At 44.3% G+C, this 70,938-nt stretch overlaps 2 protein-coding genes across 2 annotated transcripts; one reads left to right on the forward strand and one right to left on the reverse strand.

Moving 5' to 3' along the window:
- Nucleotides 1–21,429: 21,429 nt before the first annotated feature.
- Nucleotides 21,430–60,573, reverse strand: ZW10 (zw10 kinetochore protein). The gene is made up of 16 exons (XM_062197031.1): nt 60,389–60,573; nt 59,316–59,450; nt 51,100–51,201; nt 50,871–50,948; nt 50,560–50,719; nt 48,583–48,735; nt 47,502–47,693; nt 42,764–42,927; nt 39,612–39,794; nt 36,254–36,492; nt 32,775–32,846; nt 28,103–28,272; nt 26,461–26,591; nt 25,807–25,938; nt 24,861–25,063; nt 21,430–22,037 (listed from the first exon to the last, which is right to left on the reverse strand). Exons 1-16 carry the CDS (start codon nt 60,491–60,493, stop codon nt 21,917–21,919), a joined length of 2,340 nt encoding a protein of 779 aa, XP_062053015.1. The 5' UTR covers nt 60,494–60,573; the 3' UTR covers nt 21,430–21,916.
- A 5,617-nt stretch (nt 60,574–66,190) lies between these two features.
- On the forward strand, nt 66,191–66,880 carry CLDN25 (claudin 25). The gene has a single exon (XM_062198367.1). It carries the CDS (start codon nt 66,191–66,193, stop codon nt 66,878–66,880), a length of 690 nt encoding a protein of 229 aa, XP_062054351.1.
- The last annotated feature ends 4,058 nt before the right edge of the window (nt 66,881–70,938 follow it).

The following is a 70,938-nucleotide window of genomic DNA, read 5'->3' on the forward strand; positions in this document are numbered from 1 at the left end:
TGAAGACTCTAAAATAATGATTAAAATGGGGCTGGCATTGTGGCGTAGTGGGTAAAGCTGCCACCTCTGACACCAGAAACCCATATAGGCACCAGTTCCAGGCCCAGCTGCTCCACTTCCAATCAAGGTACCTGCTAATGGCTTGAGAAAACAGCAGAAGATGACCCGGGTGCTTGGGCCCCTGCCACTCACATAGGACATCCAGATGAAACTTTTGGCTCCTGGCTTCAGCCTGGCCCAGCCCTGGCCTTTGTGGCCATCCAGAGAATGAACCAGTGGATGGAAGCTCGCTCTCTCTCTCTCTTTGTGGCCATCCAGAGAATGAGCCAGTGGGTGGAAGCTCGCTCTCTCTCTCTCTCTCTCCCCTATATCTAACTCTGAATTTCAAATACATAAATAATTAAAATAATGATTAAAACAAAGTACACCAACTCTCAATTATCCAGAGACGGAGAAAGACACGGCAGAAATGAATACATCATAGTCTCTGCTGGCCTCCACTGGAAACAGACACTAGTGTGGGTGACCTGAGAGAGGCGGTGGGAAAAGCCGACAGCAGCCCTGAGTCCCACAGTGTCCTGCCAAGGACATGGGCTGCAGCAGCAGCTCTGAAACCTCAGCAATTCACGCCAGAGGTTTCTATGCTTGAATCCAGAGGCGGGCACCACCTGACAAAGCCCTGAAGGAACGGCCCAGAAGTCAGGTTCTGCTGGGAGGACAGGTTCTGGAAGAGGCAGCCAGACTAACAGAGATGCTATTTCACGGGGTCAGCGGGACCCCCACGGCCAGAGGGATGGCAAGTAAGGAAAGTAGGGTCAGGACAAGCCTATTGGCAAGCTCTCCAGGGCGAGCCCTAACCTGGAACCCTGGGGTTGCTCTGGCCTTGGTTTTTCCTGTTGAAGATAAACAAGAAAAGATCAGGCTACTTGACTTTGATCTTTTTTTCTCACCGTCTGCTCCCCAGGCCAGAGGCTTTTAACCAGGCTGGGCATTGGAACTCCTTGCAGAGCTTGTTATTAAACTATTCCCTGGGCATATCTGAAACTTTCTGATGCATCAGCCTTTTTTTTTTTTTTTTTTTTTTTTTTTTTTTTTTTTGACAGGCAGAGTGGACAGTGAGAGAGAGAGACAGGGAGAAAGGTCTTCCTTTGCCGTTGGTTCACCCTCCAATGGCCGGCGAGGCCGGCGCACCGCACTGATCCGAAGGCAGGAGCCAGGTGCTTCTCCTGGTCTCCCATGGGGTGCAGGGCCCAAGCACTTGGGCCATCCTCTACTGCACTCCTGGGCCACAGCAGAGAGCTGGCCTGGAAGAGGGGCAACTGGGACAGAATCCGGTGCCCCGACCGGGAATAGAACCCGGTGTGCCGGCGCCGCTAGGCAGAGGATTAGCCTGTTGAGCCACGGCGCCGGCCTGCATCAGCCTTCTAAATGGGGACCCAGGACTCTGCACTTTCACCCTCCTGACTCTGGGAAGATCTCAGCTAAGCTTGGTTATCTTTAGTTCCATATAGCAGAGTTGGAATTGGGGGAGGGAAAGTTGTGTCACAAAACAGTTACTTTGAAAAATCATAGTTCCCATGAATACCCTACCTTGGATAAACATACCTCATCTTCTTATAAAGAGCCATGTTTCTCCATCAGCTGCCACATGGCCAGATTCTACCCCCAAGAGACCCATTGGATCAAAGTAAGGCATTGAATGACTAGTGTCTAGTATGGAGCCTGACACATGGCAAGATCCCAGCTTGGATATCGAGATTATAACCCAGTAGGAAACAATTCGAAGGTTTCAATAGCTTAAAACAACAAAAGCTTCTTTCTTTATTTTTTTAAAGATTTTTATTTATTTATTTGACAGGTAGAATTACAGATCCTGAGAGAGAGACAGAGACAGAGAGAAAGATCTTCTTTCTGTTGGTTCACTGCCCAAATGGCCACAATGGTCATGTTGTGGGCACAATGGCAGAGAGAGCGTTCTGGAGAGCTTCACGTGGGCTATTAAACACTCTGGCTACTCACAATTCACTGTCACCCAGTCATGAGGATGCCACACAAATGCAGTCGTACAATGGGCTGAGAACCACAGAGCCAGGAACACTTGGTGAGCAGGCTAATAACTATCACAGTAGGTAGTCAATAAGTAGTTGTAAAACAAAATAACAGATGGGCCAAAATCCCCTTGCAAGACACAGTCACGAAGATCACCCTTCCTCCTCAATACCTTGCTTCTCCTGGGTAAAGAAGGAGGTGAGTAAAAGCGGAAGGAGATTCCCAAGCAGGTCATTCTCCAGTTCCTGTACGCTGGTTGGCACAGGCATGGATTGCTCTCTCCAAGAGCCCCATCTCCGGTAAAAGGCAGCTGGGTCGCCCGGAGTTGGCTGCAAGTCGTACTTGAGAGATGTGAGAGTGCTGTGCGAGATGGCCCTGGTGCAGTGCATTGCCGCTAATAACAGGGGGATCAGGAGTTGTGGAAACTGAAACCAGGCCTGCTCTCCTCAAGGGAGGATTCTAGATTAACTGGGGCTGGCCTCTTTGTGGCCAACCTTCTCTGCCTGACAACCCACGAAGTCTCTTTTCTTTCTCACTACTACTCCCTTCCATTCCAGAGGAGCTATTCTGGTTTGCCCTGTCCATTTCACTGATTTGAACAGAAGCCTCACCTCCAGAGGAGGAGAGCAGGAGACTGGAGTGCAGAATTGGAGGAGGCACTTGCTTGTAAGTGGAGTATCAGCACCTGCTTACCTTGAGTCTTCTCAGACCTGCTAGAGGAGAAGGCCTCTGAATGGGGCCCTGGGGGCTGTATTTTTATCCTGGTGGTCCTGCCGCTGCAGACTCACCCCTGCCCTGCTTCCCTTCTCCCCTGCTCCCCTGCTTCCTCCCACTGACAACTCCCTGACGCACTGGGCCCACATCTGTGGAGAAGCCTTGGCTCATGAGCTTTAGAATTCTTGCTGCTGCTTCTCTTTCAGCTACTGCTCTCAAAACCTTCAAGGGCCTTTCTCAGCTGTCAGATGCAGGATGAGCCCTGGCATCTTCAGACAGATCACAGTGATGTCTTTTCTCTTCCATCCAAGTGGAAATGCCAAGTTCCGCTTCATACAAAATTCTCAGATTTGCACATTCTGTTGAAAGAGACCACGGGATCCATCACTCTCCTATCAGACAGAAAGCTGAGGCTGTAAAAGGTGAAGAAGCCACAGGAAGTTGAAGGCAATCCAAGTCCAGGCCTTCTGACTTCTGGTCCAGGCTCTTGCCCCACTCCCACCCCCACACTGCAGAAGTCCCTGTAGCTCAGAGAGGGGAAATTCTACACATGGACTCAGCTCTGGCTGGTGCCGTCGGGGTTCCACGCCGCTTGAGATCTTCCCTTGCTTTCTGCCAGTGGACAGCTGCAGCCTTGGGCCATGGATTCAGGCCAGCCCCAAGGCCTGCCCTTCCTGATTGACTGTCTTATGAATTTTAGACTTGCTTAGAGAGCCCCCAAGATCAGGCACACCAACTCTAGTATCACTCTCTCTCCAGACTCCACCTCACAGGGAGGGCAAAGAGGGAGAGCCGGATGAAAAGAGAGGATGGGTCTGGGGAGATGCTCGATTGACAGTGGCCCATCCCATTCCCCGTCTGTCTTCGTCTCTGTCAATAATGCATTTTCCGGCCGGTGCCGCGGCTCACTAGGCTAATCCTCTGCCTGTGGCACCGGCACACCGGGTTCTAGTCCCGGTCAGGGCACCGGATTCTGTCCTGGTTGCTCCTCTTCCAATCCAGCTCTCTGCTGTGGCCCGGGAAGGCAGTGGAGGATGGCCCAAGTGCTTGGGCCCTGCACCCACATGGGAGACCGGGAGGAAGCACCTGGCTCCTGGCTTCGGATCAGCGCAGGGCGCCATCCGTAGCAGCCATTTGGGGGGTGAACCAACGGAAGGAAGACTTTTATCTCTGACACTCTCTCTCACACTCTCTATAACTCTCTCTCTGTCTCTCTCTCTGTCTAACTCTGCCTGGCAAAAAAAAAAAAAAAATGCATTTTCCATCATCCTCATCTCATCTCTATCTGTAGCAAGGTCCACCTGAAGCCACAGTAGCCCCAGGTCACCCCCAATGAGCCCCTACCCACTCCAGGCTTGGTTTGGGTTATCCCATCCTGGGCTCAGTTCAAGCCACCAGGCCCTGTACTGCCACCCCACACCCTACTGAAGCCCATCCACATGCCTCTTTCTACCCAGCCCCCTGGAGAGTGATCTCACAGAGAAATGAGTGATTCCTAAGTCTAATAAAAAAAAGAGTCTAATAAAAAAAAAAAGAGAAGCTTTAATGAATGAAAATTGGGAAAATGTTAGATCCAGTTAACTTATTCCAGACCGTTATTGTGTATTAATAGGCGGTGAGGCCGGCGCCGCAGCTCACTAGGCTAATCCTCTGCCTGCGGTGCCAGCACACCGGGTTCTAGTCCCGGTCGGGGCACTGGATTCTGTCCCAGTTGCCCCTCTTCCAGGCCAGCTCTCTGCTGTGGCCCGGGGGTGCAGTGGAGGATGGCCCAAGTGCTTGGGCCCTGCACCCACTTGGGAGACCAGGAGAAGCACCTGGCTCCTGGCTTCGGATCAGCGCAGTACGCTGGCTGCAGCAGCCATTGGAGGGTGAACCAACGGCAAAGGAAGACCTTTCTCCTCTCTCTCTCTCTCTCTCTCTCTCTCACTGTCCACTCTGCCTCTCAAAAAAAAAAAAAAAAAAAAAAAAAAAAAAAAAAAGGAAAGGATAAGCAGTATGGCTGCTTTCATGAGCATACTACATTCTGAACACTCTCCTCTGACTTGTGATTCAGGTCAAAGTCTGAAACAGGGGCAAAGGGCAGCCTCCTCAGAAGTGCTGTGCAGGGCTGGGCGGTGGCCCCCACTCACCCTTCTCCCCTCCGCTCCCCCACTCCCCAGCAACACTCACTGTTGAATCTTCCTTGGCAAACAGAATTCGCGAGTAGAAATCACAAACAGCTTGAGGTCACCTTTGCGTGTTCCCAATTCCTCACCTTCCACTAACTCAACACAGCTCTATCAAATCTATCCCCTCTTCACCCCACAGCCACCGCCCCAGACATCTGCCATCTTTCCTGGAACTTCCTCAACAACCAGTGACCTCTTGCCTCCAGTCTACTCCATTCTAATCCATCCATACCTTCCCTCCACTCCCTTTAAGTGAATCCAGATATTCAACTATCAGTACAGGAAATGTACCCTTCTCTTTTTGTTCCGCTGCCAAAGTACCATTTCCAAGAGTCAAAAAATATGGGTCAGCGTTGTGGCACAGAAGGTTAAGCCTCGGCCTGCAGTGCCAGCATCCCATATGGGCGCCAGTTCAAGTCCCATCTGCTCCTTTTCTGCTCCAGCTCCCTGCTAATGCACCTGAAAAAGCAGCGGAGGATGGCTAGAGTCCTTGGGTCCCTGAATCCACGTGGGAGACCCAGAAGAAGCTCTTGGCTCCTGGCTTCAGCTTGGCCCAGCCCCGGCCATTGCTGCCATTTGGGGAGTGAATCAGCAGATAGAAGATTTCTCTCTCTTTCTCCTTGTCTCTCTATATCTCTGCCTTTCAAATAAGTAAATCTTAAAAAAAAAAAAAAAAGTGTAAGCAAATACAGTATAAACATTTCATGCCTCCCAATAGCTTCCACAATGAAAGGATTCATTTATCTCATTCACTCAGCAAGTGTTTATTGGTTCCCACCTAGTGCCAGACATGGCTCTAGATTCATTAATTTAAATGAACAAGACAGGCAGAGCCCTGGCCTTCCAGGAGGTCATAGTTTAGCTGGCAAGCCAACAACTTGCCTGTGCTCGCTGATGAGGAACAAGGTATTTTGGGCTCAGAAGTTCTTCCTAGGTTTACCCAGTACTCATCTTTCTTTTTAGAGATTTATTTATTTCCTTGAAAGGCAGAGCATCTGGCAGTTAGGGGAGGGGAGGGAAGGAGAGAGAACAGGAAAGAAAGGGAGAGAGAGAAAGATCAGTTTTCCAGTCACTGATCCCTCCCCCAGATGACCACAACAGCCTGAGCTGAGGCTGGCTGGAGCCAGGAGCCAGGAACTCCATCAGGATCTCCCACATAGGCGGTGGAGGCCCAAGCACTTGGGCCATCCTCTGCTGCCTTCCCAGGTACATCTCAGGAATGCTGGATTGGAAGCAGAGCAGCTGTGACTCGAACTGGTACTCCAATATGGGATGCTGGCCTAGCAAATGGCTGCTTAACCTGCTGAGCCACAATGCCAGACCCTGGCCTCATCTTTTGTCTTCACCTTTAACCCTCCCTCCCATAGCTGGCCATTTTTTCCTACACTACATAGAATATAAAATACAATAAACCACAGCACCTTGGCACATATGTTCCCTATTCCCGAAAAGCCCTTTCCTCTCTAAGTAATTATTTGAACCCGTTGGTCAGTTAATACACATTTACTGGATGTCCTATGTGCCAGGCACTGAGCAAACACTGAAGACATAATAGTAAGCACAACCAGACACAACTCCTGCCCTAAAGAAATTACCATCTAGTGGGAGGAGACATGCATGAGTTAAAAAACCACACTAGGCCAGTGCCGTGGCTCAACAGGCTAATCCTCCACCTTGCGGCGCCGGCACACCGGGTTCTAGTCCCGGTCGGGGCACCGATCCTGTCCCGGTTGCCCCTCTTCCAGGCCAGCTCTCTGCTATGGCCCAGGAAGGCAGTGGAGGATGGCCCAAGTGCTTGGGCCCTGCACCCCATGGGAGACCAGGAGAAGCACCTGGCTCCTGCCTTTGGATCAGTGCGGTGCGCTGGCTGCAGCACGCCAGCCGCGGCGGCCATTGGAGGGTGAACCAATGGCAAAGGAAGACCTTTCTCTCTGTCTCTCTCTCTCTGTCCACTCTGCCTGTCAAAAATAAAAAATAAAAAAGACCACACTAGATGCAAATGTATAACTGTGATAAAAATGCTATGAAAGACAGGTCCAGGACGCTACTGAGAGCATGTAACAAAGATCTGACAGAGTCTGAAGACACCAAAGACTTCCTCAAGGAAGGCAGATTCAGCCGGGGTCTGGGAGGAGAAAGCATGCTCCAGACAAAGACTACAGACAAACTCCCAGCAGCAGCAGAGAGCGGTGGTGCCAAGGAACAAAACAGCAGCAGAGCAAAGAGGAGACAAGGGGAGCAAAGGCTGGAGCAGTGTGGGGGCAGATCAGGCGGAGCCGCTGCAGCCACAGAAAAGCTCAGTTCTAGACCCCAGAGAAATGGCCACCATTTTTAACAAGTGGCCCAGGACACGATCAGCTTGTCGCCATCCTTTCAGACCCAGCTTAAATGTCGCTCTTCCTTCCCCCAAGGACCCTGGCAGCCCCTGCACTGTTCAGGCCCCTCTGGTAGAGCATGTACTACATCACAGCACCTGGGGAGGGCTAATCTCACTCAGTGGCACATCATCAATAGCAGGGAGATCCTATACTCTCCATCCTTGTAAGCTCAACTGCACAGAGTATCTGGCACGTGGCATGTGTTCAGTAAAGATCTGAATCAATCAATTGATCAACACGGGCACACGCAAATCTGTTTTATTTCTTCCCCTCTGCCTTCCTGCCCAGTCAGGAAAGTCCTGCCCCATGCTTTACCAGACTCTTATCATCCATGGCCTTTTAAACCATCTCCCTGCCTCCCTTCTTTCCCCGACATGACTACTAGGGTTTCTTTCTCACCAAAGGTCAGGCCAGGCTACTCTGCAACTTATAAAAACTTCATTGACTCTGCATTGCCAGCAGGATCAAATTCAAGTTCTTTAGTTGGATGTTCCAACATATTTCATGATCCCATCCCAAACCAATCTTTCTGGCCTCATGTATCATTGCATCCTTTCTTCTCTTCACCCTACATTCCAACCATAAAGCCCTAGAATATTCCTCAAGTAGACCAGGTACTCTCACTCCCATGCTTTTGCTTAGGCTGTTCTCAGCCTGGAATGTCTTCCCCTGATGTTTTTCTAACTAGAAAACTATCTTCCAATCTATCCCAAAACTTCTTCCCTAACACCCCAAATCTGACATGAGTAGTTTCTGTTGGTATATTTATTCTTTGCACCTTGCTCAATAATTAGCACATCATAGTCCTCAAGTAAAAAAATTTTAAACGCCCCATTCTGTTCCTGAGCTGCAACGTTCCGGCCCCGTGGCCACAGCCACAACAAAGCATGGAAGGACTGGGAAAGCAGCTCGCTCCCTCCCTGTTCGGGAGCACACATTCCCAGGAAAGGGAGTACAAGACTTCCTTTGGTCGAAAAGACAAACCAAAAAACGGACTCAAGTTGTCTTCGAGGAAATTATTTCTAAGCCTGTAAAATAACCATACATAGCTTTTGGACTGTTTCTCAAGCTCAGAGATAAAATATCAAGCTTACAATTTGTAAGCTATAAAGTATAATGTCCTACCAACACACGCAATGTCTGGTTTTTTGAAAGCAGTTTTTCGCTTTGTCCAAAAGCCCGCTTAGTTGGGGAACCATTTGAATTTGCTTCCAAAGATTTAAAATTCTGAACTCCTCAGCTAACTGTAGACCCAGAGAACAGCTCCGCACCTGACAAGCCAGTGGTGTCCACAGTGGACGCACAGAGCATTTGTCATCTGCTTTAATTAAGACACAAAGGAACAGCGAAAAACATTAATCATGTGGCTGATGAAAAATAACTTCCTAAACATCTGCTCTAGATCAGTAAAAGCTGTCTTAACACTTTAAATCAATGTTTGATGACTGATGTGAATGCAAATCCTTATGACTCTGCAAAATGAAGCCTGTCTCTCATAGGCAACCTTCTTTGATACCCACTTTTCATCCACTACCTTTTCTTTATTCTCCAAGACTGGCTTCCATCAGTTAACTCAAATCCTACTGATGCCGGATTCAGACAGTACAGGGCCAGGCTGTACAAAGTGCTCTGCTTTCTTGGAATTCCCAGCCTAACCAGACATACACATGTAGGACATACAGACAACAAAGCACAACACAAACAAAAATCATAGTTGTCTGCATTTTTACATCAGCCTGTGCAGACAGCTCCTTTAGGTTCACTCCACCCTCACGACCATCCTGAAGGTAAACAAGCCGGGATTTCAGGCTCCATTTGATCAGGGACCACTCTGAGGGCAGAAGGGCTACCCAGATTGCCCAAATTCATACTGGCGATAGGGCCAAAGTAACTGTAAACCTAGAGCTCTCCACCCTCCCCAAGGCTGACTCTCACAGATCTGAGAATAACAGTGGGAAACCGGTGAGTTTTCCCAGGAGTGAGAGATGAGTCTGGCCTTGGGCTGGGGTGCTTTGGAGAACCACTGTCAGCTGGGATGGGTGAGGTGGTAGCGGCAGAAACCCAGTGAACAGGCCATGGAGCTTTTGCAGGGAAGGGGGTTTGGGGGAAACTTTTCAAGTTATGGGAGATTTGAATTGATACATGGCAAGAGGAGGAAAAAGAATGAAGCTGTAGGGCTTTTACCTTGGTTCCCACTTAATTTCAAAACACACACCCAGGAGAGGAACTCCCAAACACCCCTTTGGCTTCCCTCTTCTCCTGCCACAACAGGAACAAAGTTCCGAGGGCCTGGAGCTGCTTCGGGGATGCCTGGACCGAGGCCTGAGCTCTGCCAGTCTGTGAGTCCATGTTACCAAGCAGCTGGCCGAGTAATCTGCTAATTAAATTAGAGCCCCCTGAATGCTTTGTTGATCTGAAGCAGGCCCACTGGAAAGTGACTAGATTTGTAGCTGTTAGCTAATACATAAAATAAAATGAACCAAGACAAGGGGAAGTGGGAAGGGAGCCCATGGTATAAACCAAGTTCCCAAAGCACAGCTTCTGGGGTGTGTGACCTGTAGTGTTTCTTGTGGCATGAGCTGGATCGTGTCCCCCCACCTCGACTCCAATTCCCATACTGAAGTCCTAACTCCAAGGCCTCAGAATGTGACCTTATTTGGAGACAAGTGCTTTACAGAAGTTCAAGTTCAAAGAAGGTCATTATGTCACTGGAGGAAAGAGGCATCGAAGCCGTTGGGTTCTTGTCTTCACACAAGAAAGAATTCAGGCGTGAGACAGAGCTCGAAGTAATAAGGTTTTATTAGGGATAGGGCATCTGTCAGAACGGAAGGGACAGATAGAGTGCCCAGTCACTGGGACTGGGGGAGAGCGAGGTTACATGGTTGAATGGAGAGATTACACCTGCGCAGGCCAGGCGGGCAGCTCAGAAGTGAGCAGTCTTTGTTTGGACTCCCGGTTTTTAAGGGAATCTCTTTACTCCCTCCCTCTTCTCCTCCAGGACACAGGATGGGGAGCCCTGGTGAAAGGGTTTGTTGGGTGAAAATTAGCAAATTCCTCCCCAGATCTGGTGGCCTTGGGCAGCAGTAGAGGGGTTTCCCTGAGAGCATCTGTGAAGGTTTTACTGCCCCACGTTATCAGGTTAGGTAATCCCCCTGGTCCTGAGGAGAGAGAATTCTGGGAGCTTTCCTTGGAGAAAGGGCTGGGACCACCTGGAAGGTTATCAGGGTCCAAGCAGGACTTTGAAGTGCAAAATGCGGGGCTTCTGGGGGTTCCTAGGCAGATGCTGGTTTCCTCAGGCCCCTCTCACACACACACAAAGGCTAATTTTTAACTTCCTACCTAACAATTAGGGAGGGTGCTAATTCAATGTGACTTAACAAGAAAGAAGGAAGGAAGGAAGGAAGGAAGGAAGGAAGGAAGGAAGGAAGGAAGGAAGGGAGGGAGGGAGGGAGGAAGGAAAGAAAGAAAGAAAGAAAGAAAGAAAGAAAGAAAGAAAGAAAGAAAGAAAGAAAGAAAGAAAGAAAGAAAGAAAGAGAAAGAAAGGAAGAAAAGAAAGAAAGAAAGAAAGAAAGAAAAGAAAGAAAGAAAGAAAAAAAGAAAAGAAAGAAAAGAAAGAAAGAAAGAAAAGAAAAGAAAAGAAAAGAAAAGAAAAGAAAAGAAAAGAAAAGAAAAGAAAAGAAAAGAAATTAGGACAGGGAGTCACGCACAGGGAGACCATGGAAAGAGACTCAGGAAGATGCTGAACACCTGTAAACCAAGAAGACAGGCCTGGAACAGATCTTTTCCTCAGAGCCCTCAGAAAACAACTCCGCAGACACATGGATGTGGGACTCCTAGCTCCAGAAGTGTGAGACAACACAGCTGTTTTGAAGCCACCCAGCCTGTGGTGTTTTGTTACTGCAGCCCAGGAAACTGATGGATCTGGAGACACAGGAGAGGCAGATGTACTGCTGGGTGAGGACTCTTCATGAGAACAGAGGAACTCCAGCTCTGGAAGCAAACAGATCTGGGGTGGAGACCCTGGCTTAGCTGTTTCCTGCTGGGTGTCCCCATTGAAGATGATGTAGGCAGGCATACAGGATAAAATTGATTAGGTTTGTGATCTGGAAGACCACGCCTTCACCACGCCCGTGTGACCTCACTCCCCTACCTGGCCACACCTGTGTGCCCACCGGCCAATCAGGTTTAATTACCACTCCCCTTTGGAAGTGGATTAAAGGCCGGCGACCTGGTGGTGGGTGGGCCCAGTCCTTTCATTTTCTGGCCTTTTGCCAGTGTGGGTCCCTGCATCCCTACCCCGTGAATCCTGGCCTAGATGCTCTTCCATGTGGCCGGCTCCTGGTGCTCGGTATGAATCCAGATTTCTCTCTCTTTAAATGGTGCCCTCACTCTCCTATGATTTCTCTCACTGAATAAAAGCTTAAAACATACCATGCTGCCTTGTTCGTTTATGCCAGTATTCAGAATATTAGGCAAGAACCCACACAGGCTTATTAATATTGGGAATTTATTAATAAGCACACAGTGATAGCATATGGCACCCCATATTCTAATTTCAGACACTTAACCTCTCTATGCCTTGACTTTTCACCTGTAAATGGGGACAACACACTCTCTCAAAGGGTGTTCTTAGGATTATATACTCTCTCCCTCTCCCTCTCCAATAAAATGAAAATAAATTTTTAAAAAATTTAATGCTATTACTTAAACTCTCCCGCTTCTACTCAAATTATCAAAATAAAAACAAATGGAAAACCCTTCCACTAACAATCGTTAATAAAGTCACACAATTAGCCTTATTCGTCTAGAAATGTTTGGCAATCAGATGTTTCGGTAAACTATTACATTTCCATTTAAAAATTACCTTATCAAAACTGAAGACAAACTTTCAAAGAGCTAGAATGTGAATCAAATGTGCCAAATGCCAGGTACACTGGGATGGCTGGCCCTTCACTGGTTCAACATCAGGGCCTCTGTTACTGCTGAAGGGTCCTGGCAACCAGCACCAGAGGTGATTTGTGCCCCCGGGCGGCATGAATTCTGCACACAGTTTTATACATACAAATAAATACAAATAGCTATACAGCCAGGGGAACAAAATCGTGTTTCTCATGTTAGAGGTCTCAGGTTATATACAAGGATATTGTAGCCCATGTCACAAAGGGACTACTGCCCTCTTTTTTTTTTTTTTTTTTTTGAGAGGCACAGAGGTAACTGCTATTTGCTGGCTCACAGATCAAATGCCTGCAATGCCTGGGGCTGAGTCAGAAGCCAGGAACTCAATTCAGGTCTGCATCACAGGAAGCTGGAAGCCGGAGCCGGAGCCAGGACGCGTATCCAGGCACTCTGATGTGGGATATGGGCATTATTAACCAGCATCTTAACTGCCAGGTGAATACCTGCCTTTCCCACCCCGTACTTGGACTGTCACCCACACATTGTCGGTCATGTCAAGATTCTCTGCTTAGTTCCTCAAGAGGAGCACTGCACACTACTCCTGCTTTCAAAGGAGCGCCAACAAACTTGGAGAACCGCCTGTGTTTTGTAGAAAGATTTATTTGTGTAAAAGGCAGAGCATCAGAGAAACAGATTAGAGAGAAAGAGAGAGAAAGAGAGAGAATCATCTGCCGATTCACTCCCCTAACGGCTGCAATGGCTGGTGTTGGGCCAGGCCAAAGCCATGAGTCCACAACTCTTTCCAGGTTGGTGGTAGGGACCCAAGCACTTGGGCCATCTTCCACTGCCTTCCCAGGTACGTTACAGAGTTGGATTAGAAGCAGGAGCTGCTAGAACTCAAATCAGCCCTCCACCCCATGATGCCAACGTATAAGCAGTACCTTTACCTGCTGTGCCACAACACTGGCCCTGCTTGTATTAAACCCTAAATTGTGTTCATTGAATTTGAAGGGCTGAACACGGAGCTGATATTCTGTGATCACTTCCCTGCACTGCATATTTCATATATAATCTTCTCTACATTATTTCTTTCCTGTATAGCTGCCATTTGCTGTCCTAATTTTCATAATAGCATATCTATATAGTTAATAGGAATGCTATGAGATAAGTTCTCAATTTTAGGAAAGAAATATGAAGGTATTTTTGAGGTCGCACAAACTATAATAATATAAAAACAACGAATAAGCAAAAACCATTTTGCTTGTCAACACATTTCATTCACTCTGAAAATACTTATTGAGTAACTATTAAATGTGACATACTGTTGTAGATATTAAAAGGATTGAGTCTTCTTATACTCTTAGTCACGTTATCTGTCCCCATTATACAAACGGATTCTATGAGTGTTAAAAGAGTGTGACTGGCCCAAGGTTCCAGAGCTAAGGAAATGCAGACTTGAGTGTGAACCCCTGGTCAGTGTGAACCCCTGGTCAGTGTGAACCCTGGCCCGTGCTCATACTCACCAGTGCTGCCTCTTCCCTGGGTCTCTGTGAGTCAGCTGACCACAGCGACAATCCTGAAAAGGATCAAAATGAGCTCCTTCCTTCTCCTCCCCCTGCCCCTTCCCTTTTCAACCTCACAAACTGCCTCCCCATCTCCTAAGAATCTGTCTCAAGAGGAGATTCTTAAAACAGAGTGAGAGCATTTCAATAGCCCTTTTCCTCTACTCGGAAGCAAACTTCACTGCAAATCCAAAAAAGGAGGTGTTTGCTGTCTTTGCTTCATTGGAAGAATATTACTCTCTCAATAAGACTGGGGTTTTGCCTTGATTGTTTTTTAGATTTATTTATTTATTTGAAAGTTAGAGAGAGGGGGGGAGACAAAGAGACCTTCCATCTGCTGGTTCATTCCCCAGATGGCCACAACAGCCAGGGCTGGGCCAGACCAACCAGCAGCTTCTTCCGGATCTCCCACATGGGTGGAAGGGGCCCCAACACTTGGGCCATCTTCCCCTGTTTTTCCCAGGCATTAGCAGGGAGCTAGATCAGAAGTGAAGCAGCCGGGACATGAACCAGTATCCACTCGGGATGCTGGTGTTGCAGGCAGTGGTGGCTTTGCCTACTCTGCCATAGCGTTGGACCCTTGTCCCGATTTAAAAAAACAAAACAAAACTTGGGGCCGCAGTGTGCCGCAGCAGGTTAAAGCCCTGGCCTGAAGCACCAGCATCCCATATGGGCGCTGGTTCTAGTCCCGGATGCTCCTCTTCCGATCCAGCTCTCTGCTATGGCCTGGGAAAGCGGTAGAAGATGGCCCAAGACCTTGGGCCCCTGCACCCGCATGGGAGACCCGGAAGAAGCTCCTGGCTCCTGGCTTCAGATCGGCACAGCTCCAGCCGTTGCAGCCATCTGGGGAGTGAACCAGTGGGTGGAAGACCTCTTTCTCTGTCTCTACCTCTCTCTTTCAAATAAATAAAATAAATTAAAAAAAAAAAACAAAAACAAAAACATACAAATCTACTTCTCCATTGACTGAACTCTTTAAAAGACAAAACAAACCAGAAAGTCTGTCAAATCCTTAATTTTAACCCCAAATTAAAATTCTCATAGGTTGATGAAATGATTGTTAAACAATCAGGCACTTGTAGTGAAGAGAAATAGAAAAAGAATTAGGAATAACACTGCCACGCACACACACTACAGCACCATGCAGCCAAATGGAAGAAAGAGGTGGCTGTTATTTTTCTAAAATGAACAAGAAGTTGACACAGGGATGTACAGAATTTCAGGTCCGACGCTGCCAAATATCAGAATGCCCAGTGATTTTTTTTTTTTTTAGTATTTCTTTTTTATGTACTTTCATCTACTTGAAAAGAGAGGGACAGGCGGTGGGAGAAGACAGAGATCTTACTCCCCTCCCCCAAATGCTCCCTAGTTGCCAGGACTAGGCCAGGCCAAAGTCAGGAGCCAGGAATTCCATCTGGGTCTCCCAAGTGGGTGGCAGAGACTCAAAAACTTGAGCCATCATCCACTGGCTCCCATGATGCATCAGCAAGAAAGTGGACCAGAAGCAGGGTAGAGGGGACTTGAACTGGCACTGCCACGGGATGCAGGCATTGCAAGCAGCAGGTTAACCTACTGTGCCACATGCCCACCCTCAGCAATGTGCTTTCTCTCTCTTTTTTTTTTTTTTTAAGAATCATTTATTTATTTGAAAGTCAGAGTTACAAAGAGAGAGGGGAGGCAAAGAGAGAGAGGTCATCCATCTGATGGTTCACTCCTCAGATGGCCGCAATGGCTGGAGCTGCGCCAATCCGAAGCCAGGAGCTTCTTCCAGGTCTCCCACGTGGGTGCAGGGGCCCAAGGATTTGGGCCATCTTCCACTGCTTTCCCAGGCCATAGCAGAAAGATGGATATGAAGTGGAGCAGCCAGGTCTTGAACCGGCGCCCGTATGGGATGCCAGCACTTCAGGCCAGGGGTTAACCCACTGCACCACAGCACCAACCCCAAGCAATGTGCTTTTTCATTGCCTTGCTAATAACTGCTTACCAATCAATGAAGAAGAGGGGATCTTTAAATTCAAACTATCAGAGATTACCTGTAAATTTCACAAGAGCAAGGAGGAAATGGCATGTCCTACATACAGGCCTTGGCTGTAGGAAAGCATATGTCAAAGAGCACAGAAAAATGCCAGAAACTACTTCATAACCAAAGACTCTAAAAGAAAGATGGCAAACAAGATGAAAGAGGAGCAAGCTTTCAAAATGGAAACTCTGACCACATAATAAAGCATGATGACATAATAAAAACCCAGAGCACAGCTGCAGGTGGAAACCAGCAATGGATTCTATGAAACAAAACAGGCCCTTCATACGCAAAACTGTAAGAATGGCCTCAGCGTGGAAAAACAGTGTCAGGAAGATCAAAGCCTAGATTATGCTGAAGTTTATTTTTAAAAATTCTTGAAGAGATGTTGGGGGAGGGGGAAAGCATAGCAGTGAAAGAAAAGGAAGAAGAAATGCTATGGTCAGAGTTGATTTTGTGAGATTTAAAAAGTGACAGAAAACTGAAGAGCTGCAACACTATTTTACATCCGTATTCTCTATCGGGGAGAATTATCTTCAACCTGGAAAGGAGAGAATGAATGCAGCTAACAGGTAAATGACACCTAAGATAAGCAGGAAGACAGGGGGAAAAAAAACAACCGGGCTTCAGTCAGGGTCACAATGCTAGACCCAGGTGCGTGATACCCCATGGGACTCAGAAATAAAAGAAACTACAGATGCAATCACAAAATCACATTACACAGTCCTGAGACGACCAAGCACCCTGATTTGCAAAAAGCAAAAACATTTACTTCTACTTCAGACCCATGTGATGGAAGTCAATTTTACAAAAGATCCTAAAATAGATTACTAAATAGTTGGGGAGCAAGAAGTTGTGCTTTTTAAACAATAACAGATACGACAAAGTTTTTAGATAAGATTTAGAAACAGAGCTTAATATTGAAATTAACTGAAATTTATAACAAAGCTAATGACATCTTTGATGTTAAGCATTTACTTCCATCATACTGCATGGTAATAAAGCATAAATGGAGCCCTTCATGCAAATGAGCACAATTAATATTCTTTTACAGCAGCACTCCTAAAGCTGGTCAGGAGGCAGAGGCTGCTCCACTCCATGGTTTTGCCTAGACATATCTTAGGGAGGAGGCTGCTCTGCCTTAAATCAAGCCAATTCCAAACTCCAGCTGCCATCCTGTCCTAGCACTTGGTAGCCGAGGTGCGTGGCCACGTCTTCTGAGATCCCCATAAAAGTAATCCAGGAGACTTTGGTTCTAAGGGAACAAGGGACTTGCTCTCTGATGAAAGTCAGCAAGAGGAAAGTCTTTTCCATGCAGCTCTGGAACACCCCCAACTATGGGAGTAGGCTGGCTGGAGGGAGCAGCTGGAGCAGAGAAGACACCATGCATGTGGAGGCATGAGCCAGCTGTCAGCTGCTTTTGAGAGGTTTGTTATTTAATCCCCAGTGTTCAGGAAACAGGAATGGAGTAGATATAAGGGGAGAACTGAGAATGGTGGAAAGAGGAGGGAAAGCAACCAGAGGACAGCTCCTGGGGACAGAGGTGAGGGGGACAGGAACTGAACACAGGATGTAATACAGGAAAGCGTCAAAGGAAATGAAATTCCGACTATGCAATGAATTTGAAATATGCTACCACTTACTTTCACAATCCAGTGTGTTCGTAGAACAGAGGGAGGAGGCACAGATGAAGCTACAGATGAAGCACACTGGCCACGTGGTAACTGAAGGTAGGCGATGTGTACACAGGGCTTGACAGCAATTATTCTCTGTTTCTATTTTTTTTTTTTTTAATTACTCAAGGATTGCCAGCATAAAAAAGCTAAAATCCTTACACTGGCCTTCAAGACTACACAATCTTGCCTTTCTCCTGTGACTTCCAGAGCTTCCTCACCTCTGCTCCACTCCCTCTCTAAAAAAAAAAAAAAAAAGAAAAGAAAAAGAAAACATTTATTGGCAGAGTGACAAAGAGATCTTCCCTCTGCTGCTTCACAGCAGCCAGGAGCCTGGAACTGCATCCGGGTCTCCCATGTGGGTGCAGGGACCCAAGTCCTCGGGCCATCCCCTGCTGCCTTTCCAGCTGTATTAGCAGGGAGCTGAATCAGAAGCAGAGCAGCCGGGACTCAGACCGGCGCTCTAGAAAGGGCTGCCAGGGTCACAAGCAGGCGGCTTAACCTGCTGTGCCACAGTGCTGGCCCCTCTCTGGCATTCCCTGAACTTACCAGACACACCCCTCCCACCTCAGGCCTTGCAGAGGCTGGTCTCTAAAAGACCACCCCTTGCTCTCTTTCTCAAGGAGGCACACCCTGAGCATGCTAGTCAGAAGTGCAGCTCACCCTCTGCTCCCTTCTCTGGAACTCTTAATCCTTATCACATGCTATTTATTTCTCCCCTAACATTTATGATCTTCAGACATATAATTATGCTTATTATCTCACTTGGAGCTAAAATTTAAACTGCCAGAGGGCAGGGAATTATTGTTTTGGAGAGTTTTGTTCAGTGATGAGAACAAACGAAACAAATGTAGTTTTACAACCACTTATAAACCTGCAGCAGGGAAGTGTGTAGCTGTCTTTGGCCTCGGTACTACTCTTCTTCAGTATCTGGAAAGCTAACACTCATTTACTCCTACCTTCCTGTCCTGTGTCAAAGAAACCAGGGCACCTGGTTTCTACAAAGGAGTGAAGAACAAATACACAGCTCATCAAAATGACTGACTTCCTCCCTGGCCTGCAGGCAGAGATTTCACAACTGGGTTTTCAGACATGCAATGCTATTTTCAATTATAGCTTCTGATATCACAAAATTCTTAACCAAACTCTTCCCGACAAAGCAAAAACATTTCTGTCTAAATCATATGGTAATCGGAAAACTTTGAAAATCTAGAGCTTTGCAGATTTTAGGATTTTGCAAAATGCATATTTTTAGGAGAAACATCACAAAACCAAAGTTCAAAGTCTATATTGTGATGAGGAAGAATGGAGGCATCAAAATTCAAGGTAGAGAGGTGGCTTTGTGAGAAGACTCTCTGTGAGGGAATTTGATAGGCTTATCCCTTCCTGCCTCTCCCCTTACTAAGAAGCTATTCCTGCACATGCCTTCATTTATCTATGGAGCTTGAAAAAACTCCTTCTTTGGGTCAGGTTCCTTGTGATCACAAAAAATAGCTTAGGGTGTGTGTGTGTGTGTGTGTCACTCAGTACCTCCAGAAGAGACAAAAGCCTGGGAAATCAGATACACAATAGAGTGAAAACCCATAAGAACCTGAGAATCATTGCCTGAAGTGACAGCACAAGTATATGCAAGCACGGAAAGAAGGTTACCCCTATCTCCTTTAACAATGTTACTCATCGGAGAAAAGACCATTTGATTTACTCACAAGCGACTGACATCAGTATGCTGTGCCTTGTAGTATGGATGCTGTTCACAGCCTGGATGACTTCCAGAGCTGACCAAGACCAAAATATAAGCTCAGGGTCAAGTACAGGTTCTCCAGCTTCCGTCTGCACAGACCAGGCTTAGACGGCTCACAATGCTCCCACGCCTGAGGAAAGAGTGCCATCTGGAGGATCTCCATTTCCGAGAAATCCTCTTGTAACTCCGACCATGTGCCAGACCACCAATGATATGCAGGACCCACATAAAAACTAGAGCCACTATAAAACCACCTCCTGGACGTAGGTTGTTTGCAGACTTGCATTTTTAACGAAAACTTCTCCTTGGGCACTTCTCCTTACCACCTTGGGCAACCTTTCCTGAATTTCACCTTTCAAAATCAGTGATAGAACTCTGGTTGCTCTTTGGGAAGAGGTTTGTCTTACCTGGCCCACATATCTGCTCTTCCCTTGCTCCCATAATCTATACACGCTACAGAATAAGATTCTACTTCCATTCCAATCAGAATGAGCCCTGCCTAGAAGAGCTGCCAAACCCAATTCCCCCATGCTCAATAAGATGCTTCATCCCTAACCAGAATGAACACCACTTAATCATCAGCTATTGATTGCCTTGGCTAGGGAAGAGGATGGGGTCTGCCCACTCTGTATGCCATGATATAAACACTACTTATTAGGGGGGAAAGTCCCAAGGGCCTGAGTCTACAGAGCCCAAGAAGAACCGTAACACAGTGTTCCATCTTACTGTGGAGAGAGCCGGAGGGAGCAGCATGCTTTCAGTTACGAGACAGCCCATCCCCAAACTGCCACACTTGTCAACAACAGGAATAGCTTCTATGAACAAAAGCAATCTGCTGCTCTGGGCAACAATTCTGTGAGGCATTCATCTCAGCTCTGCCCTCACCTCCCCATGCTTTCAACTGCTGAGGAAAGAATCCTACCCGGAATTGTGTGAATTCTTAAAAATAGATATTTTATTCACCTGTGAAGATGCCTCCTCTTCCTTGCTTAGGAAAATCAACTCTTTGTTCTCAAAAAAACCATCCTGGTTCAGACCATTCTTTTTTCTCTCTGAGTTCTTTAGGAAAACACACAGCTTGTTGATAGCTACAGCTGAGTTCTGTGATAAAAAGAAAGGCAGTCTTCCTCCTCATGATCCTTAAATGGAAAAAAAAACCAAGCAACCAGAATGATTGGCTAAAGGGGCCAAACCAATATTAAGAACAAGAGGGTGAAGACAGAGAACACTGGAAAGCGGGAGGAAAAATAGGTTCTACGAGTAAGGCATCAGGAGGCTGACGATTGAGGAAGTATGCCCATGTGCTGTAAACTTCCTTTAGACAGCAGCTGCCTGAAAAGCCCGGAAAGACCACACTCTACCCTCTCAGCACAGGAAAATATATTTTAATGGGACAAGACACAATCCGGAGTCCTAGAGAGGCCCAGCGTAACTTTAACACTACACACACCTCCAACGGCTGCAGTTACAAGTACAGAAAGTGTCCACCAAAGAAAGGATTGGGCTATAGAGCCCAGAATTAGCACCACATGGCAATTTAACACCTTTGCCATCCGGCAAGAGATGAAAACAATACAGTATGAAAAGGGGGAAAAAATCCTAAACAAATAAATAATAAAAAAAAGGGGGGGGGAGTCAACACTGTGGCGCAGTAAGCTAAGTAAGCCTTCACCTGTGGTGCCAGCATTCTATATGGGCACTGGTTCATGCCCTGGCTGCTCCTCTTCCGATCCAGCTCTCTGCTTATGGCCTGGGAAAGCAGTGGAAGATGGACCAAGTGCTTGGGCCCCTGCACCCACATGGGAGACCCGGAAGAATCTTCTGACTCCTGGCTTTGGAATTGCCCAGCTCCAGTCGTTCCAACCATTTGGGGAGTAAACCAGAAGATTGGAAGACCTTTCTGTCTCTCCCTCTCTGTAAGTCTGCTTCTCCAATAAATAAAATCTAAAAATAAAATAAATTTTAAAAAGGGGGAAAAACTCAGCCAAGAAAATAAAATTCAGTTGGAATTCCAAAAAGTACCAAAAACTTACATTTAAAATAAAGTGCTAGGAGGCCTAGGAATTCTGAGAAATTATCAGGTAGTAGTAAGAAGAAAGGAGGTGACAAGCCAGTGAGTCTTCGGGTAGGCCCACACACGCCAATAAAAAGAATGGTGTTCAAGGTAAGAAAACGTATTGGTCTCTTTTGTCAAAGCTCCCATATTATTAAAGACTCTCACCCTTAACTCTGAAAAGTACTTTTTACTGGAAAGAAATATTACAGGAAGTCTCCTCAATTTCTGCAAGGCCAAATAAGGTACCTTTACTCCCGCTAAAAAATCTCTCTCATTTGCTCATGAATTGTTTACCTTAACTCTTAGAATCTCTTGGATTCCTTAATCCAAAGCCATGGCCTACATTTACAATGTATACAGTTCCCACAGGGCCCTAGAAACAGTATTAAAATAAAACTGCCCTATAGAGTTTATTGTCTATCAAAGAAAAGTGGCCAATAAGTCACTGGATTGAGGTGCTTCACTTGACATCTTAGTATCTAGTTCTTCAGCAAAGCCTCACATAGGCCAGGAGGTAAGATGTGCTTGTGTGAAGTCAAACTTGCATGACAGACTGGTTCACCAACACCAACAAGTGACTCCAAGAAGTCTTTAAAGAAGTAATTACACCAGGGGAGGAATCAGCACAGACAAGACATGGCTTTCTCAGGAGGACGGTGCTATTTAATCTTAGAAAGGGCAGCCGCTCTTCTTTCTGTGTTCTGGAACAAGGCACGAATTAAAGCTTTTACTTCGCTTGAGGAAAATGCAGCTGCCAGGGGCCCTTTCCCATCTGCCCACCTGCAAAACAAAAGATAGAATTCTAGTTTCCACCAGGTCTCTGAAGTATAAACAAGGTTTAAAAATCACTGTTTGAACCAAATATTCATTTCAAGTGGAAATAAAACAAGCCCTGGGCATCACTCCTCCTGCTTACAGATCTCCTCCTCAACAGAGCTCTAACTAGCACAGCCAGATGAAGAGACCAAGTGAGCAAGGTGCAATTGTTCCCCCTTATTCATTTTTTTTTAAGATTTTATTTATTTATTTATTTGAGAGGTAGAGTTATAGATAGTGAGAGAAAGAAACAGAGAGAAAGGTCTTCCTTCCGTTGGTTCACCCCCCAAATGGCCGCTACAGCCGGAACTATGCCGATCCGAAGCCAGGAGCCAGGTGCTTCCTCCTGGTCTCCCACGCGGGTGCAGGTGCCCAAGCACTTGGGCCATCCTCCACTGCCCTCCCAGGCCACAGCAGAGAGCTGGACTGGAAGAGGAACAGCCAGGACTAGAACCCTGTGCCCATGTGGGATGCCGGCACCTCAGGCGGAGGATTAGCCAAGTGAGCCACACGCCGGCCCCTGTTCCCCCTTATTCTACGCTCATTCAGCCCTCTCGGAACTTGACAATTATACTGCACTGTGCCGGCGCTGTGGCACAGTGGGTTAACGCCCTGAAGCATTAATGCCTGAAGCGCTGGCATCCCATATGGGAGCCGGTTCAAACTCGCTGTTCCACTTCCGATCCAGCTCTCTGCTATGGCCTGGGAAAGCCGTGGAAGATGGCCCAAGTCCTTGGGCCCCTGTACCCACGTGGGAGACCCAGAAGAAGTTCCTGGCTTTGAATGGTTGCAGCTCCGGCCGTTGCAGCCAATTGGGGAGTGAACCATCGGATGGAAGACCTCTCTCTCTCTCTGCCTCTCCTTTCTCTATGTAACTCTGACTTTCAAATAAATAATAAATCTTAAAAAAAAAAAAAAAGAAATACCAAAGGCCAACCAAATACATGAAAAATACATTTCCCTAGCTATCAGGGAAATTATGCAGATAAAAACCATAATGAGGTAGCATCTCATGCCAATTAGAATAACTATCATCAAAAAAACAAACTGCAAATGCTGGGGAGGACATACAGAAAAGGGAACCCTTATATGCTGTTAGTATAGCCATTGTGGAGAACAGTATAGAGGTTCTTCAAAAAAAAAAAAAAAAAAAAAAAAAGTGAACCACAGGCAAAGCATTTTAACTGACAAAAAAAACTGGTATTAAAAAAACAAGGAACTCCCAGAGTCAATAATGAAAAACAAACCAATCCCCAAAATGAAGAGCAAAATAATAGAACAGGCATTTTTACAATAGAAGAAACATTAATGAGCAATGAAATGATGCTCAAACTCATTAGAATCTGGGGAAAAAAACAAATTAAAATAACAATGAGTTCTCATCTCACATTAACTAGATGAGCAAAAATTTTCAAATCTGGTAATTCCAAATACTGGTAAAAATGTGAAACAACAGGATAAAGGAATTATGAAGCAGGTATGCAATGGATATGACACAGCAGTGAAACTGACTGCAGCTATACGTCAAGGATGAATTTCACAAACATAATACTGAACAAAACAAGCAAGCTACTGAAGAGCCCATGGATAAAAAGATCAAAAACAGACAAGTCTGAACTTCATATTGTTCAGGAATACATGTAAATGTGGTATATAAAGAAAAGGCAAGGAGATAGCAGAGTTCAAGATGTGTTCATGCCTGAGGAGCATCGGAGAAGGATAGACAGGGGCCTTCAAAAGGTGTTTCTACCAAAGTTGGGTAACAGGTAGATAAATTGTATTGCTTCACATGTTACAACTTTAAAACACTTAAATTACACATTACACATCACCAGCTTCTTCAGTAAGGAATGTTCTCAATTAGAGATTAGCCTTATGTTTACTGAAATCTCTATAAGAATAAAAGATCTTGCTAAGCAGAAAAAAAGAGTTGAGACCTACTAATGTGGCCATTTCTCTCATAACAAGGCATCAATGATCCTTCTTAGGCTATTAGGAGGCCCAAAAGGTCTCATCTGCAGACCTCTAGAACCTATTACCTAAAAACAATGTTCTTATTCACTAAGGCTTGTCCATATGTAATTAGAAGTATTTTGACATAACTTTTTTCAAATAGAGATCCCATTTACATTGTTTTATAATGGATAATATTTGCTGCAAACAGCTGAGACACATCTAGAATGAGTATTCTAATGTGACAGGACATCTGTAGAAAACCAAGCTAAAGCAGACAGACAGTAGCTACGGGGATGGAGAGGGGCCTTAGAGCCTCTACATGGAGTTGCCTGTGCCAGGAACACTACTCATTAGTAATCAATCAACACAGTATATAAGCACAACTGGATGTGTGAGTAACACACATCTATTCTGCTTTGCGAAATATCAGTGACCTCCACAAACTACACGATAGAGCTTACACTCTCCATGCACGGCAACATTAACTGACAGGTGTTGAGAGAAAACCACAACCACTATATTTTTTTAAAAGAAGAACCTTTTCTAAGAGTATGGTTCTTAACCTCTAAAACTATTGTACTCCCTGCACAAAAACTGTTGCCCAATCAATGGTTTGAAATCAAACAGATAAATGCACCCACTATTAAAGTGAGCAACAATTTTCATCCAGGTATCACAAGGTTGTACTTCTTACAAATGCTAGATCATGTGTACAGCATGCCAAAACCAATGGTCAAGCTCAAAATACTATAACAAGTAGTGCTACGAATGGTAATATTACTCTTGTAGCTGTGGAGAGATTTTATACATCTGTAGAAGGGTTACACGCACCGATCCCCAATTTCCTGCAAGCTGGCTTGTAGCATCATCATCAATTCTTTGAAGGGCATCCATTTTGGCACATAGACTGGAACCTCTTCTTGATATTTCTTATTCCTGCTTTCTTCTGACAGAGGTGCAAAGACTTGAGGTCCTTCATCCATCACTGTTTTGCACAAGGAATATAATCTATCACCATCTTCAGTTGAGATGTCCTAGTTTTGCGCAAAGGGAACACAACAAATAGAATTGTGCCAGCTTAATTGTAGGGAAAGGGCAGATCTTTGGTGTAGGCTGTCCAGGTGGGTCAGCTACAGTAGTGTATTTTGTGACCAATTTAGTACACCTGACTAGCTTATCAGCACTCTGACAATACTCTAAAGCTAAAATGACACAAAATATGTTTCACCAAATTATCAGTAATTCAGTTTGCCTGCATGAGAGAATCCATCTCTCCAGCAGAGTGTGGCGTGGCTTTCTGCAAGCAAGGCATGTTATCACAAGCAAGGGTTTATTCCATCCAGGCTTCAGGTGATTTTCCTGTAGGGTCACACATAATCTCAGCTGCACTGGTGTACTGGGAATGCCACAGCCGCACAAGGCTGCATTTACTTTCCTCAGCAATTCAGTTCATGTGCAAATTAAATTACTTTATACTATATACACTGGGACCACTGCCCAGTTTCTATCTTCCTCATTGATAATTTAAAAATGCTAGAATGAGAAGCAGTACAATCCTTCCTTACATAGGTATAAGAGAAATTAACAGGTCTCCAGCAAAACAGAATTAAGATAAAACTAAAAACAGATAACATGAGTTAGATAAAAGAAACATGAACAATTTCTTCTACCATCTGTGTTGATTAAAAATGAGACATAAATATCACTTTCTTAAAGTCACTTCTGAGACAAGAATTGCACCTCCAGGCTAGCAAGGCATTTTTTTAATGGTCCTTACCTCTAGGGCAGTGATCCGGCCAATGATCTCAGAAATCGCTGTATTGAGTAAAGTCCCCATAGCCTTGCAATATATATTCACTGGCAAGACATCCTGCCACACAGTTCCAAGTCTCTTTAGCTGGTGTAGCACCTGTCAGAAGAAGACAGCTATTAACATGCCAGAGATTGTGGCAACTCACATTTTCCAAATTTACATATATGTTTTTTTTGGGGGGAGGGGGGTGGATTATGCAAAGATGATGTAAGGTAATCAAGAATATTTGCTTCCTGAATGTGTACTGAACCTGGGTAATATCCCTGGTACATGAAAAACAGACTCATCTGGAAGATACAAAAACAGCAGTAAAAAGATAAATCACTTGAGAGAGGGGCAGAGATGGAAGCTAACATTTTACATTTCCCAAATTCAAGTTCATGAGTCATCTACGTGCTACAATAGACTTACTAGGTAATGGAGAGAAAGCTTCCTATTATCTTGGTGTGGCATGTGGAGGGAAAGTTCTTAAACATGACTGTAAAAGGTATCTAGATTTTCGAATGGGGGAGTGAAAAAATCACCTGAGCTACTTATTACATATTCTCTGTTGCTTAAAAAAAAGGGAGGTTATCTAAGGATAGAGTATAAATTCTAGCACTAGTAACAGCCTCCCACCTGCCGGATTGCTTTACTTGCTGAAGAATAATTCTCTTCATCGTCCATGTTTGAAAAGTTCCTGGCACTTGATAATCTTTCCAAAAGTTCACCTTTCTGTGCCCGCATTTGTGCCAAAAAACAATCTGTCCCTATGATGGGAAAACAGAAGAAAGAATTGTAAAAGCTATTCAATGACAGACTGCAAAACCAGGGCAGAAGAGAAGAGACAACATAAAGCATGTATCTATTCTGCTTATATAAAAACAATTGCTAGAAAACATCATAACACTGTCCTATAGATCCTAGAAACAACTACTTCTAATACATTAGCCAGTCCCTCCAACCCTCCTCTCAAGATAATAAGTCTTTCAAAACTTTGCTTAGAGTCAGACTTAAAAAAAATTTATTTATATAGAAAAAGGAGCTACTTGTTATTCTTTTTTTTTTTTTTTTTTTTTTGGACTGGCAGAGTTAGACAGTGAGAGAGACAGACAGAGAGAAAGGTCTTCCTTTTCCGTTGGTTCACCCCGCAAATGGCTGTCACAGCTGGTGCGCTGCGCCGATCCAAAACCAGGAACCAGGAGCCCCCTCCTGGTCTCCCACAGGGGTGCAGGGCCCAAGCACCTGGGCCATCCTCCACTGCCTTCCGGGCCACAGCAGAGAGCTAGACTGGAAGAGGAGCAACCAGGACAGAATCTGGCACCCCAACCGGGACTAGAACCCGGGGTGCCGGCGCCACAGGCGGAGGATTAGCCTAGTGAGCCGTGGCACCGGCCTACTTATTATTCTGATATACCTATACCACCAGAGAGGAAAATCAGGAATTGAAAAACTAAATGAACCATAAAGATTCTCTGCTTTTCTTAGGCTATCATTAAATGTATTGATTTATTCCACATTTCATTTCTTTTGACTTTTAATAATCCCAATTAAAACCAAGGGGAGCTGTCTTGTTTGCAAAAGAGTAAGCCCTGACATTAGTGACCTCTTATCAACAATGCAAACAGAATTGCCACAATACAAGTCTTAAGTGCTTTCTTCTGAGCTAACTCTGATGTAGTAGTTGCAACACACACCAGCAATGCATTCTGGAACTCTAATGTACCATGAACTCATATAACAAAAAAGTAATGCTCCTACAAAGACTGCCTTCACTTTACAAAATCAAGTAACAGATCATTTGCAAATTAAATGCCCTCCCACCTTCCAATACAGTTTAGGACCATTGCCTAATTTCTAACTACTTAATTCATGAATTATGAGCATATGAGGCTGCAGCCGGCGTTGTGGTGTAGTGAGTGAGGCCACCGCCTGCAGTGCCAGAATCCAATTTGGGCGCTGGCTGCTCCACTTCCAATCCAGCTCTCTGCTATGTCCTGGGAAGGCAGTAGAAGATGGCCCAAGTGCTTGGACCGCTGCACCTGTGTCGGAGACCCAGAAGAAGCTCCTGGCTCTGGGCTTCGGATTGGCCCAGCTCCAGCCATTGCGGCCATCTGGGAAGTGAACCAGTGGATGGAAGACCTCTCTCTTTCTCTCTGCCTCTGCCTCTCTAAAACTCTGCCTTTTAAAATACATAAATAAATCTTTTAAAAAGAAAACAAATACATGAGGCTAACAAGATGCATAATCCACGTTTTCCTTCAGGTAGGGTTTCAGTTACCAAGTCTCCTGAAGCCGGGCACAAGATCCACAAATGTAGTGGTGCCATCACAAAGAATGGGAGCCAGGCGTAATCGGAACTGATGGCCAAGGGTCAGCAAGTGGTGAGCAATATACATACAGTTGTTGTGGTGAATGGCAGCCAACTGGGGCAATTTCTGCAGATTCTCCCTAGGCCAGGAGGAGAGGTAGAAAGAAACCACGTTAGTGAAGTTCTGGTTGATGAAAGCCACCACTCTTCTAATGTATTTCGAGGCTTTACTAATCATCTACTGTATAAATGATGTACCTAAGAGGCAATCTCATCATTCCCAGTCCTATTAGGAGTGAAGCCATTCTGCCTGAATGTGACCTTATCCTAGAACACCACCCCAGTGATTAGCAAAAAGATTAAGGGAATCAAAGTGTTTACCTGAGGCAAGTCTACACTGGAAACCTAGCAGAGCGAGGTATAATTCCCCTGAAATTTAACTCTGATAAGTCCTTGGAAATACAAATTTATTTTTTCTCCAAATTCCTACTTCATTTATATAATGAATTATTTCACTACTTTTTTTTTTTTTTTTTTTTTTTTTTGACAGGCAGAGTGGACAGTGAGAGAGAGAGACAGAGAGAAAGGTCTTCCTTTTTGCCGTTGGTTCACCCTCCAATGGCTGCTGCGGCTGGCGCGCTGTGCTGATCCGCAGCCAGGAGCCAGGTGCTTCTCCTGGTCTCCCATGCGGGTGCAGAGCCCAAGGACTTGGGCCATCCTCCACTGCCTTCCCGGGCCATAGCAGAGAGCTGGTCTGGAAGAGGGGCAACCAGGATAGAATTGGCGCCCCAACCGGGACTAGAACCCAGTGTGCCGGTGCCGCAAGGCGGAGGATTAGCCTGTTGAGCCACGGTGCCAGCCTCACTACTTTCTAATTCACTGGTTTTTAATGCTGACTACAAATTAGAGGCACCTGGGAAATGTTTAAATATACAGATGTTTTAACTTAACTCCAAACTAAGTAATCGCTGAAAACTTTCCACAGGTGGTTTCAATTTCATCCACAATTACTATCATTGCTTAAAAAAAAAAAAAAAAAAAAGATGTATTTATTTATTTATTTATTTATTTGAAAGGCAAAGTTACAAAGAGAAAGAGAGAGGTCTTCCATCCGCTGATTCACTCCCCAATTGGCCACAACAGCCGGAGCTGTGCCAATCCGAAGCCAGGAGGCAGGAGCCTCTTCCAGGTCTCCCACGTGGGTGCGGGGGCCCAAGGACTTGGGCCATCTTCTACTGCTTTCCTAGGCCATACCAGAGAGCTGGATTGGAAGTAGAGCAGCTAGGACTCGAACCTGCGCCCATACTGGGATGCCGGCGCTTCAGATCAGGGCGTTACCCTGCTGTGCCCATTGCACCACAGCACCGGCCCCACTATCATTGCTTTAATTCTTCTACACCTATTTGTCTAGCTTAGGAAGAAATTTGCTGTAAATCCACTAGCAGTCATTCAATTAATACTTTCTAGTTTGCTGACTCAATGTCAGGCTAGGGTATGCAAGCCAGAAACTACCAATTTAAGATAGCTGTCCTCATACTGAGCTACCCATCAGAATCACTGGTAGGACTTAAAAAAGCACAGATGCCTGGGTTTTATACCAGACCTTAACCAAAAGCTCTAATTGTAGGTACAAATACAAAGAGTCTTCAAAACATTTTTTAAAAATACGTATTCTAGGGGCCAGCGCTGTGGCGCAGCGGGTTATCACCCTTGGCCCGAAGTGCCGGCATCCCATATGGATACTGGTTCAAGTCCCAGCTGCTCCACTTCCAATGCAGCTCTCTGCTATGGCCTGAGAAAGCAGTAGAAGATGGCTCAAGTCCTTGGGCTCCTGCACCCACATGGGAGACCTGGAAGAAGCTCCTGGCTCCTGGCTTCGGATCGGCACAATTCCAGCTATTGTGGCCAACTGGGGAGTGAACCAGTGGATGGAAGACCTCTCTCTGCCTCTCTTCTCTCTGTGTAACTCTTTCAAATAAATAAATAAATCTTTAAAAATATGTATTCTAGGGGCTGGCATTGTGTCAAGTAGGTTAAGCCATTGCCTGCAATACCAGCATCCCATATGGGCACTGATTAGAGTCCAGCTGCTCTACTGATCCAGTTCCCTGCTAAAGCACCTGGGAAAGCAGCAGAAGATGGCCCCAGTGCTTGGGCCGCTGCACCCACGTGGGAGACCTGATGGAGTTCCAGGCTCCTGACTTCAGCATGGCCCAGCCCCGGCTACTGTGGCCATTTTGGGAATGAACCTGCAGAACCTGCAGATGAAGATCTCTCTGTCTTCCCTACTGCCCTCTGTTAACTCTGCCTTTCAAATAAATATATCATTTTTAAAAATGCATATTATAAAAAACTATACATGAGGGGCTGGCAGCCACCGGTTTGAGTCCCAGCTGCTCCACTTCCAATCCAGCTTTCTATTATGGCCTGGGAAGGCAGTAGAAGATAGCCCAATTCCTTGGGCCCCTGCACCCACATGGGAGACCCAGTAGAAGAAGCTCCTGGCTTTGGATCGGCACAGCTCCAGCTGTTGAACCCATTCAGGGAGTGAACCAGCAGATGGAAGACCTCTCTCTCTCTGCCTCTGCTTCTCTGTAACTCTGCCTTTCAAGCAAAATAAATAAATTTTTAAGAAAAAAAAGGCCGGCACTGTGGCGTAGCAGGTAGAGCTGCAGCCTGCAGTGCCAGCACCCCATATAGATGCCAGTTCATGTCCCGGCTGCTCCGCTTCCTATGCAGCTCTCTGCTATGGCCTGGGAAAGCAGTAGAAGATGGCCCAAATTCTTGGGCCCCTGCACCAGCGTGGGAAGACCCAGAGGAAGTTCCTGGCTCCTGGCTTTGAATAGCCGTTGTGGCTAACTGGGGAGTGAGCCAGCAAATGGAAAACCTCTCTCTCTCTCTCTCTGCCTCTCCTCTCTGTGTAACTCTTTCAAATAAAGAAATAAATCATAAAAAAAAAAACTATACATGAATTTCCAAATTTTTTTCCACCAAAATAAACTTACCTTTTAACTCCATTTTCCATGGATTTTTTTTTAAGTATGCTTGTATGTATATTCATATAGTTCTGTAAGTGAATCTAAAATTTTGCCAAAACTGAGATCCATAAACTAGAACAGTGTATCTCAAAAGTGTGGTGCCCTGACAAGCAACAATGGCCTCATCTTGAGATTCATTAAAAATCTAGATCCCACCAAGACCTTCTGAATCAGAAACCTTGGGCACAGGAACCGGGATCCAGGAACTTGTAATTTAACTAGGCTTCTGGTGATGCTGACACACACTAAAGTTCACGAAGCACTGGTCCAACACAAAGTTTCAGGATCCAAAGGAGAAAAAGGGGCAAATCTAACTCCACCACAAAGTGAAGAGTGTTCTAAGCCAAGCAAACATCTAAGCCAACGGTCAGAATCATCCAGGAAAAGGCTGTCAGCTGACTCCTGAATGTTTTCTCTCTTCCTTGACTTGACTACAGAGAAAGTGAAGTAGGAATTTTAAACCACAGCAAAGAGAATGCAAGCAAAAATAGTAAGGTTCAAAATAAATGTCTGGCTTAATAAAAACAACAGGTGGGCCTAATTAAAAGCATCTTAATTGTTCAAAAATCTGAACTAAAAAATACTTCAAATAATAAATTGATTTTGTCTTTGAAAACAATCCTTGGTACTTATGAAATGCACGAAGTTTGTATTCCTTAAATAAAAGGTTTCTTTGGGGAAAAAGAAAAAAGAAAACAGTCCTCGGCTATGAATAACTTTGTTGACATATTATAAAAACATTTATAAAAGGCACCCAAAATACTTAATTCAAACAAGAGAACACCTGGAGGCTTAGGGCTGAGTAACTTTTCAGATGAGCCAAAACGGAGGATGCTAAGTAAATACAGCCTACAATAGCTAGGCAGTGTGACTGATCTTACTTGGCAGTTAAACAGCATTCTCTTGTGGTAGGTCAGTTTGCAGAGCTTTGAATGACAAACGTGATATGATTACAGGATAACAATACAGAGTATGACTGGTTTTCTTGTTTTCTAACCAAGTACTATAATTCTGAAAATGCCTTGCATCAAAAAACAGGGTTCTTTTGAGTTTTCAAATTTGTGTCACCCAACATACTATAGCATTACAGCACCCTTATTGATTTAGTATAAATTGTCAAGTCCTCCAAATTTTTTTTTTTTAATATTTATTTTATTTATTTGGAAGGCAGAGTGAGAGAGAGAGAGAGAGAGAGAAAGATCTTCCATCCATTGGTTCAATTCCCAAATGGCCACAATGGCTGAGGCTGGGTCAAAGCTGAAGCGAGGAGCTAGGAATTCCACCAGCTCTCCCATATGGTGGCAGGGGCCCAAGCACTTGGGCCATCCTTCACTGCTTTCCATGCGCATTAGCACGGAACTATCAGAAGCAGCACTCCAATCAGCACTCAAGTTACAGGATGCCGGCATTCCAAGTGGCAACTTATCCTGCTGCACCATAAGCCCAGCCCCCAAAGACGTGTTTTAAAATGGCTTACAAATCACATTTTATCATAAATTTTAGTAACCAAAATATCTTTGATGGAGTTACAATATTACTTAATTTATCTTGACACAGACATTTCAGACAATCACCATACATAAATGAGATACAGTGGCACTTACTTGTGATATGTTGGTACAACATCATGGAACAAATGGAAGATATTCCTCACTGAGTAGAAAAGTTGAACAGCACTAAAAAGAAATGCATAAAGGACTTACTGAAAAGGAGAAAAAAATTCAAACTATACCTTCAATGAGGGCCATCACTATCTCCTTTGCTCACTGCTAGAAAACACCATTAATCTAGATAGAAATGTACGCTCAACCAAAATCTACTAACTAGATTGTAGTTTTAAATATCTGGACCCATTAATAAATTTACGAACAGCAGCATTTAAACCAAAGCCTCTTTTCCATTTATCAATTTATGTTCTGCTGGTGGGCAGACTATGCTTTTAGTAACAAATGAAGCTAAGCCTCAAGCAAATGTCACCCACTCCCTGCTGCACTCTGCAAAGGGCAAGGTATCAATAAAGGCACTCACTTGGTTCTCTCTGAACCAGCCTGACTTTCAGCTTTCACCTTTTCTCCTTTTTACCCAACGCAAGGAGATGAATCAACATTTTCTAGGACAGAATCTAGCCCTCAAGATTTTTTGCCCTTTAAATCTGGTCTTAAAACACCTAAAGATTATTATTATTAAAATATACTTCAAAAGAGCAAATAAAAGTTTGTATAGCCTATATCTACAAAAAGTATCTTAAACTATGTACCTTGAATAACTCAGAGGGATTCCACAAATATTTAGAAAAGTCACAGCTACTATATCAAAAACAGTTACCATTAATTACCATGGCATCTGACTGAATTATTTCATTTTATTTTTGCTGAATATGTAGCTGCTTAAGATTTGATAATGGGAAAGGTTTGTTCTAGCATGATTGTGCTTCTGCTTGTCCTATTAAAAACCACACCTTTTATCGGAAAGAATCTCTAGAGATATTCAGTACAAAAAATATTGCTTGGTGTTCTATGTTCTCAAAAACTTTAAGAAATACTGCCTTAGATGTCTAACTTCTGGTCTGCTATATTTCAGGAGAGTGACATGTGAAGAAATAGTCATTCTTATAATTATTTTGCCAAAGGAATATATTCTTCCTTAATTAGGAAAAATTTTGGCCAGCGCTGCAGCTCAATAGGTTAGTCCTCCACCTGCGGCGACGGCACACCGGGTTCTAGTCCCAGTCAGGGTGCCGGATTCTGTCCCGGTTGCCCCTCTTCCAGGCCAGCTCTCTGCTGTGGCCTGGGAGTGCAGTGGAGGAAGGCCCAAGTGCTTGGGCCCTGCACCCGCATGGGAGACCAGGAGAAGCACCTGGCTCCTGCCTTCGGATCAGCGCGGTGCGCCGGCCGCAGTGCACCGGCCACGGCGGCCATCGGAGGATAGACCAACAGCAAAGGAAGACCTTTTTCTCTGTTTCTCTCTCTCTCTCACTCTACTCTGCCTGTCAAAAAAATTTTAAAAAATAAAAATAAAAAAAAAATTAGGAAGAATTTTTCTTCCTTATTATTAGAAATGAATAGATTTGTAAATAATTCATTAAAGCTACGTAACTAACTTGGTAAATATGTTCTTACTAGAGCAAAATCAAAGAGAGGGCTTTGTATGTGGAGATAAAATAAACTCTGGAGGTCTGTGTGAAATTGCAATTTGATTAAGGCACATCCTAACTGAAACTGTTTTCTACTATAAGAATGAAAAGTTAAAAAGCTGCTAAACATAGACACAAAGGAAATAGGCTTTTGTAAGCCTGCTCAACAATCAGCTTGGGCTTCAGTCTGCCATTTTCTTCTCAGTTTAATCTAGGACCAGGAAAGGAGCTTATCAAACGAAAAAGAGATTCAGTATGAGATGTGGAATAGAGTTTGCGGTACCCTGAATACAAGATAGAAGTCATCTTGAAAAAGTGATACCAGATATTTGGGATGTTTCATTCTTTTCCTTCTACTTTTGGCTGCCTAACACATTATTATAATTACTTTAAAAAGTAGTATTTTATGTAAATTACCCTGATTTGATCAGTATACACTGTATACATGAATTGAAACATTACACCATGGCTGGCTAGTGCTGTGGCATAGCAGCTGCCAGGAACGCTGACATCCCATATGGGCACCAGTTTGAGTCCCGGCTGCTCCACTTCCAATCCAGCTCCCTGCTAAAGTGCCTGGGAAAGGAGCAGAGGATGGCCCAAATGCTTGAGCCCCTGCCACCCACATGGGAGACCCAGAAGAAGCTCCTGGCTCCTAGCTTCAGATAGGCCTGCTCTAGCCATTGCAGCCATCTGGGGGAGTGAACCAGCAGACAGGTGATGTCTGCCTCTGTCTCTCCCTTTCTCTCTCTCTGTAACACTGCCTTTCAAATAAATAAACAAATCTTAAAAAAAAAAAAAAAAACTTTAAAAATGTAGTAAAAATAAATATTTGAAATGTAAACTAACTAGGGCCTAGATTTCAAAAGGTTAAAAGAACACTAGGCTAGAAGCCAGAGCAAATCGGAGCAGATGGTACTACTACTGCTATTACTACCAACATCAATAATAATAAATGAACATTTGAATATTAATTATTTTTCAAGAAGTATTTTAAATTATTTTCTTTCTTTTTTTTTTTTGACAGGTAGAGTTAGTGAGAGAGACAGAGAGAGTTATAGACAGTGAGAGAGAGACAGAGAGAAGAGTTATACACAGTGAGAGAAAAACAGAGAAAGGTCTTCCTTCCGTTGATTCACTCCCCTAATGGCCGCTACAGCTTCCTCCTGGTCTCCCATGTGGGTGCAGGGACCCAAGCACTTGGCCCATCCTCCGCTGCCCTCCCAGGCCACAGCAAAGAGCTGGACTGGAAGAGGAGCAACTAGGACAGAATCCGGCGCCACAACCGGGACTAGAACCTGCGGTGCCAGTGCCACAGGCGGAGGATTAGCCAAGTAAGCTACGGCGCCAGCCTATTTTAAATTATTTTCATGTGCATCCTCATGTAGGACTACTCAAAAGTAAAACTTAAACCAAAAGTAAAAAACTTAGTTAAAAAATGATTGACAAATTTTTTTTTGGGGGGGGAGATGTATACTTTAAAAATTTTTTTTATTTTAATTTTTAATTAGTTCTCAACAAAACTAATTAAAAATTGTTAATCTTGGTCAGCATCTGTGGCTAATCCCTTTTTGTTCCTAAAAGCTCCTGGCTCCTGGCTTCAAATAGGCCCAGCCTATCCCTAGATGGCTGCAATGGGTAGGGCTGGGCCTATCTGAAGCCAGGAGCCAGGAGCTTTTAGGAACAAAATGGGATTAGCTACAGATGCTGGCCAAGATTAACAATTTTTAATGTCAAAGAAATCCATTTGTCCATCCATATATGTGGTCTAACATCTTGTTATTGTAAATAACATCTACATTAATGTAAATAAAAGTTGGAAAATAAACATGTGTACACTGTTTTTCTAGAAAAAAAATTAATAGGATGAGAAAACTCAAAGAATTACAGCTAATTTTCTTAAGAAATGCCTAGTCAGACAGGCCATCTTCAGACAACTTGGAATCGTACCATTGGTCACTACTGGTGGTTGCCTCTAGTAAAGTCTGATAGGCAAGTTCCATTAACTTCTTCACCGATTCACTGATGCGGCATGTGGGCAATGAGAAGGAATGTCGGTCCAATGTATTTTCAGGCTCTAAATTCACCAACTCATTGCACTGACTTTTGGACACTCTCTGTATTTCTAGCTTGCCATCTTCGTGAGGGCTGGGTAAGTCTGGCACACTTATCTTACAATCAGGAGTAATCTAAGATTAAAGCACAGAAACAGAAAATGCACTGTTTTCAGAATAATTCAAATGCAAGAATATAGCAAAGAACAATACGCAGGTTGCTTCCATGATAAAGCTGGGACTCTACAGAGTAATTAAACACATAATAAACACAGAAATATTTTAATAACTGTTCACTCTTGAGTGACAGCATGTCTTAAGAAATATGCAACCTAGTTTACTATGAAACTTTTCCAATCACTCTTTATCTTAGTGGAAACAGCAAAACTATGCAAGTGGCCCAAGATTTCAGACAAACAGAAAAACTTTTAAAAATCATTTTTCTCAGATTATTATTAACAGCAGGACAACTGTATTTATGTTTTACTGTCTAAATTATTAAATAAAGTATTTCACACTAGATACAGATGTTGGCTTAGTCAATGAAATAACCAGCTCAGACTAGCATATCCCTCCCTTAACAAACTTCAAATTAAAACCAAAGTAGCCTCCCTAACCTTTATATACAATGAAAATCCTCAGACTTGGGATGGGACTAGATGCAAACACTAGGCTGTGAATCTGAAAACAGTAATATTTTCTTAACCTAACTTTTAACATTCATCTCACCTCTCTGGATCTTGTAAAATGAACATACTGTACTGATAATGGCTTTCAAACCTTGCTTCTCAAAGATGCCTCAGGGGCAAAAAAAAAAAAAGGAGAGATTAAGCACGTGGAGGCAGTGGGCTCCCTACACCCACATACTGCACATACTGAACCTCTATGGAAAATTTCTAATAGAAAAGTTCCAAATCTAATAAAAAATGTTTAAGTCACAGATTCGGCTTATTAATCGATAAATTGGTATAATATATACTTCAGAAAGATGTTATAGTTTAAATGAGAGTACAGATGTCAAAGATTAGGTTGTCAAAAATTATGGCTACCATTAGAATGCTGATGAAAGCATGTAACTACAGAGATGACAAAGAATGCTAATGTTGGTCACAAAAATAGTGGGCCCAGAATATAGATGATCAAAAGAGTTTGATTTCATGAGGATGGCAATGGAATCTAAGACGAAAAAATAGATCTAATATGTTATCTCTCAAGTAAAAAGGTAAAAACAAAACAGCAAAAGAGAACAACTTTACAGATCTTTTGGGAAAATAGTATACATAGAGGAACTTAGAGAAAGAATTTAGATAAAGATAATAAAAAAACAATTAAGTTGAAAAAGGCTTTTAGAGAGGGAAGAGGAGCTTTTCAACATTAAATAGTTTAAAAGATCTCATTGCAGAGCCTAAACTCCAAGAGAAAGACTCAGGTTAGTATTTAGAGCCGTGGTTCTCAACCAGAAGCAATTTTGGCAACATCTGGGATACTCCAGGTTGTCACAACTGGGAGAGGTACTACTGGCATCTTGGGATAGAGTTCCCACAGGACAGCCCTACACAAAGAATGATCTGGCCTCAAATGTCAACAGTGCCAATACTGAAGTTGTGACCTAGAGCAAGCTACATTAGGATTTAAGAACTCAAGAAAAAATGCAGTTTTATAGAATATCAGAATAACTTGAGTAGGGATCTCAGAGATTATTTAATTCAATTATCTCATATTATACAAAAGGAAAATGAGGTCCAAAAATGTTAGATTAATCCAGTCAGACAGTAATCCAAAACTGCTATTTATAAAAAGGAGTCATGACAGAAATAAAGGGGGTTACACTAACTCATTTACCAAATATTCACTGTGCACCCTAGCAGTGTTACATGCTAGAGTGTACCAGGTATTTCAATGATGCTGGAGACAGAACAGTAACCAAAAGGGTCAAACACTAAAACCCTGCCCTCGGGGAGCTTAGTTCCTGAGGAGTGAGAAACAATAAACGATTCACATAAAATACTGTTCGATGATAACATAAAGAAAAAAAAAGCAATTAAGATGGACAGAAAAAAGGAGGAGGTCACAATTTTTAAGAAGTGGTCAGAAGTGCTTTTTTAAAAACAGCAAGTCAGGTATTTGTGATAAGAGGGAACAAAAGACTGAGGTTCTGCAACCTAGTGGGCCTGGCCCTTCAAGGAACAGCAAGGACTCCAGAGTGCCTGGGCAGAGCAATGGAAGAAGAACGCAACAGGTGAGGGTTACAGAGTCCATGGGAGAAATCACACAAGGCCTTGCAGGCCATTGTTAAGGGTATTGGGTCTCCCATGAGACGGAAAGCCACTGGATTTGGGGCAGAAGAGGGACATAATCAAATGATACTCAGGTAAAAGAAATCACAGTACCGTTCCTGGAACAACAGATATTGACTCCCTTAACAATCCAAAATTACCACAAAATGTGTTAATATCTGAGTACTTCACAGAGCTGATTATATTGTTGGAGTGAACACAGTAATGGGCTACCCCAAAGAAAATGGGAGATGGCAGAATAAAGGATTAAAGAAGAAAGGGAACAGTCTCTCAGTGATGGCAGAAATGGCTGAGTAGTCTTCTATTAAGGGACTGCCTTGTTCTGTTTTAATCTCAGTAGTTTAGTTTCTTGCATTTACAAAATATTATTTTACATAGGTAAGAAATGAAGAAAATAAAACAGAAAAGACAGTGCCTACAATTATCTAAGGTCAAAAGAGTAAATTACCCACAATGCAAACTACTTAGTTCAATGCCCTTGCAGGCTTAATTATTTATACCCTAGGTTTTTTTTGTTTTTTTTTTTTAATTTATTTGTTTTATTATTGTAACTTCAAAACCACTCCACCTATTAGCTTAGGAGATGAAGTCAACATTTTCACAATACGATACTTCCTGGACCTAATACAGTCCAAGAATACCTGTCCCAAAACTGTGGACTAAAACCTTCAGTAATAAAGGTAAGAATAATCTGCTGTCTAATTTCAACAACAGCAGTCCATTACATTTATACAGAACTTTTCATAAACACTGCTTTCACATGCATTATCTTATCTGGACCTCACAATACCCAATGAAAAGGGCAGATATAGGGACCACTTTAATGGAGACAAAACCAACGTTCAGAAGAATAACTTGCCTCAGTGACCTCGGCAACTGTCATGCTCTCTTCCACCTTATTATATGTGTCTCAAAAATAAGCCGCTTCCTAAATGCAATGTCATATAACCCTGATACCTTCACAGTGTTGTGGATTTCAGAGGTCATTAGGTTTCTGGCCGCCACGATCACATCCTGGCACTTCTTGTTAGCAAAATGAGAATTGATGTTACGGGCATATTTCAGCAAATCAGTAGTATCACCTTTTAAAAACCTCATCTCCTTTAGGGCTTTTTCAAATTCTTCAGTAGACTGTATGATCTGACAAACACAAGGAAAAGGAAAGAATTATATACTTGTCCCTTGCCATCTATGGGTAACTGGTTCCAGGACCTTTTTCAAATATTAAAATCTATGGATGCTCAAGTCTCTTATATAAAATAGCATAATACTGGAATATAACCCATACATATCCTCCCATCTGCTTTAAATTATCTCTAGATTACCTCTAACATATAATAAAATATAAATGCTATGTATAAACAGCTGTTATACTGCATTGTTCAGAGAATATGACAAGGAAAAAATTCTGTACATATTCAATACATTTTTTTAAAATATTTTCACTCCACAGTTGGTTGAATCCACAAATGGGGAACCCACAGATACAGAGAATTGACTATACATATACACCATCTCAGTATTAAAATTTCAAATTCAGGCCGGCGCCGTGGCTTAACAGGCTAATCCTCCGCCTTGCGGCGCCGGCACACCGGGTTCTAGTCCCGGTTGTGGCACCGGATTCTATCCCGGTTGCCCCTCTTCCAGGCCAGCTCTCTGCTAGGGCCCGGGAAGGCAGTGGAGGATGGCCCAAGTGCTTGGGCCCTGCACCCGCATGGGAGACCAGGAGAAGCACCTGGCTCCTGGCTTCAGATCAGTGTGATGTGCCGGCCGCAGCGGCCATTGGAGGGTGAACCAACGGCAAAAGGAAGACCTTTCTCTCTGTCTCTCTCTCTCACTATCCACTCTGGCTGTCAAAAAAATAAAATAAAAATAAAAATAAAAGAATGGGTATTTAAAAAAAAAAAATTTTCAAATTCAATATATAAGAAAGAACAAGAATAGATATGGACGTTTAAGTTTTAGATAAGATCATCAATTACCAGGTATAAAATATAGATTTTTCTAGTTTTTTTCTAGTTAAAAATATTTTATTAAAAATAACTACATATTTATGGGGTATGGTGATATTTCTTTTTCTTCGTGATTCAAGAAGCATTTTAAATTTACTTTAACAATTTTTTTTTTTTTTTTTTTGACAGGCAGAGTAGACAGTGAGAGACAGAAACAGAGAGAAAGGTCTTCCTTTTGCCGTTGGTTCACCCTCCAATGGCCGCCGCGGTAGCGCGCTGCGGCCGGCGCACCACGCTGATCCGATGGCAGGAGCCAGGTGTTTATCCTGGTCTCCCATGGGGTGCTTTTAACATTTGCCAAATTCATTTCATATGCAGATATTATATACATACATATGTATATATACACACTATTTTTTCTTGAAAGCAAGGCTATTATCACATAATATGGGAATCCTGACAATGTTCATAAAAAAGGCTATTTTGTCATATAGATGATATAACTCAATGAAGACAATATTTATAACTATATACCAAAAATAAGACATCCACAATATTTTTATACTTTCTATATATATTAACTTCCACACATAAGAGAAAACATGATTTTTTTTCTTTCTGTGTCTAGCTTATTTTACTTAGCATAATGATCTCCAGTTCTATCAACTTTGTTCCAACAGTCAGGATTTCATTCTTTTTTATGGCTAGTAGTCTATTCTCTCTATATATGTACTGCATTTTCTTTATCGACTCATTAGGTGATGAACACACAAGTTGATTCCACATCGTTGCCATTGTGAATCTGGCTGCTAAAAATGGAAGTACAGGTATTTCTGTAATATGCTGACTTCACTTCCTTTGGATATATTCCCAAAAGTGGAACAGCTCAGTCATATGGTAGACCCATTTTGTATAATGGTAAAGGTATCACTTGGGATGCCCACATTCTATATTTGACTGCCTGGGTTTGAGTCCCAGCTCTGCTCCCACCCAGTTGTAGCTTCCTGCTAATGTGCACCCTGGATAACAGTAAATAATGGCTCCAGTAGTTGGGTCCTTGTCACTCATAAGATTGAGTTAAGCTCCTGGTTTTGATCTGGCCTAGCCCTGGCAGTCACAGGAATTTGGGGAGTGAACTAGCAAATGGGAGATCTCTATTTGTCTCTCTTTCACTCTGTCTCTCTTTCAAATAAAACAAATATTTAAAACAAATTCATTAAGAAAAATAAATTTTTCTTTTTAAACAAGAAGTATTTATTTATTTGAAAGGCAGAGTACTAGAGAGAGAGGAAGAAACACAAAGAAAAAGAGATCAATCATCTAGTCACTGGTTCACTCCCCAAATGGTTGCAACAGAAAGGGGTTGGCCAAGCCAAAGCCAAGAGCCTGAAATTTCATCCAGGCATCTCACATGAGTGACAGGACTGCCACGGAAAGCCATCCTCTGCTGCTTTCCCAGGAACATTGGGAGGAAGCTGGATGGGAAATGGAGCAGCCCAGATTTAAACCCGTGCCCTTATGGGATGCCAGCATTACAGGTGGTGGTTTAATCCACTTTGTCATTACACCAGCCCCTAAATAAAAATTTCTAATTTTATTTAGTCAAAGATCTTTAAAACACTTACTTTAGTATTCAAGTAAATGCTAAAAATAAGCAAAACAGTAAAGTATCATACAAAGCTACTATACCTAATATAAGTATAAAAGAATTTTTAAAAGTATGAAAAAAGTCCTCAAAGAGCATGCCAAAGAGAAATGAAGCTAAGGGGAATTTGCTTCAATTCATCATTTAAAATTTCTTTATTTCTTATTTTTGATTAACATGTAATACTTGCATATTTTATGGGGTATCATGCATTATTTCAACAAATACATATACAGCATAAATTGAGCCAAGAAAAAAGCCTTTCCACTTCCTTATCTTTATGTTTAGAGCTTACCAGCACCTCTCTTCCAGTTGTTGATACAGTATACATCACTGTGAATTAAAGTTATCTCAGTGTACCATGGAACACGAGAACCTGTTACTTCTATCTAACATGAATAATTTTTTAAAAGATGTAACTAAAGAACAAAAGATCCCAAAGGAAAACTAAAAGTCAACAATAGGAACCAAGACACCAAGTGTCTTAAAATTTTGATATCCCTGTTCTTTACCTCTTCATATTGCTGTAACTTGCTGCTGTTTGTTGGAATAGAATAAACCAAACAGTTTTTGATGAGGCACTCAGACAAGTCCTCCCAGATTACATCACCAAGTATCTCAGCCAATACAACTGTAGATGGTTTTTCATTTTCTAGGTCAGTATCAAGCGGCAAATCTGAATTCAAAAGAAAAAATTTTAAATAAAAAAACCAAAGTCCTGTTATATTATTAATTTCCATAGTTTTCTAGAAATCTTTAAGATATTAGGAAGAAAACAGCATAAATTATTCCTGAGCCATGTCAATGATTGCATGTAAATACATAAAACTACTTTTATTATTTTATTTTTACTGCTCAAATGAATCAATTATACTATATTACTGCCTGCACTCTGTAACACTGAGATATTAAGCTATCTACATTATAATCAACTCATCTGAAAATATGAAATATGACAAGTATATAGAAAATTTCTGCTTTCCAAGTCAAAACTGGTTTAGTAGAAAATCTCATGCTTTAAAATAACAAATGCATTTTCTTCATCTATGCATAGGATCTGAGAGTTTATCCAAAAAATCAGTAAGCATTCTACATAAAGCAAGATATCTGGTCTACCAAACAGAATATTTCAATATATCCTCTATAGTATATAGTTTTTTCCAACACATTTTAATGATACTATATTTAGGATAGCCTACATTATTCAATTAAATAGTCGCTAAGAACCTATGGCCTTGGGCTGGCATTCTGGCGTAGTGGGTAAGGCCTCTGCCTGCAGTGCCAGCATCCTATATGGGTGCTGGTTCAAGTCCGGTTGCTCCACTTCCGATTCAGCTCTCTGCTATGGCCTAGGAGGGCAGTGGAGGATGGCCAAGTGCTTGGGCCCCTGCACTCGCGTGGGAGACCCAGAAGCTCCTGGCTCCTGCCTTTGGATCAGTGCAGCTCTGGCTGTTGTGGCCATCTGCTGGAGTGAACCAGAAGATGGAAGACATCTCTCTCTCTCTCTCCCTCTCCCTCTCTGCAATTCTGCCTTTCAAATAAATAAATAAATCTTAAAAAAAAAAAAAAAAAAAAAAAAAACCCTATGACCAACATAGAAGGAAGAGGATTAGTAAAAAGAACCAGGGGGACGGCGCTGTGACATAGGGAGTAAAGCCGCCACCTGCAGTGCCAGCATCCCATATGGGTGCCGGTTCAAGTACTGGCTGCTCCACTTCTGATCCAGCTCTCTGCTATGGCCTGGGAAGGCAGTAGAAGATGGCCCAAGTCTTTGGGCCCCTGCACCTGCATGGAAGACCCAGAAGAAGCTCCTGGCTCCTGGCTTTGGATCGGCCCAGCTTCAGGCGTCGTGGCCATCTGGGAAGTAAACCAGCAGATAGAAGAGCTCTCTCTCTCTGCCTCTCCTTCTCTCTCTGTGTAACTCTGACTTTCAAATAAATAAATAAATCTTTAAAAAAAAGTCTCCATAGAATATTGTGCACCAAAATTATAAGATTTTCTAACAAAGATCGGTGCAGCTGTGGCTGTTGCAGTCAACTGGGGAGTAAACCAGTGGATGGAAGACCTCTCTCTCTCTCTCTCTCTAACTCTGACTTTCAAATTAATAAATAAATCTTTAAAAAAAAAAGGGGGTGAGGCCCTCATGTAATATGATTAGTGTCCTTATAAAAAAGGAAAACACTAGAGATGCAGGCACAAAGAGCAAAAACCATGTGAAGAATGAAAAGAGGCTTCAGGGAAAGCCAAACGTGCCAACACTAGAACAAGCAATGACAAGACAGAGTATGTAAAACCAGGTCATTAAAAACCCTAAGGATGGGGCCGGTGCTGTAGCGCAGTCGGTTATCACCCAGGCAGGAAGCGCCCGCATCCCATATGGGCACCGGTTTGAGACCCGGCTGCTCCACTTCCGATCCAGCACTCTGCCTCAGCCTGGGAAAGCAGTAGAAGATGGCCCAAGTCCTTGGGCACCTGCATGCACGTGGAGGACCTGGAAGAAGCTCTTGGCTCCTGGCTTTGGATCAGCCCCGCTTCAGCCATTGTGGCCATTTGGGGAGTGAACCGACAGATAGAAGGCCTCTCTCCCTCTCTCCCTTTCTCTGCCTCTCTCTCTCTCTCTCTGTAACTCTGCCTTTCAAATAAATAAATCTTTAGAAAAAAAAAAAAAACTTTAAAGATGCTTATATTGGTGATAAGATATAAGGAAAATAACAGCTACTGCAAAGAATTTAAAAATACATCATATGTAATGGGAATTAAACTTGCTCTGGATAGTTTCACAAAACCAAAATTGCAACGGTAAAGCATACCTTATAGGACAATATATTTTGAAGAAACTTTTTAAATAACTAGCCTAAAGACTAAATTTGTAAACCTTAGTATAGATAGGAGACATGAGTTTTAAAAAACAAAACACAAAAACCATTCTAGTATTCAGAGTTGTCCAGAAGATGGAATACCTGAAGAAGTGAATCCCCTGTCACTGAAGGTACTCAAGGTGGCTATATGACCACCTGATGTTCAAGAGGAGAACTCAAGCATCAGAGAGAACTGGACTGAATCACCTCTTTGATTCCTTCTTACTTCTCAGATGCTTTGTTTACAACTTTGTTTCTGTCTAATAAAAATAAACTTGTACTTCTCGGGTAGACGCTGGGCCTAGTGATTAAGACATCAATTAGGATGCCCGAGTCCCACATTAGAGTGCCGAGGTTTGACACCTGGATCCAGCTCCTGACTCCACTTGCTAATGCAGACCCTGGGAACTAGCAGTGATGGCTGAGTCCTGCCACCAGAAAAGGAGACCTAGATTGAGTTCCAGTTCCAGACTCCTGGCTTTGGACCCCAGGCTTTTGAAAGCATTTGGGGAGTGAACCAACAGATGTCTCTCTCCTCTCTGCCTCTCAAGTTAAAAAAAAAAAAAAAGCTCCCCCCCCCCCCCAATTGAATTTCTCCTTAAGCGAACCTTAAGTGAAGAATCTGGGAAGAAGAAAATCTACTTCGGACTTCTACAGTTTATACATATCCATTTTTTTTCTTCTCTACTCCTGTCAAAATTATACAAAGAATTCCCTGCCTTACATCTGAATTATTTATATATAAACTATATATGACTATCAGGAAGGTTTACAAACAATAGCAGAATTTCTTTTTTGTTTTCTCCACAGCAGCACAGCTTGTGCAGACTAGTCAACTGGGGCTGGCATTGTGGCACAGAGAGTTAAGCCATCACTTGTGATGCCAGCATCCCACATCAAAGAGCTGGTTCAAGTCTCAGCTGTTCTGCTTCCAATCTGCTCCCTGCTAACGTGCTTGCAAAGGGAACCGAAGATGGCCCAGGTGCTTAGGCCCCTGCTACCCATGTGGGAGACCTGGATGGAGTTCCTGGCTCCTGCCTCCAGCCTGGCCCAGCTCTGGCTTGTTTTCAATTAGGGAGTGAACCAGTGGATGGAAGATCTCTATTTCTCTATTTCTCTCTCTCTCTCTATTTTGCCTTTCAAATAAATACATAAATCTTTTAAAATAATAATAACTCAGAATAGTTAAGGAAAGGCAAGTCAGATAGACTAAAAAGCAACAGTACTAAGATAAAACACCAGGGGTGGTATTTGGCCTAGCTGTTATGATGGAACTTGAGGGTCAGCGTGGTGGTACAGTGGGTTAAGGCTCTGTTTGGGACACCTGTACACCTGTAACCCATACTAGAGTGCCACCTGGAGTCCCAGCTACTCCACTTCCAATCTAGCTTCCTGCTAATACATCCTGAGAGACAGGAGATGATGGCCCAAGTACTTGAGTCTCTCTGCCACCCACAAAGAACTAGGCAAAATTCCGCAGGCTCCTGACTTCTATCTGGCCCAGCCTTGGCTGTTGTAGGAATTTGGGGAATGAATCCGCGGATGATGTGTGTGTGTGCGTGTGTGTGTGTACACACACACGCACACACACGCACACACATGTTGCATCACTCTGCCTTGCAAATAAATTAATCTTAAAAAAAAAAAAAAAGACATCACTTGGGATGCCCTCTTGCCATATCAAAGTGTCTGGGTTCAAGTCCCAGTCCTGCTTTCTGCTAATGAGCACCCTTAGGGGCAGGAGGTTATGGCTCAAGTACTTGAGCCCCTGCCACCCATGTGGGAGTCCTGAATTGAGTTCCTGGCTGCTGCAGGCATTTGGGGAGTGAACTATTAGATGGGAGATTTCTCACTCAATCTGTCTGCCTCTCAAACATTAAATACCAGAAGAAACTTACAATATGGAATCTCCCCAAAAAGGATTCAAGTGACAAACTGTCTGTTTACAAAGATCTAACCAATGGTCTGAGTTGAATGTAACTATTTCCTGTGTTAAACCCTAGTCTGTTTACATCAGATTAATATTTTTCCCATTGAAATATGCAAAAACAGTACTTGGTTCATTTCTGCTTACCTTACTAGGATAATTAAAGCAAGGGTCTCAAAATGTATGATACTCTAAGTCCAGTGAGAGAAGTGCAGCCTAGAATTAATTATATTAACACAACAAATAAAGAAGTTGGGTATCACTGATGACCGTACTTGTCAAAAGAGAACAAGGAAGGAATGCAAAGTAGGTAAGAAGGTAACTATTTTGCTCCTATGGCATACTTTACTAACTTCTGATTCTCCCTTCATCATGTTATGGGCATTTCTGCTTTAAAATAACATTTGTTTTGCAAACAATATTTACTTTCCCAAAATATCAAAGCACTGCCTCAGGGATACATACTTAGGAGTTGTTTCTGGAGCACTTCCAGTACAAGTCTGATCTTCTCAAAAACTTCAGATGGCGATGGATGTTCCAAACTAGTCATCACAGATTCAAAACGAACAATAACTGAATTAGGCTGGTTTTCTATCACAGCAGAAAGGGATGGGCAAGATGCCAGAGGTCTAAGGATATACTTCAGCAGCATCTGACCTGAAAAGCCATGCAGACACTCATCAGAGATCACCAGAAGAAACTCTTTAAAAAAGATCTCAAAAAAAACCCACATATATATATATATATATATATATATATGGATCTGGGGTAGGTGTTTGGCACAGGTGTGGATGACACTTAGAAAGCCTTCATCCCATATCAGAGTCTCAGCTCCTTCACCTCCAATCTAGCCTCCTATTAATGATCACCCTGAGAGGCAGCAGATGCTGGCTCAAGAACTTGGGTTCTTGCCACCACTTGAGGATCTGGATTTAGTTCCAGGCTTTGGCTTGGGCCCAGGCCAGCTTTAAGACAAGACATTTAGGGAATTAACCAGTGAATGAAAAATATTTTTCTCTCTCTGCTTTCCATATAAAAATGAAAATAAATTATATATGTACGCATATATATATTTAAGTATAATGGCTGGCATGTAATCATAGTATATATAGTTTGGTTGTTCAAACTTAATGACATATTTTATATATTTGTATATTTTATATATACTATTATTTATATAATATATAAATTACTTATATATATAAATGTGTTTTTAAACTTGAACAACCAAAATACACATGATTACATACCAACCAATATGTACTGCAGATTTTCCCACTGAAACTTTCCACATTGTCTTACAGATTTTGATTTATTCAACAAACCAAATAAAATTAATAGGAATTAGTTTTTGGTTAAGAGGGGGAGAAAAATGCAAGCCATTAATAAATAATAAAAGGCAATATTCATGATGATTCCCTCTGAGGAATTCCGAGACCAAACCCTATCATTAACCTTCCAGAGAATATTATGATCTCTTCTGTCATCTCTTTATCACTGGGCCTTCTGAGTTTTTGTGTACATGAAACAAAGTAGCATGCTTTACCAAATGATTTAAGCTTCATGTGCAGTTCTCCAAGAATAAAAAATGCCAAAAGGATAGAACTGATGGGTGATATAGGGGTCTTCTCCTCTTTCTGGGATTGTTCAGTGCATAAATGAAGTTCCGTTTGCAGGCAAGATTCCAAGCTGCTGGTATCTAAGAAAATGGAGGAAAAATATTGGTTGTCTCAGCAATACAAGATGTTCCCACTTTATTCTTCAGAGCCCATTTTCTCCTGAGATTCATAAGAGGCTGGCACTGTGGCATAGCAGGTTAAGCTGCCACCTGCAGTGCCGGTATCCCATATAGGTGCCGGTTGGAGCCCCAGCTGCTCCACTTTCAATCCAGCTCTCTGCTATGGTCTGGGAAAGCAGTGGATGGAAGACCTCTCTCTCTCACTCTCTCTGCCTCTACCTCTCTGTAACTTTGTCTTTCAAATAAATTAATAAATCTAAAAAAAAAGGAAGAGAGATTCATAAATATGTGTTTTTATTACAACATACTTTTTAAAAAATATTTATTTATTTGAGAGGCAGAGTTACAGACACAGAGAGGGAGAAACAGAGAGGTCTTCCATTCACTGGCTCACTCCCAGAAGGCTAAAATGGCCAAAGCTGGGCCAATCCAAAGCCAGGAGCCGGGAGCTTCCTCAAAGTCTCCCACGCGGGTGCAGGGGCCCAAGCACTTGGACCATCTTCCACTACTTTTGCGAGCCATCAGCAGGGAGCTGGATCAAAGTGGAGCAGACAGGACTTGAACCAGTACCCATATGGGTGCTGGTGCCACAGGCAAAGACTTAACCTACTATGCTATAGCACCGGACCCAACAATACACTTCTAATACAATCAAATATTAATTATGACATATATGTCAACGGTACCACTTTAAAACAAGAAATGACTTTTTTCTGTTTATTCCAATAAACCTAAGTGCAAAAGGATGATGTTCTTACAAGAAATGTTTACAAAATATGTACTGAATGATTGAATGAGAGCAAGGAGTAAAAAAATAAGGTCCCAGTTTCATAGATTTCCTCTTATGTTCATTCTTACCAAGAGAATAGCCTGTCAAACAAGTTTAACAGGTAGGGTATGTTTTAATAAAGAATTCAACACACCTGCCATTGTCTCTTAATTTACAGTCCACTTGGCAAGAATCTAAAACTTTCTCGACTTTATATGCCTGATATACACATACATGTGTATGTGTTTATGTACGCCCATACATATATACCATATTTGAAGGCAAAAGTGGAAAGGGAGCAGAGGGAGACTGTGAGATTTCCCTTTAAATACACTTTCAAGATCCAGTGTTAGAAAACACACTAAATATAATGGCATGTCTTTTGTGTATTATGTCCTGAGGTTTTACACTCAGGCCAAACAACCCATCAAAGGGGGCTCACATTCAAAGGTGGATTGAGTCACTGAGAGCCAAGTAACATATATCAAAGCCAGGGCAGGATAATCCCATTTCTTCACTTTGCAAAGCACCTCCATCTCATGGTTTTGTCACCATTTCCCCCCCAAGGTCTGAAAAAACCTGAGCCAAACCCCTCCTCTATCCACAGTCCTGCTGGCCCCATCTTCCTTCCTCAGCAAGAGAAACAACAGCTGAACAGCTTCTTCAGGCATTCTTGGCAAGGTAAGCTGTTGAGATTACGGCTGGTAGAAACCTAGTGTGGTCTCAAGCTGCTACTATACCCTCACATGTGGACCCCAGTCCTGAAATTATCTTTCCTCACTTTCCTAGAAAAGCAGCCAGAAAGAGGCATGAAAAGGAAGGAAGGAGAGAGTACTTAGGGATACAGATGACTTGATTCTAATGGTGCATCTTGCCTAACATGAGAACTCAATACAGATTTGGGAGACTGTGAATGAAATCTTCCCATCTGCCAACAGAAAATATTTAGAAGATATTCAGAGTCCAAACTGGTTCAGGCAGATTAAGCAAAGCAGTCCACCTGAGGTCAGCAGCACCTTTTGATTGTGGGAACTTCCAGACAATCAGCCTCTGCCACTCTTCTCCGAGGTGATAAAGTATGTTCTGTTTCTGTATTGTAAGCTCCATGCTGAGACATTTCAGTATTTTTAAATCAAAGCATTTTCTGGATTTTAGCAACTTCAAGCATTTCTGTGCCTGGTGGTGAAATGGAATCATTGTTAAACATTTCATCTGGACTCAAGGCAAATAGAATATATTTGTATAATGATAAGAAACACATGGAACTCAAAATGTACTAAAACCAAGAATAGCACTAACTGGCCACACTTGAGGAAGTATTTAGTACCTCTTCCAGACGCTGAGCTGCAGTGACGTACTTCTTCTCGGTTAATGCGCAATTATATTCTTCAATAGCAGTAGAAAACTGAAAAGATAAGTTTATTATTTTATTTTATACATTCTATTCTTGCAAGTCTATTTTTAAAATACAGAAAGTCACCATTTAGGGATGTCCAACTGAAAAAAAAAATAACTTTGACAAACAAAGCAATAAAGTTCAAGTTGAGTTTACTGACCTCTTGTAGCTGTTTTAGCAAACTTAGGACTACCGAGTCTCTTTCCAACTGTTGCTTCAAGTCTGTAAATTCAGCAGTCGATACATGAAGATCTCGGCGGACCTAATTCACACATCAAAAACAAGAACTTAAGTTATACAGTGCCCAAGAAATAAAACACTATCAGTAAAATTTATTAAGTCAATATACTTCATGTTGAAAATTAAATGCTAGTTAAGACTGGATAAAAATCACAGAACTGGGGTCAGGCATTCAGCTTAGTGTTTAAGACGCCAATTAGAACACATGCATCCCACATCAGAGTGCTTGAATTTGATTTTGGGCTCCAGCTCTTGATTCTAGCTTCCTCCTAACACTGCGATGGCTCAAGTGACAGATCCTAACACCCAAGTGGGAGACCTGGATTGAGGTCCTGGCTCCCAGCTTCGGCCACAGCCAGGGCAACTGAAGAGTCACCCAACAGATAGGAGCTCAGCTTACACTCATTGTTTTTCTAATTTAAAAAATTAAGAAACAAAAATTATACTCCCAACATTCATGACTGTCAATGACATAGAGTTTAAAAAACAAAAACAGGCCGGCGCCGTGGCTCAACAGGCTAATCCTCCGCCTTGCGGCGCCGGCACACCGGGTACTAGTCCCAGTCGGGGCACCGATCCTGTCCCGGATGCCCCTCTTCCAGGCCAGCTCTCTGCTGTGGCCAGGGAGTGCAGTGGAGGATGGCCCAAGTGTTTGGGCTCTGCACCCCATGGGAGACCAGGAGAAGCACCTGCCTCCTGCCATCGGAACAGCGCGGTGCGCCGGCCGCAGCGCGCTACCGCGGCGGCCATTGGAGGGTGAACCAACGGCAAAAGGAAGACCTTTCTCTCTGTCTCTCTCACTGTCCACTCTGCCTGTCAAAAATAAAAAAAAATAAAAATAATAAAAATAAAAAACAAAAACAAAAACATGGAGTTAGCACTGTGGGACAGCGTGTTAAGCCACAGCCTGGGATGTGGGCCTCCCGTGTAGAGGTGTCAGGAATGGAGTTCCACCTCTGCTTCTGATAGTTTCCTGCCAATTCTGGGAGGCAGCGAGTGATGGTTCAAGTGCATGGGTCCCTGTCACACACGTGGGAGACCAGATGGAGTTCTAGGCTCCTGGCTTTTGTCTGGTCCAGCCCTGGCTTTATGGGAATTTGGGGGAGTAAGCTAGTGAATGGAAAATCTCTCTGTCTCTCTCTCTCTCATTCTCTTTCACTTTTTTTTTAAAAGATTTTATTTATTTTATTTGAGAGGTAGAGTTACAACAGTGAGAAGGAGAGACGAAGAGTAAGGTCTTCCATCTGCTGGTTCACTCCCCAAATGACTGCAACGGCTGGAGCTGCGCCAGTCTGAAGCCAGGAGCCAGGCACTTCTTCCTGGTCTCCCACGCGAGTGCAGGGACCCAAGGACTTGGGCCATCTTCCACGGCTTTCCCAGGCCATAGCAGAGAGCTGGACTGGAAGTGCAGCAGTCAGAACTAGAACTGGATCCCATATGGGATGCCTGCGCTGCAGGGGGAGGATTAACCTACTATGCCACAGCCCCGGCCCCCACTCTGTCTTTCAAATAAATAAAATCTTGGGGCCAGCACTGTGGTGTAACGAGTAAAGCAGCCGCACATAGTGCTTGCATTCCATATGGGTGCCAGTTTGAGTCCCGGCTGCTTCACTTCTAATCCAGCTCTCTGCTATGCCCGGGAAAGCAGTGGAAGATGGCCCAAGTTCCTTCCCCGGCACCTGCGTGGGAGACCCAGAAGAAGCACCTGGCTCCTGCCTTTGGATAGGCTCAGCTCCAGCTGTTGCGGCCAATTGGGGAGTGAACCAGCGGACGAAGACCCCTCTCTCTCTCTCTGCCTCTCCTTCTCTCTCTGTGTAACTCTGACTTTCAAGTAAATAAATAAATCTTTTTTTAAAAAATCCTTGGGGCCAGCATTGTGGCACAGCAGGTTAAGCCACTGCCTCTGACACTGGCATCTCCTATGGGCACCAGTTTGAGTCCCAGCTGCTCCACTTCCAATCCAGCTCTCTGCTAATGCACCTGGGAAAGCAGCAGAAGATAGCCCAAGTACTTGGGTCCCTGCCACCCATATGGGAAACCCAGATGAAGCTCCTGGCTCCTGGCTTCAGCCTGACCCAATCTAGCCACTGCAGCCATATGGAGAATGAACCAGCAAATGGAAGATCTGTCCATCTCTCCCCCTCTATAACTCTGCTTTCAGACAGAAAAACAAATCTTTAAATAATTAAACTAAAAACAAGTAATTTTTTAAATGTGAGTTGTTTACTACTGGAATTGTCCACTTAGTATTTTCAGAGCACTGCTGACCACAGGTAACTGAAACTGAAAAGCTGCAGACACGGGGGAAGCTACCATATATTAACATCTCTCCGTCTCTAAGAAAAAACTCCCTCCATCTCAGCAACCACCCTATTCCTCAGCTGCTGCCTAATTTTTCTCCTCTTTCTCACAAACAAGTTTCTTGAAACAGTGATAAATACTCAATCTTTTTTTTTTTTTTTTGACAGGCAGAGTGGACAGTGAGAGAGAGAGACAGAGAGAAAGGTCTTCCTTTCTTGCCATTGGTTCGCCCTCCAATGGCCGCCGCGGCTGGCGCACTGCGGCCGTTGCACCACGCTGATCCGATGGCAGGAGCCAGGTGCTTCTCCTGGTCTCCCATGTGGGTGCAGGGCTCAAGCACTTGGGCCATCCTCCACTGCCTTCCCGGGCCACAGCAGAGAGCTGGCCTGGAAGAGGGGCAACCGGGACAGAATCCGGGGCCCTGACCAGGACTAGAACACAGTGTGCCAGATCCGCAAGGCAGAGGATTAGCCTAGTGAGCCGCGGCGCCGGCCAATACTCAATCTTTTTACTTTGATTCACTCTACCACTCACTGCAATCTGGTTTCTAGTCTCACCATTCCACCAAAACTATCCTTGCCAAAACATCCATCAACTGCTTGGTGCAATTACTTCTCTTCCCTCTGACACATTCCCTTTCCTTAGTTCCACGATAGCAGTCTCTACTGATTTTCCTCCTAGTTTTTTTTGCTATTCTGTTTTACTTTGCTTTGGGGAATTTCCTTTTTCCTCTGAGCACTCCATATACACTGACATTCTTCTCTTTGGCTTTCTTTCTAATCTGAACCAGTGATTCTTTACAGGGGAAGATTCTGCCCCATTCTCACCCAGGAACATATGCTGTCTAGAGACATTTTTGCTGGTCATACTGAGAGTTCTACTGGCATTTAGTATGCAGAGGTCAGGGGTACTGCCAACATTCTACACTGTACAAGACTCACACCTCCACAAAAGAGTAACACAGCCCAAATATCAGCAGTGCTGAGGACAAGAAACCCTGCTCTACACACTCTCTCTGGGCATCTACCTCATTCACGCCTATGGCCTCAACCTCAAAGCGCTGCTAACTCAAGTGCACTTCACATTCCTAACCTCCAAACAAGTACATGGATGAGGTAACATGCACACTGCCCGCTAAAATGCATCCTCCTTTTTCCCATAGTCATGGCACTCAAATATACTGCATATTTCACCTCTCCAGCCTCCCTCACTAGTGGTACAACCATACGTCTAAGATCTTATCAACAGAATATAAGCAGAAGTGATGTGTACAGTTTCTAACTCTGAGCCTTAAGAAACTGCATTGTCTCCTCCATGTCCCCTCTTTGCCCTTAACCTCCAGTTTTAACCTGGACATGGGGAAAAACCAGATTCAATAATGCAAACAACAAAACCCAAGACCAGTGCTTCCTAAATGGTTATGAACACATGTGGATACTTCAAAAAGTCTGTGGAAAATGGAATTAAACAATAAGTTATGGGGCCAGTGCTATGGCGTAGAAGCTTAAGCATTTGCCTGCAGAGGCCCATATGGGCCCTAAATCAAGTCCTGGTTGCTCTACTTTTGATCTAGCTTCCTGCTAATATGCCTCAGAAAGCAGTGGAAGATGTAGTAAACAGCTTTAAAAGACAGTAGATGATGGTTGAAACTGTTTGCTAAGTATTCATGTAATATTGCTATTGTCAGCAAGCGATCTAGGACTTGCTCCCTCATTTCTCTATTCTAAGCCCAACTTGTCCTTTCATTTCTCTATTCTCTTCAAGGTAGGAAACTAATTCTATTATGAAGGAATCTGTAGGACGCACAATTTAATCTTTAGACCTTATAAAAGAGATGGCTAACATTTTTCTGTAATAGCATAGCCAAAATAAGAGCTTAAATTATAATCTCATAGCTAGATTTACTTCGCCATCAGCGAAGTAAACAGTAAGTAGAAAAAACCTCCCTTTCAGACCAAAGGGAAAGAAAGTTTTTAAGTGAGAATATAATTTTCCTCATGGCCATTGTCTACCACAGAAAAACTACTTATATATAGTCACATGCCTGTGACTATAGACTTGTAGTTCAGGCCACCGAAGATTAGAGATGGGACTTGGGCACTCCCTTGACTTGCATCCTCTGGTCTGCTTTAACAAAAACCAGGAGGAAAAGAAAGCTAGGCATCAGAAGCAATGGGTGGCAGGCCTATTAATGGCTGATCTGTACAGTGATCTGCCCTCAAGGAGACCCAACAGGCCAGTCCACTGCAGTGGCTTTCATTGCGGTAAGCCTGGGCTTCAGCAGAAGTCAGCTTGTGAAGAGCCCTGGCAGCTCTGCCAAGAGTTGGATCACTGGAAATGGACCTGCCCTGGAGTCGAAGGATGCCCAGGTCAGAACCACAGATCTCACTGGCTCTAAGCTGAAAAGTCCTTCACTCAGCCCAACTTCCAAAGTGACCACTGCAGCTGAGGGGACAGCCAAGTAGGGTCAGCAACATTGCAGGCAGAACTGTAAATTTCTTGTTAAAGATGCCACCTGCCGTTACCTGGCCAGCTCTCCTCCCAGGCCAGCTAAGTAATGAAAGTCAACAGAAGCCGGCGCCATGGCTTAACAGGCTAATCCTCCACCTTGCGGCGCCGGCACACCGGGTTCTAGTCCCGGTCGGGGCACCGGATTCTATCCCGGTTGCCCCTCTTCCAGGCCAGCTCTGCTATGGCCCAGGAAGGCAGTGGAGGATGGCCCAAGTCCTTGGGCCCTGCACCCCATGGGAGACCAGGAGAAGCACCTGGCTCCTGGCTTCGGATCAGCACGATGCGCTGGCCGCAGTGGCCATTGGAGGGTGAACCAACGGCAAAAAGGAAGACCTCTCTGTCTCTCTCTCTCACTATCCACTCTGTCAAAAAAAAAAAAAGAAAAAAGAAAAGAAAGTCAACAGAGTGCCTTCCCCTAGGAGGTTCACACCTCCCTTAGGATGTACCCCATGTGAAGAGATAGATAGGTCTGGGCCTCTTAACTTACAAGGCCTAAAGCCCAACAGATTATTATCAAGCCCCTTCTGTCAGGTTCTATTTGCCTCTCAATCAGAAAACTTAATTGTAGCTTAGACAGCACCTTTCTTAGCTCCTCTAATAATGACTCTGTCCTTTGTTCTAGACCCTGTCTAGCGCACTTGGGCCTCATTCCTTCGTAATCATAACCTCTACTCTACCACCAATGGCTCTACTCCCAATCTGTGTGTACTGATGGTCCTCTTCCCCACTTAATGCTGTATAATTGTTCAGACCTGGTTAATGCCACTCTTAGGATCATTGGTTACTATCCTCACCCTGTCTTTTATGACCCTGTCTAAATATGATCAGAGTTGGCGAACTTGGAAGGCTTCCATAGCCTTGGTAACTCCAGACGAGAGCCTAGGGTGGTTACTGGCGCCATAAACTAGAGTGTCAATTTGTTGGGTCAACAACAGGAGTCACTGTGCACTTGCTCCTCATGTGGGATCTCTGTCCTTAATGTGCTTTTCATTGTGACTTAATGCTATAACTAGTACTCAAACGGTATGTTTCACTTTGTGTTTCTATGTGGGTGCAAACTGTTGAAATCTTGACTTAATATATACTAAATTGATCTTCTGTATATAAAGAGAATTGAAAATGAATCTTGATGTGAATGGAAGGGGAGAGGGAGCGGAAGAGGGGAGGGTTGCGGGTGGGAGGGAAGTTATGGGAGGGGGAAGCCATTGTAATCCATAAGCTGTACACTGGAAATTTATATTCATTAAATAAAAGTTAAAAAAAAAAAAAGACAGTAGATGGTGCTTCCCTTCAAAGAAAAAGGGACGCATGATTGCTACCCATCATAAAGCAATCATCCAGGGGCAGGCGTCTAGCCTAGCCTAGTGATTAAGACACAGCATCTCATGTCAGAGTACCTGGGTTCAACAGCCATCTGGTTCTGGACTCCAGCTTCCTGCTAATGCAGATCCCAGGAAACAGCATTGATGGCTCCAGTGCCTGGGTTCCTGCCATGCACACAGGAGACCTGGACTGGGCTCCCCGCCCCTGGCTTCAGCCTTGGCCTGGCTGTTACTGGCAGTTAGGAAATGGACCATCAGTTGGGAGCTCTTTCCTCTCTCTCTCTCTCTCTCTCTCTCAAATAAATTTTTAGGAAATGATTCATTTAGTTTCCATATCCTCAGGAATTTTCTTCTACAATGTAATGTACTATACATTGCCCTGTAGGAACTAGGGTGTGGGACAACTGATGCAAAAATGCAGATCATCTGGCTACTGCTATGAGTAATAAACTATCTTTCATCTCTCATCCAGGAGACTCGTGTCTTCTAACAGAATTCATGAAACTACAGCAGGCTTGCCTGTTGACTTGCAAGTAGGTTAAAATCTCAGATTCTGCTTTAGCTGTTGATAGACTATATGAGAGAACTTTTAAAAAGTACATGGAAAACAAAAGATTCATTTTATTGCAAAAAAAAAAAAATTTAAATCTACAGTTTTTTGTAACACACATTTTCCATGAGCTTTTTGAAGTACCCATGGACTAGGGTAGCTTCCTTGCCTAGACTACTACTATTTAAAAAGTCTTAGGTAAGCCATTAATTTCAAGGTCAGTCTCTCTTACACTCTTTTTACAACAATCTAGCCTTAATACAATTCAAATGCCCATGCAACTCCCTTTGGACATCCCACAGATACTTTAAGCTCTTCAAATCTCCCAGCAAAACCTGTTTTCTCGCTAGATTCTATATTTTGGTGAATGAGCTAATCACTGTTATCCCTGCCCCTGCATCTTTCATTCCCCACATCACCCAGTCTCAAAGACCCTATCTCCGGTTGCTCCTCTTCCAGGCCAGCTCTCTACTGTGGCCCAGGAAGGCAGCATTAAAAACCAGTGAATTAGAAAGTAGTGAGGCTGGCACCATGGCTCAACAGGCTAATCCTCCGCCTTGCGGCACCGGCACACCGGGTTCTAGTCCCGGTTGGGGCGCCAATTCTATCCTGGTTGCCCCTCTTCCAGACCAGCTCTCTACTGTGGCCCAGGAAGGCAGTGGAGGATGGCCCAAGTCCTTGGGCCCTGCACCCACTTGGGAGACCAGGAGAAGCACCTGGCTCCTGGCTTCGGATCAGTGTGGTGCACCGGCTGCGGCGGCCATTGGAGGGTGAACCAAAGGCAAAAGAAGACCTTTCTCTCTGTTTCTCTCTCTTACTGTCCACTCTGCCTATGGGGAGGGGGGGGACCCTATCTCTGAAACATCGCCACAATTCATCCATTTTTCTCCATCACCTTGTCACTGACTTCTTCCTTTCTTTCTTTTTTTAAAGATTTATTTATTTAAAAGGTAGAGTTACAGAGAGGCAGAGGCAGAGATAGAGATAGAGAGTTTGAGGTCTTCCATCTGCTGGTTCACTCCCCAAATGGCAGCAACGGCCAGAGCTGAGCTGATCCAAAGCCAGGAGCCAGGAGCTTCTTCTGGGTCTCCCACGTGGGTGCAGGGGCCCAACTCCGGACTTTGGCCATCATCCACTGCTTTCTCAGGCCATAGCAGGTTGGTAGATTGGAAGTAGAGCAGCCAGGATTCAAACTGGTGCCCATATGGGATGCCGGCACTGCAGGCGGAGGCTTTCCCCACTACACCACAGTGCCGGCCCTGTCACTGACTTTAGAGCAGGTCAGCACCCAATTCCTCTGGATTATTTCAACTTTCACCTACTAATGCCTTCTCATTTCCCAGTCTCATTTCCCTCAAGTCCTTTCTTCAAACTGTAAGTAGACTGGGGTTCCTAAAGTTCAAATCAGACGCCATTCCCTATCAGCCCACCCAAAACAACCAACTATCTTACCTCACTCTCTATCCTGGATTTCAGCTGGTCGATGTCATCAGACAGCTTATCCACTTGGGTAACCAGGTCCTGTGCACTCTGCATGCTAGGCAGGAATTCACTGTACTTCTTGCTGATCATATTGCATACTTCACCCTATAATGTAAGACATAAGAAATATAAGACAGCAAAATGAAAAGGGAACACTGTTAAAAACACACTCATCTTCCATAAGCAATCTTTGATGTTAAAGTTTTTTTACCAGTTACCAATTGTTTCCCTCCAAACTACAAGATTTCTTCCAAAAAGACATTTCTCCCATGCTGAAAGATCTTTTAATATAATTAGTATGAAAGAAGTAAATGATCACCAATTCAAACAGTGCCCAAGAGGTTGCACAAATGCTGGAAACAAGAAAGGTACAGCCAGTTCTCCTAAGACTGCAGCCACCAATTTTAATCACAAATCTAACAGAAAGGAAAGCAAATGGGTAAATTAAATCCATAATCCGTACACCTCCATTTACTAATTTCTAGCTTCTTAGCTATAAAACCGAAGGCCTAATCTTAAAACCCTAAATTGATTTTAGTTTCATCATGTCCTTTAAAACAAGTTAACAAACTAATTATTGAATATTCTGCATTGAATTATTCAGCTTTGGAAAATACAAGAATAAATTATGCCTGTCCGCAAATTCCTTAAAGAGAAGCTATGGTTCAGTAACCAGAATACAGGGCTAAAATGCACTACAGCAACAGAGCTATAAAGTCCTCCATGGTCACAACTGAGACAGGGGTCGCTCGCGCGGCAGGTACCCAGGGGCGGCCCGTGCCACCTCGAGTCCGGCTGTCCCTCGCGTCTTCCTCCTCCCACTCCCTCTTCCTCCCACAGACACAGGCCTCAATCCCAGGCATGGTCTGGGCTGCCCACCAGGCTCGCCCGTCACCCACCCCGCTCAGCCCTCCCACTCCTCACCGTCCCCACTCAGCCCCTACACTCAGACCCCCCTAGCCGGCCCCACTCTGCCGGAACCCCCGGCTCTCTCCACGACTCGGCGTCCCTTCCCGGTCAGCCAACGGCTGCCTCGCTCTCACCTTGATCTCCTCAACCCGCCGGGTCAGGCGGCTGATCCGGGTGCCCAGATCCTCCTTCTCCAGGCTCCCCGAGTGTGCCAAAACTTCCGTCACGAACGAGGCCATCGCCACCACTGAAATCAAGACCGACCAGGTCACTCGCTCGAAGCCAGCGCGGCAGGTCCCGTCCCGCCAGCGGCCTTGGCGCGCGGCCTGCCGGGAAACGGAGTCTCGCCAGGCCCAGTTCGCCGCACGGAGGTGAGGGCCGCACTACAACTCCCAGCAAGCACCGCGCGCGGCTCTCGGGAGGATTTCCACGGTGTCCCGCAGTCGGCAAACTGCGTGACGCGTTTGCTTCCTTGGCTGTGTTCAAATAGCTAGTCTCTTCCCGCCATTTCTTCACGAAAATAAATGAAATGTTTCCAACTGAGCCTTTCTCAACTTCAAAACGCCTAGCTGTGACAGTATCTAGGCGGAAGACAAAAGAGCGCATCCCGATCTTTTTTTCCTTAAATACTCATTGGCCAAGTGCCCACCAGCATCTTTGTGATTGGCGCCCTCTGCAGTTGTGCAACGAATTGGCGTCAACTCGTTATACAGAAAGGCTACCTATAATTTCGCTCCTTTTATGTTACATAGTTTACATCTGTGTACGTATATCTCTGGAATGCATATTTATATTACCGGAGTGTGAAAAACATTAGTCCTGTGTAGAGTGGGCTTTCTATCAAAGATTATAAATTGGTTTTATGAAAATTTTAAAATTTGCATTACTTAAATATATTGCATACAGAAATATAAATAGATATACATATGCATATAGAATAATAAAGGATATACACCAAATTATTTCTCTGCACAGTGGTCTCATACAGTGTTTATGTGTTTTCCCTGTTTTGCTGTTTTTCTGTAATAAATATGCACTTTAATTTTTTTAAAAAGTATCTTATGATAATTGACCCCAAGTAAATGCTGACCCTAATGCCCCTGCCAATTTTAAGTATGTGTGAGACAATCTCATCTTAGTAAAATAAAGGCAGCTTCCTTTCCCTGTACCATGAACAAAGGCAATGAAACTGGTGTTGAGACAAGCATTGAAGGACAGTCAAAGCACCTGTTTGGTAGACCTGCCAGCCCTTGAATTCTAAATGGGACTAAGAATGAATGCCTGGTGACAAGGAGCAACCTACAGATGAAATTCCTGAAAATTTGTGTTGCATATGTATTGAACGATTACTACATCATAGGTGCTGGGCTAGGTCTGAGGACCCAAAGAAGTGAATAAATAATCACAGAAAGACTAATAATTACTGCTTTGGAGGCAGATGAGGTGTGGACCCACATTGCTTCAAAAAACTTGTGGAAAATGGAATAAAAAATATTTTGGTACAAATTTTTAAATTTATGCATATTCATAACGTGAATTTCCATGAAATTTTGAAATCTCATATGCAAGAGTTTCGAAGCTTTTGCACTGAAATAAGCATCTTTCCATTCCATTTCCCATGAACTTTTTGAAGCTCCCTGATACAGTCATAGAGAAAGGAAGGACTCTGAGTTAAAGGTGATTAAGTCGTCACTTGGGATGTCAGCATCCCACATTTGAGTGCCTGTGTTACAGTACCAGCTCTGCTTCCAATTCCAGCTTCCTGCTAATGCACATCCTTGGAGGCAGCAGGTGATGGCTCAATTACTTGGATCCCTGTCATTCACACGGGAGGCCTGGATGGAGGTCCTGGCTCCTGGCTTTGGCCTGGTCTGGTCCCAACTGTTGTGGGCATTTGGGGAGTGAACCAGTAGATTATTGGAAGGTCTTTCTCTGCCTCTGTCTCTGTCTCTCGCAAATAGAATGAAAAATAAATAAATATTTTTTAAAATTTTGAAATTTTTATTTATAAAAATATTAATTATTAATTAATTAAATATTAATTAATATATAAATATTAATAAGTATTTATTTATTTATTTGAAAGTTAGAGTTTCACAGAGAGAAAAGGAGAGGTGGAGAGAGAGAGAGAGGTCTTCTATCTGCTGGTTCACTCCCCAAATGGTCAGAATTGGGCTGATCTGGAGCCAGGAGCCAGGAGTTTCTTCAGGGTCTTCCACATGGGTGCAGGGGCCCAAGGATTTGGACCATCTCCTACTGCTTTCCCAGGCCATAGCAGAAAGCTGCACTGGAAGTGGAGCAGCAGGACTCAGCCGGGACTTGAACTGGCGCCCATATGGGATGCAGGCACTGTGGTGTCAGCTTTATCTGCTGTGCCACAGTGCCAGTGCCTAGGGATGCAGACTTTTTTTTGACAGGCAGAGTTAGACAGAGAGAGAGAGAGAGAGAGAGAGAGAGAGAGAGAGAAAGGTCTTCCTTCCGTTGGTTCACCTCCCAAATGCCCGCTACGGCCGGCATGCTGCGGCTAGCGCACCGTGCCGATCTGAAGCCAGGAGCCAGGTGCTTCCTCCAGGTCTCCCATGCGGGTGCAGGGCCCAAGGACTTGGGCCATCCTCCACTGCCCTCTGGGGCCACAGCAGAGAGCTGGACTGGAAGAGGAGCAACCGGGACAGAATCTGGCGCCCCAACTGGGACTAGAACCCAGGGTGCCGGCACAGCAGGCAGAGGATTAGCGTAGTGAGCCGCGGCGCCGGCCAGATGCAGACATCTTAACTAGGCTACACACTCTAAAATTCACCACTTTAATCATTCATTCATTTATGTTTCCCAATGCATAGATGTTTGTAAATCTCCAGGAAGGTAGAGAAATAGGAACAATAGCCACAAAGATTCTTTGCAACGTATCATGGCTCACACATATGAGACATACCCTTATTCAGGAAGTAGTGTATCAAACATACAAGTCTGGCCAGGGATAGTATAAGCAGATGACATTTCCAAATTTGAATAGTATTTGCTCTCATGTTGATCAGCACATGTGATTGAAGCTACAGTTTGATGGAGTATCCCATTTGCTTCAAAATAGAATGCATGAAACAAGACGGATGTGAGTGGGTCATTCTTTAAATGTATTTATATGAAAGGCAGAGAGAAAGATCCTCCATTGCTGGCTCATTCCCCAAATGGCCACAACAGCCAGGGCTAGTCCAGGCCAAAGCCAGGAGCATGGAATTCCATCTGTGTCTCCCAGATGGGTAGCAAGAGCCCAAGCACTTGGGCCATCTTCTGCTACTTTTCCTGGCATATTAGCAGGGAGCTGGATCAGAAGCGGAGCAGCCGGGACTTGAACTATGCTCTGATATGGAATGCTGGAGTTGCAGGCACCCCGGCTTAACCTGCTATACCACAGCACTAGGCCTGAGTGGGTCATTTTTGAAGCCTAGCAATGAGATATCGGAATTTTTTTTATATCATTTGCTCTATTTTCTCTAATCAAATACAAAAGAGAAAAAAAGCATTCCAGAGGATACTGCTTGCCTCTGTCATATCACTGATAACCTTAAGATTCTTCCTTCTCAAGAAATGCATCCTTGCCGATCGGCCTGTACCTCTGCTTCCACTTGGTATTTGCCACGTGCTGTGCAGTGGGCTACATTATAAACAGGCGAACACCCAGATGAGCGACTTGTGACTTCAGCATCATAAGCTCAGCCTTCTGTGTTCTGCCACAATGACAGACTCTTACCCACATGCTATGTCTCCAGGGTGCAGGGCACGGCAGGAGAAACTGCTGCAGCCCAGAGACAAGAGCATGAAGCGTTCCAGTGCAAGTGGCCTGATGCGGAGGTGGGATCTGTTGCCTGTCAGCTGGGGTCCTAGGCAACTGACCTAACTTGCATCGCCCAGTGGCAGCAGGAAAACTAAACACAGATAAAGAGTCTCGACGAACGTCTGGCATTTAGCCGCACTCAGAAAACGCAGAAGTATTTCCTGTCCTGTCAGAACCTGCCACTTGGCAGCGGCAGCAGCAAACTCGGATGAAAGCTGGTTTGGTTCCATCTATTTATAGCATTGTCCTAGCCCCAGCAGGGGCTATGCACTGGGACATTTTCACTTTTTGTTAAAAAACAATAATATTTGTGGGTCTCTCTGTTTATAAAAAATTTAAATGATACATTTATAAAATACATAGATAAGAACAAATAAGGGAATGAAAACCACCTAAAATCCTACCACTAAAAAAATCCATGGTCAACATTTTGTGGTAACATACATACACACACATTCACACTTTATATTTTAAGATTTATTTATTTGAAAGACAGTTACAGAGAGAGTGGGAAACAGAGAGAGTGCTGGTTCACTCCCCAAGTGGCCACAATGGCTGGGGCTGGGCCATGCTGAAGTCAGGAGCCAGGAGCTTCTTCCAGGTCTCCCACATGGGTGAGAGGGGCCCAACACTTGGGTCAGCTTCTGCTGCTTTCCTGAGCACATTAGCAGGGAGCTGAATCAGAAGCGGAGCAGCCAGGCTTCGAACCAGCACCCACATAGGATATCAGCACTGCAGGCAGCTTAACCCATTATGCCACAACGTTGGTCACAATACGTGCTGTTTAAAAAAAAAAAAAAAAAAGCTTCATCTTCTTCCTGATTTCTTTTTCTCATTTATTTGAAAGGCAGAGAGACACAAATATACTGAAACAGAGACAGGTCTTCCACCCACTGGTTCACTTCCCCAATGCTCTCAACAGCCCAGGCTGGGACTAGGACCTCAATACCGGTCTCCCATGTAGGTGGCAGGGACCCACATCCTTGAGCATCACCTGCTGCCTCACTGGGTGCACAGTAGCAGGAAACCGGAATTGGAAGTGGAACTGGAACCCAAATCCAGACACTCAAATATATCCTAACTGCTGTGCCAGACACCTGCATCCTGCCCCCCATACAGGCACTTTCTTATGAAAAAGAAATTGTATTCTATAGGTTGCTTTGTTTGCTTGTCCGCTTTTCTCATCTAACAACATATCAACATTGTTCATGGCATTTCCATTTCTTCCACAACGTCATTTTACAAAGGCTGCCTGGTGGCCGGCGCTGCAGCTCAACAGGCTAATCCTCTGCCTGCAGCGCCGGCACCCCGGGTTCTAGTCCCAGTCGGGGCGCTGGATTCTGTCCTGGTTGCTCTTCTTCCAGTCCAGCTCTCTGCTGTGGCCCGGGAGTGCAGTGGAGGATGGCCCAAGTCCTTGGGCCCTGCACCCTCATGGGAGACCAGGAGAAGCACCTGGCTCCTGGCTTCGGATCAGCACGAAATGCTGGCCGCAGCGGCCATTGGAGGGTGAACCAATGGCAAAAAGGAAGACTTTTCTGTCTGTCTCTCTCTCTCACTATCCACTCTGCCTGTCAAAAAAAAAAAAAAAGGCTGTCTGGTATTAACCAAAATTTATAATTAATAGTATTTCAATGGACATTTTCATAAACCATTGTATATCATCACAAGCACATAGATGCGTTTCTGGAGATAAGGTGCTGGGCCAAAGCATGAATATATTTAAAAGTACGGAACATGAAAAAGTCATTTACCCTCCAGAAAGATTCTATCAATGTGTGTTTCCAGAACATCATTCTTTGATCTCAGAGCTGGAGAGCTATTTAAACTTTAAGCATATAAATTATTCTTCAAATATATATTGATGGCTTACTGGCTGGTTTTTTGCCACTCCTGGGACCCTCCCCTTGGTTCCACACCCACATTCAGTCTTGGACACACCCCCTAAGTCCAAACAGTGTCAAGTCCCTGACACCTGCCTCAGCTGCTGCCCAGGAGACTAACACGGGAACGCTCTGCACACGTGAAAGAGCTTTGACACAAGCCTCGGAAAAGCAGTCCCCGAGGCCCCTCTCCTCCTTCTCCCTGTGCCTGTGTGGCAGGAACGACCATGGCCTGGAGCTTCCGTGGCAAAGTCCAGCTTGGAGGACTGCTGCTCTCTCTCCTTGGCTGGGTCTGCTCATGCGTCAGCACCGCCCTGCCCCAGTGGAAGACTCTCAGTCTGGAGCTGAACGAGATGGAGACCTGGATCATGGGGCTCTGGGAGGCCTGCGTGACTCAGGAGGAGATCGCCACTGTGTGCAAGGCCTTTGAGTCCTTCCTGTCTCTGCCCCTGGAGCTCCAGGTATCCCGCATCCTCATGGTAGCCTCCCACGTGCTGGGACTGCTGGGGCTTCTGCTCTCTGCCTGTGGGTTGGAATGCTTCCAGTTTCACAAGATGGGATGGGTTTGCAAGAGGCAGCTTTGCCTTTTGGGAGGGACCTTGGAGGTATCAGCTTCAGCCACCACCCTCTTTCCAGTCTCCTGGGTGGCCTACGGCACGATCCGAGACTTCTGGGATGACAGCGTGCCTGAGATTGTGCCTCGGTGGGAGTTTGGAGATGCCCTCTTCCTGGGCTGGGCTGCTGGGATTTGCCTTGCTCTTGGTGGACTACTCCTCATCTTCTCAGCCTGCCTGGGGAAAGGAGATGTGCCTTCTCGCTGGCTGGCTGGGCCCACAGCCCCTCCACCCTGCGCTCCCATGCAGGACTCAGATGGTTCCTTCCACCTAACACCAAGACCTAGGAGCCTGGTCATCTAGGACTGGGTCCTGTCAGGGGGTCTCTGGACAAAGGAAGGTCAGCAGAGCCCTTCCTCTTCCTCACCCTCCATCACTTCATATTTGTGGGCTTCATTCTGGGGGTGGTGCTCACCCTCCAATTTGTCAACTTTGGGATGAAAAATCAGAGAAAATGTCTAATAAACACAGTTTTCTTACTGGAGATTTTATTCATATAGAAATATTTTTAAACTCATAATATTACTTGTATACTTGATCTTTTTATTACTGAGGACAATGAATTGCAAAATTGCATCCATCAGAGAAAATGTGATGTGAAGAGACACTGTAAGTAGAGCCAGGAAAGCAGACAAATGTGCCTTGGTGAAGGAAAATGAAGAACTGGCCTAGAATAGTCCCTTAAGGTAGGAATTCTTGGGGCCAGCACTGTGGCACCAATATCCCATATGGGCACCAGTTCGAGTCACGGCTGCTTCACTTCCAATCCAGCTCTCTGCTAATGGCCTGGGAAAGCAGTAGAAGATGACCCAAGTGCTTGGGCCCATGCACCCATGTGGGAGACCCAGAAGAAGCTCCTGGCTCCTGGATCCTGCCCATCCACTGGTTCACTCCTCAAAGGACCACAACAGCCAGGGTTGGGCCAGGCCAAAGCCAGGAACCAGTAACTCCATCCAGGTTTCCCATGTTGTTGGCAGGGGCCCAAGTAGCAAGCAGCTACTGAGCATCCAGGACTCAAACCAGTACTCTGATGTGGGATGCTGGTGTTATAAATGCAGCTTAACTGCTATACCACAACACTCCCCGCCCCACTCCTTTGTAGATTCTTTTTTTTTTTTTTTAAGATTTATTTATTTGAAAGTCAGAGTTACAGAAAGAGGAAGAGAGAGAGAGAGAGAGAGAGAGAGAGAGAGAGAGAGAGAGAGAGAAAGATGAGAGATCTTCTATCTGCTGGTTCACTCCCCAGCTGGCCGCAATAGCAGGAGCTGAACCAGGCTAAAGCCAGGAGCTTCATCTGGGTTTCCCACATGGGTAGCAGGGGACCAAAATCTTGTGCCATCTTCTGTGGCTTTCCCCAGGCCATTAGCAAGGAGCTGGATAGGAGATGGTGCAGGTGGGACATGAACCAGCACCCATAGGGGATGCCCAGCATTGCAGGCAGCAGTTTTACCCTCTACAGCACAACGCCAGCCCCTGTAGATTCTTTCTTTATCCCAAAGGGGAAACATAGTCTTGTTTCTGTGAGCTATCTTTGTATCAGAAGACAATGGTCATCGGGAGTGAGTGGTGGGGTAGCCACCCTCCTGGTTTGCCAGGGACTGGGTACTTTCAGTGCTAAAACTAGGAAAGTTTTGAGTGTGCCCCCGTACTGCTCAACGTGATCATGCACAGGGTGGGAATTATGAGCTCTTCCGAGATGTCTCTCCCCACATGCACAATCATAGTACACACGCCTTCAGTTTTTTGTTCTTTTTTTTTTTTTTTTTGGACAGGCAGAATTAGACAGAGAGAAAGGTCTTTCTTCTGTTGGTTCACCCCTCAAATGGCCACTATGGCCAGCGCACTGCACCGACCTGAAGCCAGGAGCCAGGTGCTTCCTCCTGGTCTCCCATGCGGGTGCAGGGCCCAAGCACTTGGGCCATCCTCCACTGCCCTCTGGGGCCACAGCAGAGAGCTGGACTGGAAGAGGGGCAACCGGGACAGAATCTGGCACCCCAACTGGGACTAGAATTCGGGGTGCCAGCGCCGCAGGCGGAGGATTAGCCTAGTGAGCCATGGCGCCGGCCTTTCCTTTTCTTAATACATGCTATTTTGTGTATATCAACTTGACTATACAAACCCAGATAACTGGGGTGGGAGTTGGGCACAGTGGTTAAGACACTGCTTGGAATGGCTGCATCCCATAGTGGAGTGCCTGGCTGCAGTTCCAGATTCTGCCTCTGATCCAGCTTCCTGCGAAGGCACATCCTGGAGACAATGGTGTTGGCTTAAAAACTTGGGCTCCTGCCTCACACCTGGGAGACCTGGATTGAGTTCCAGGCTCTGGACTTCAGCCTGGCCTAATTCCAGCTGCTGTAGGCATTTGGGGAATGAACCTGCAACTGATCAATCTACCTTTCAAATTAAAAGGAAAAATTGATACATAAAAATTAAAAAAAAATTTAAATGAAACATATCCAAATAACCATTAGGTAAACACCTCTGAGTACATAGGGAGAAGTTTGCTGGCTTTGTCTGTTAGGTCAGAAAACTGCTTTTGAGGCCTATTTTATTAGCTACCTCCTCTCAATGCTGGGCCCTTTGGGTCCAGTTTCAGTCAGGGGTAAGACTCACATATCTAAGTGTTTTCTTGCCCCCACAGTGTTTACAGGAAGGAGTCATCTGTCACTCATCCATCTGACCATTAGTCTTTCATTTAACAACGGTTTATGAAGCACCTGCCAGGTGCCTGGCCCTGTGCTAGGAGCCAAGGAGAAAATGGGAAGACAGAATGTCTCCCCTCTCCTTATTCAGGCAAGTAAGGGAGAGAGAAACACGTGGAAAACCCTTCAGGAAAGTGTCAGTTGTAACCGAGACACACGCCAGATAGGGCAACTGGAGGAGTGTGACCTAGACAGGGATCCTGGGGGGACCCTAAGGACCCGAAGCACGGACTCGCTTTCTGGAAGATATAGGCTGGGCCAGAGGAAAATGTGTAAGCTGAGGCTGGTGCAGTAAGGAGCAGACCTTGCCGGCCTGGAGGCCACGGTGAGCAACACTGTCTCCATTCTGAGGACCACATGAAGCTACACAGTAGTGTAAAATTTAAGAGCTTACAAATAATGCTCACACATCTTGGTGGTTTCCTTGACCATATCTTGAAATGTTTTATTTTTATTTATTCTGTTTATTTGAGAGCTAGAGAGAGAGAGAGAGAGAGAGAGAGATGATCACCAATCCTCTGGCTCATTGCTCAAATGCCAGTGATGGCCAGGGCTGGACCAGGCCCCAAAGCTGGGATCTAGGAACTCAATCCAGGTCTCCCACATGGGTGGCAGGGACTCAGGCTAAACATGGGCATCACTTGTTGCCTCCTAGGGTGCACATTAGCAGGAAGCTGGAATTGGAGGCAGTGCTGGGACTCAAACCCAGGCATTCCAATATGGGATGTGGGTACCACAAGTGGTGTCAGCCACTGTGCCAAACAGCCACCCCCTGATCTTGAAGTGTTTTTGACATCAGGAGAGAAGATATTGCTATATTCATTTTGCTTAATGAGGAAATTCAGATTAGGGGGATTCAGGCCACACGTTCAAGGCAGGAATTTGGGTGAGTCAGGACTTGAACCCATGGGTGTGATGCTGTGACTGTCTTCATTTCAGCCTGCAGCTCCATGGGTGGACAAGCCACCAGATCAAGGGAAACACTAGCACTGAAGCAGCGGGGAGAAAACCAAAACCTACGAAGAGAACCCTCCTCGGTGCTTATGTTGACGTCCAAACAGGGTGTTTGTTGCCAGGTGGCCCACCTGCTCCTGCCAGTGCCTTGCAGCCCTCGCCCTGATCCAGTGTCTGCAGGTGCTGCTGTGTTTCCACCAGTGAGTGACTATGGTTTCCTCTACAGAAAAAGGGGGCAGGGCAGGGGAGAGAAACACAAACTACAGGTTAAGAAAATGTACTGTCTTCCCAACTCTCCTTTTAAAAGACACAAAGGCATTTTGTTTTCACATGGGCAGGGATGAGAACGGTCACTAACTCCCAAGTAGGCAGCAGCATGGCATCCCCAGAAAGGAATGTTCTCTACAATCTGGTAGGAATCCCCTGTTAGAGGAGTCTGAGGAAGGAGACACTATGCAGCTACAAGCACTACTGTTTTAAATCCACATGCTTGGAACATGGAAATAATGAGAAAGAAAATAACCCACTAACTGAATCAGCTTCCACAGACTTATGGCAAATTATTCTAACACTGGAAGCAATTCTTTATCGTGATTATCCATGCAAAGGCACGGAATCAAAGGTGATAGAAGAAGGAAGGGACATGAAGCAATCAATATTTCAAGTCAAAAGCTTCGATTATGAAAAGGATTCTAGGAAAGTGAC

Source organism: Lepus europaeus, chromosome 7 (genome assembly GCF_033115175.1).
Source record: "Lepus europaeus isolate LE1 chromosome 7, mLepTim1.pri, whole genome shotgun sequence".
NCBI lineage: Eukaryota > Metazoa > Chordata > Mammalia > Lagomorpha > Leporidae > Lepus > Lepus europaeus.

What these genes read in the sequence shown, in the direction of transcription:
- CLDN25 (XM_062198367.1), top strand. Translation starts at nt 66,191, where the DNA reads ATGGCCTGGAGCTTCCGTGGCAAAGTCCAGCTTGGAGGACTGCTGCTC.
- ZW10 (XM_062197031.1), bottom strand. Translation starts at nt 60,493, where the DNA reads ATGGCCTCGTTCGTGACGGAAGTTTTGGCACACTCGGGGAGCCTGGAG. An exon ending in GCCCGGCTTCAGGAGACTTG is followed by an intron (nt 26,592 to 28,102) that starts GTAACTGAAACC and finishes TTCCCATCATAG; the next exon opens with GGACAGATTGTTTTTTGGCA. An exon ending in GCCGGATCACTGCCCTAGAG is followed by an intron (nt 25,064 to 25,806) that starts GTAAGGACCATT and finishes GCGCAAAACTAG; the next exon opens with GACATCTCAACTGAAGATGG.